General features: G+C 42.8%; 1 protein-coding gene and 1 pseudogene across 1 annotated transcript; one reads left to right on the top strand and one right to left on the bottom strand.

Moving 5' to 3' along the window:
• Nucleotides 1–44,726: 44,726 nt before the first annotated feature.
• LOC123108328 (transcription factor BHLH3-like) lies at nucleotides 44,727–46,949 on the bottom strand (annotated as a pseudogene).
• Nucleotides 46,950–48,231: 1,282 nt separating this feature from the next.
• On the top strand, nucleotides 48,232–50,056 carry LOC123108327 (uncharacterized). The gene is made up of 4 exons (XM_044530144.1): nucleotides 48,232–48,366; nucleotides 48,401–48,811; nucleotides 49,050–49,355; nucleotides 49,463–50,056. The coding sequence occupies exons 1-4, from the start codon at nucleotides 48,232–48,234 to the stop codon at nucleotides 50,054–50,056; spliced, it is 1,446 nt and encodes a 481-aa protein (XP_044386079.1).
• Nucleotides 50,057–72,089: the final 22,033 nt, after the last annotated feature.

The raw sequence follows: 72,089 nt of genomic DNA, 5'->3' as shown, positions 1-72,089 counted from the left end.
CTCTAAGTCATGCTCCGACACGTGGGAGATATAACCGCATCGTGGGTGTTACAAGTTGGTAATCAGAGCCTTCCCTGACTTAGGAGCCCCCTGCTTGATCGAATCGCTGGCGTTATTGAGTCTAGAAGAAAATGTTTTGAGTCTTAGGATTATATATATCGGAGAGTAGGATTCTTTTTACTCCTCAGTCCCTTCATCGCTCTGGTGAGGCCTCCTGACGTAGAAGCGTTGACTCCTCTCTTCTAAAATTTCACGAATTTATTTTTTTAGAATCACGTGGGTATCTTGGAATCGTTCCTATGGTTTTGTGACGAGAACATTGTTCTTGGTGCCACCTGACATTTAGGGGTTGTGGCAGTGTCCCGGGGAGTTGAGCTCCGAGGTGTTGTCGTCACAATTTTATCATTGCAGCTCTGGAATACCTGTGTTTCGCCGACATCGAAAATATCTTTTATGCAGTTGTTGGTGAGATAACCTCGACGCCACCCAGTACTAGGGCGGGAGTTCGGGAGTATTGCCATAACTCGTATAACAGATGCTTTTCGAAGGTTGAGGTAAACGATTTCCGAAGGTTTCTTGGTTATGTGTTGAAGGATGGATACAACTGGATGTAGGATTTGCTACTTTTGGGTGAGATATTATGCTTCCCCTGTATCCCCAACACCTGATTGCATAACCATAAAGTTTCGGGAGTTATAAGTGGGAATTCAAGTAGCTCTTAGGATATCTTTCCGATAGATTCATGATATGAGATTGGGGTTCGACATCTAGTGGTCCGCCCATCCACGGCTGGTTTATAGTGGTCTCGTTGTGTCTTAAAGAGTCCTTGGCTATGCTAACTCAGGGACGCTTCATATGTCATGTGCACTGCCTTGTACATGATGGTGTTGTACGATCGAGCCCGTGTGGGCCCCACCATGAAAACTTCGGACAAAATCTCTATCATATGTTTGTTCTGGCTTATTTTGCAAGCCAATCCTTTGTTTTTGTTTTGGTTTGTGGTATTCGAGTTGCTTCAATGTCAAGGTTGATTCCATACCTTTTCTAAGCGGTGTTCTCATATTCCTTTGGGAATACTAATCCTTCATGATAATCGAGATTGTCATGTCAATCCTTTTCAAACGATGTCTTTCTCTTCAAGTGGATCCGACCATTTTCAACATCAGCAAGATCCAATCTCAGTTTTCTCAATGGTGTTCGTTTCATCCGTCCCCAACTTGCCTTTGTTTTCCCGCCCTCCCTCCCTTTGTTTCTTCAAGGACTCAAATTTCTTCATCAAATATCTATTTTATTGATGCAAAACCTCTCCATTTTTTTCCTTCAATCCTCTTATCTGGTGATTTTCAGAAAGATACTAACGGAGCCTCTCGTTCATCATTCTCCATTTTTTCCTCTCCGTTGGATTCAATTCAAGCTTTGTTGATCATATTCCTTTCATTGTTTCAAATGTTTTCTCATGCCGTTGCACCTCTTAATCATTCACCTCTCGCTATTCATTTGTTCGGGAGTGTTGGAGATATCTAAGAAGGCTCGTCTTTTCATTCAAGATCTGTTCAACCTATTTCGAGGTTGTTATCTCATTCAAGCCATTTAATTCAATCGGCGCATGCTCTCTTTTAAATTGTTCAACGGTGTTTCTCTTGAGTGGGCCCTAACCCATAGGTCTTTTTCCAGGATCTTACCTGACTCTTCTTATTTTCTTGGAGTTATTCTCAAATTCTCTCAAAGTTTGACGTAAGAATGATTTATCATCAGTCAAATGTCTTTCTCCAAGATCTTTCAAATTCTTTTCATCGTTGGTTCAACTTTTCTATTCTTCATTATTCCGGCGTGTCTTAATAATTCTTGGTGGTGTTTCTCATCGTCATTCTCGAATGTGAAGACTGAAGAAGTGTTTCCTCTAAATCTTGTGCCTTCTCTCAAGGATTCTCAGTTCAAGCGTGATGCCATCCACTCATAATTGTTTTGATTGTGAGAATTCTTTTCATCCATCCGGAGCATTTCAGGAGTCTTTTCAGTTTGATTCTCTGGAGCCCATCATCTCAGATTTATTCATTCCATCTTTCATCTCTCTTTTCCCAATCATATCGGTGCTTCATTCAAGTATTCTCTAATCAGCTCGTGATCTCTTTGTTCTCTTGTATCAAATTCTCTCAAGTATCTTCATTCGTTTTCCAATTATACCAAGTGATTTGTGCCTTTGCTACTTTCATTTTCAATTCATACGGTGGTTCGTTCAAGATTTTTCTTCCTTCTTATCATATCAATTTATTCGTTGTTTCAATCATATTGGTGGTTCGTTGAAGACCTTCTCAAGTTCGCGCTATATCTCTCTTCAATCTTTTCAAGAAGAATAAGTAGTATGGCAAGTCCATTGCTTGTCATATCTAAATTGATGAAGGATAAGTATAATGTAATTCTTATTCTTGTTTCATCCAGTGAATTCAATTCCTTATTCCGGAGGTTCATAAAATTCTCGGTTTCAATTGTTTCATTTTTTCCCGGAGTTGCAACCTCTCTCATGTATGTCACCACAAAGCTCCATTTAAATCATCGCAAGGCTTCACCTTGTGTTTTCAACTTATAATTCCTTTTGTTTGATCATCCTTTTGTTACCAGAGTTCTTCATGGAGGCTACATGGTGTTGCGTCAAGGATTCCTTTCATCCTCCAATTGCTCTTCAAGTTTTCTCTCGAAGTTATGATCCGCCAAGCTATACTCTAAATTAAACATGGTGCTCAACACATGTTTTTTTAGGAGTTCAAGCATTCTTTATCTTGCATTTGGAAGTGCAATTCTTTCTACCTTATAATTTGAGGTGGTGTTGTGTCATTCTTGATAATTTCCCTTCGGGTTTCATGATTCACAAGTTTTCAAAGACTGACATATTGTAAACCCATCATTTTCAATTAGTTCATGAGATCCTTTGCAACCCATCAATCTATTCACTGGAGCTATCTTGGCTTTGATTTCACCTAAAACCTTCCCTAAGGAATGTTGCTATTATGGTGCTTATCAATGACCCATTTTCTTCATTTATCCTCCCGGTGAAATAAGTTTCCCGTCTCTATCAATCCAATCTATTGCTTTTCGTTAGTGGCAGAATTTCACCTCAGTTTCGAGATGTCTTCCATTAGCCCACATCAAGCTTTTCCTTTCATTGTTGATAATCCAACAACTCCGTTCTAGTTTTTGTTGTAAGCGTGCTCTCTCAAGATCTTTCTTCCCTCTGTTCCTTCCATTCCATTCCATTCTTTCTTTTCTTCCGGAGGTTTCGTGATGTTGCTCTCTTCTCTCATCATCTCAAGTTGTGAGGATCATGTTCTTTTCATGCTTATCTATTTAAATGGAGTGTCGTGTTTTCATTCGAGCTCTCTCATCTTATCAAGTTTTACCTCCCTTCTCAACCGGAGTTGCTGTCTGAATTCGTTCTTACCCCTGGTGCCATTCTTTCTGTAGTTTCGGAGGCAGTGTGTTTTTGATTTCGTCAAGTATCATCCAATCTTCCCAAGTTCTTGTTGAATTCTTTCCAAGTATAGTCGGAGTGCTGCCCAAATTACATCATTCTTATTCCTTCTCTATCTTGTTTTAACCGGAGTGTCATGTCTATCATTCCTCTTCTAACCGGAGTCTCATCCAAGTGCTTTCGTTTGGCAAAGTTCATATTCTATGCCTTCCATTTTTAACTGGAGTGTTGTCGTAATTGATCTTTATCGTTCCTTGTACATCTCTTTTCATCCGGAGTACTTGCATGTACTTCTTGTCCTTGGTGACACTTTTCTTATGTCTCTCAACCTACAAGGTTCTAGTAATGTTCCTTGTTCCTCTTTCCTAACGGAGTGTTTCCAACTTTGTTCATCTTCGTTGTTTTCTTTCTTTCAATTTGTTCAACCTCGCAAGGTTCTTTGGTTTCACTCTTTTGTCAAGAAGCAACTTAGTTTTACCTCTTCCTCTTCCTCTTCCGTTTTTCTCCGGTGCCATCCTAGATCTCGACACGAGATCCTCTTGTAGTGGTGGAGTGTTGTGATGCCCCGAGACCGTTGCGCCAGGTGTCTCCCAGTTATTCGCCGTCGTTGCCATGTCATTCTCTTGCGTGTTGCGTCTTGCCATGTCATCATCCGCATTGCATCATCATGTTTTAAAAACTTGCATCCATTCGTGTTCCCCCAGTTCCGTCTGTTGTCCGTTCTGAGCCTAGACACACTTGCACGCGCCCGCAGCACGTCCGAAATAGTATTTTATAAGTGGTCGAAAATTTTCTCGGAATGGGTTGAAAGTTGGCGTGCGGTCTTCTTTTAGTGTAGGTAGACCACCTGTCAAATTTTCATCGCATTCGGAGCTTGTTTGATAGCCCAACCGTTAAACTTATAGCGGCATTATAGCCGGTCTAACGTCGAACGTTTTTGGTCTCCGGAAACAGTTGCCGGGCTGCACCCATTCCCTCTCATCTCAGCCCAAACCTTCTCTTCACAGCCCACCAAACCCCCCCCCTCCGACCGGAGCCATTGGATCGCGATTGGAGGGTCCAAAAACCCCCTAAATCCCATAACCCTAGCTCTTTTGCTATATATAGACCCCCTCCATGCCATTTTGGGCACCCCTAGCCCTCCACCTACCTCTAGCCCCCTCCCCCTCAATTTCAGCGCCGAGCCCCTCCCTGGCCTCCACTTGTCCCTGCCACATGGCCTCCTATAGCGCCGCCACCTCGCCGTCGCCACGTGGCGCCACCCCAGTGGGCAGCGTCGCCGCCCCGCCCAATCATATGAGGCCACGTCGCCCCTCCAGCGCCCCCATCCGTCGCGACCCGTGAAGCCCACGGGAGGCCCACCCTGGGCCGCTCTGGGCCCGTTCGCCCCATGCCTTCCGCTTCCTCGATCCCGACTGGTTCGAGGGGAGGAGCCCCTCGATCTAGAGCCCTGCCGCCGTCTCGTGTTGCCTTGCTTCGCCAACCACCTGAGACGCCGCCGACGAGCACCAGCAGGCCGTTTGCGCCACCCTGCTCCTCCCCCATCTCCTTTCTCCCGTGCTCTCCATGTACTCTAAGCCATGCGCTGCTGCCATTTTGCAGGAGCCACTGCCAAGCTCGTCGCCGGCCTCCTCGACCTCGGCCGTCTCCGTTGACCGCGTCCGTTGCCGGATCCGAGCTCCCCACGCGCCGATGTGTCTGTTCCCGGTATTCCCCGCCTTGCACCGTCGACGCTCTCGCCGGAGTTTGGCCGCTGCCGCCATGGTTCTCCATTGACCGCGCCCTCATCGACCGTATGTGCCCGGGCCGCCTTCCCCTTCGCCTGTTGACCGAGGCCCAGCGCACCAAGCCACCGCCAGCCCAAGCCGGTTGCTGCACTGGCCGGGCCAGGCCCATGGTGAGCGCCCCAGCACCCAGCAGTTTCGGCCCGTGCCTTTTTTCCAGATTTGCGTTTTAGCATTATCCAGAGACTGCCAGTTTTGCAGAAACACCCTTGCACTTCATGCATATCCTAACTAATTAACCGTGCATCGGATTAAAACAAACTTTATATGTATAATGTCTAGAATTTTGTCTAGTTTAATAATATCCAACTTTCATCTTTGTTTAAAATGTCTAAAATGCTGTTTGTGTAATTTTGTCCTTATAGCATGCTAAAATGATTTAACTCATAACTAAATAACCGTAGCTCCAAACCTAACAAACTTTATATGTAAATGGGGTGGAAAATGCCTAGTTTAACATCGTGGCATTACTTTGCATGTTTAATAACTCTAAAATTATGTTTAGGGCAGAACAATATCAAACCTTAAAATATGCATATGGGGTTTTATCGGAATTGTTGTTCATTGTTTCCGGCCTCATTTAAACTTGCCTAGATAGGTAGTTTTGTTGTGATTCACCCCTTGCCATGTTAATCAACCATTAATATTGTTGGGTACACAAACGGGAGAGAACTAAATAATTGTTGTGGTGTTTCCTCAATATGCAACTCGTTGCATATTGAGCTTCACTTAACTCGTAGTTTTGCTTGTGCACTTTGCCATGCCATGCCTCATTAAACTGGACATGCATCATACTTGGTTGTGCATCATGTCATGCTTATGTGATGGTTGTTTACCATGTTATTTGCTTCTTTCCGGTGTTGCTTCTTCGGGTTAGTTTTGATAACGTCGCGTTTCTGAGGATTCGTTCGACTACGTCCGTTTGTCTTGTTCATGGACTCGTTCTTCTTCCTTGTGGGATCTCAGGCAAGATGACCATACCCTCGAAATCACTTCTATCTTTTCTTGCTAGTTGCTCGCTCTACTACTATGCCGCGATACCTACCACTTGCCTTATCATGCCTCCCATATTGCCATGTCCAGCCTCTAACCCACCTTGTCGTAGCAAACCGTTGTTTGGCTATGTTACCGCTTTTGCTCAACCCCTCTTATAGCGTTGCTAGTTGCAGGTGAAGATGAAGTTTGTTCCATGTTGGGACATGGATATGTTGGGATATCACAATATCTCTTATTTTAACTAATGCATCTATATAGTTGGCAAAGGGTGGAAGGCTCGGCCTTATGCCTGGTGTTTTGTTCCACTCTTGCCGCCCTAGTTTCCGTCATACCGGTGTTATGTTCCTTGATTTTGCGTTCCTTACATGGTTCGGTGTTATGGGGACCCCTTGACAGTTCGCTTTGAATAAAACTCCTCCAGCAAGGCCCAACCTTGGTTTTACCTTTTGCCTCACCACCACCTACTTTTCCCTTGGGAGTCACGCTCCCGAGGGTCATCTTTATTTTAAGCCCCCCGGGCCAGTGCTTGTCTAAGTGTTGGTCCAAACTAGAGTCCTTTGCAGCGCCACCTCGGGGAAACTTGAGGGCTGGTTTTAGTTGTACGGAGCGCTCATCCGGTGTTGCCCTGATAACGAGATATGTGCAGCTCCTATGCGGATGTCGGCGCATCGGGCGGTCTTGCTGGTCTTGTTTTACCATTGTCGAAATGTCTTGTAACCGGGATTCTGAGCCTGATCGGGTCTTCCTGGGAGAAGGAATATCCTTCGTTGAGCATGAGATCTTGTGATGGGCTAAGTTGGGACACCCCTGCAGGGTTTGAACTTTCGAAAGTTGTGCCCGTGGTTATGGGTAGATGGGAATTTGTTAATGTCCGGTTGTAGAGAACATGACACTTGACTTAATTAAAATGCATCAACTGCGTGTGTAGCCATCATGGTCTCTTTCCGGCGGAGTCCGTGAAGTGAACACGGTTCTGGTGTTATGTTTGAACGTAAGTACTTTCAGGATCACTTCTAGTTCACGATCGTGCTTTGCTTCTCTTCTCGCTCTTATTTGCGTAAGTTAGCCACCATATATGCTAGTTCTTGCTGCAGCTCCACCTCACTACCCTTTTCCTACCCATAAGCTTAAATAGTCTTGATCTCGCGGGTGTGAGATTGCTGAGTCCCCACGGGTCACAGATACTTCCAAACAGTTGCAGGTGCCGTTGATACCAGTGCAGATGACGCAGTTGAGCTCAAGTGGGAGCTCGATGAAGATCGTGTTCGTTGTGTTGTTTCGTTTCCTTTCGATCAGTAGTGGAGCCCAGTTGGGGCGATCGGGGATCTATGCAATTGGGGTTGTCTTTCTTTATTTGGTTCCATAGTCTTTATCTATGTGTTGTGTGAAGTGGCGATTGTAAGCCAACTCTTTATCCCTTTCTTATTCAGTACATGGGATGTGTAAAGATTACCCCTCTTGCGACATGCCTACTTTGCGGTTATGCATCTAAGTTGTGCTTCGACACGTGGGAGATATAACCACGTCATGGGTGTTACATGCTCCTAGGGGGATAGATTGGTAGGAAAAGACCATCGCTCGTCCCCGACCGCCACTCATAAGGAAGACAATCAAATAACACCTCATGTTTCAAATATGTTACATAACGTTTACCATATGTGGATGCTACGGGACTTGCAAACTTCAACACAAGTATTTCTCAATTTCACAACTACTCAACTAGCACGACTTTGATATTATTACCTCCATATCTCAAAACAATCATCAAGCATCAAACTTCTCTTAGTATTCAAAACACTCTTAAGAAAATTTTACTAACTTTGAATACCTAGCATATTAGGATTTTAAGCAAATTACCATGCTATTAAGACTCTCAAAATAATCTAAGTGAATCATCAGAGATTCTATAAAACAAATCCACCACCATGCTCTAAAAGATATAAGTGAAGTACTAGAGCAAAATTATATAACTCAAAAGATATAAGCGAGGCACATAGAGTATTCTAACAAATTCTAAATCATGTATGTCTCTCTCAAAAGGTGTTTACAGCAAGGATGATTGTGGCAAACTAACAAGCAAAGTCTCAAATAATACAAGACGCTCCAAGCAAAACACATATCATGTGGCGAATAAAAATATAGCTCCAAGTAAAGTTACCGATAGAAGTAGACGAAAGAGGGGATGCCTTCCGGGGCATCCCCAAGATTTAGCTTTTAGGTGTCCTTAGATTATCTTGGGGGTGAAATGGGCATCCCCAATCTTAGACTCTTGCCACTCCTTGTTCCATAATCCATCAAATCTTTACCCAAAACTTGAAAACTTCACAACACAAAACTTAAAGTAGAAAATCTCATGAGCTCTGTTAGCGAAAGAAAATAAAAGACATCTTCAAGGTACTGTAACGAACTCATTCTTTATTTATATTGGTGTTATACCTACTTTATTCCAACTTCTCTATGGTTTATAAACTATTTTACTAGACATAGATTCATCAAAATAAGCAAACAACACACGAAAAAACAGAATCTATCAAAAACAGAACAGTCTGTAGTAATCTGTAGCTAGCGCAAGATCAGAAACCTCAAAAACTCTAAAATAAATTGCTGGACGTGAGGAATTTATCTATTAATAATCTTAAAAAATAATTAACTAAATATCACTTTCCAAATAAAAATGACATCAGTTCTCGTGACTGCTAAAGTTTCTGTTTTTTACAGCAAGTTCAACAAGACTTTCCCCAAGTCTTCCAACGGTTCTACTTGGCACAAACACTAATTAAACACAAAAAAACACAACCAAAACAGAGGCTAGATAAATTATTTATTACTAAACAGGAGCAAAAATCAAGGAATAAAAATAAAATTGGGTTGCCTCCCAACATGCGCTATCGTTTAACGCCCGTAGCTAGGCATAACAAGCAAGAATAGATCTAGGTATTGCCATCTTTGGTAGGCAATCCATAAGTAGCTCTCATAATAGATTCATAAGGTAATTTAATTTTATTTCTAGTAAAGTGTTCCATGCCTTTATTTAATGGAAATTGGAATCTAATGTTTCCTTCCTTCATATCAATAATTGCACCAATCGTTCTAAGGAAAGGTCAACCAAGAATAATAGGACATGAAGGATTGCAATCTATGTCAAGAACAATAAAATCTACGGGCACATATTTCTTATTTGCAATAATAAGAACATCGTTAATTCTTCCCATAGGTTTCTTAATAGTGGAATCCGCAAGGTGCAAGTTAGAGAGCAATCATCAAAATCACGGAAACCTAACAAATCACACAAAGTCTTTGGAATCGTGGAAACAGTAGCACCCAAATCACATAAGGCATAGCATTCATGATCTTTAATTTTAATTTTAATAGTTGGTTCCCACTCATCATAAAGTTTTCTGGGGATAGAAACGTCCAATTCAAGTTCTTCTTCATAAGATTGCATCAAGGCATCAACGGTATGTTTACTAAACGCTTTATTTTGACTATAAGCGTGAGGAGAATTTAGCACGGATTGCAACAAGGAAATACAATCAATCAAAGAGCAATTTTCATAGTTAAATTCCTTGAAATCCATAATAGTGGGTTTAGCAACATCTAGGGTTTTAATTTCTTCAATCCCACTTTTATCACATTTAGCATCAAGATCAACAAATTCTGAATTCTTGGAACGCCTTCTAGGTAAATGTGGATCATATTCAGTCCCATCATTATCAAGATTCATATTGCAAAACAAATATTTAATAGGGGACACATCAATAACTTTTAGATCGTCATCTTTATTTTCATAGCAATCCGGTTTAGCGGTAATCTTATTAACTAAGGTAGCCTGCCTATCCGAAATTTCAGCAATTAATTTCTCAAGATGAGCAATTTGGGATCTTAAACCATCGAATTCTTTAGACATATCATCAAGCTCTTTATTCATAAAACTCATAAAACTTTTCTGTTCTTTAAGCTCGTTTCTGAAGAAACCATGATGTTCAAATTGCAAGACCATGAAACTCCTGACATTGCTTTCGATCTCTTCTAATCTTTTAAGGTGAAGGTCACCAAATTTAGGAAGAGCCATCTTGACAACCAAGCAAACTAACACACAAGCAAACAGAAAGAAAGCGGGCAAAAAGAGGCAAATAGGGAAAGAGAGGGAGGATAAAGAGAGAGAGAGAGGTTGAATAAAATGGCAAGGGTGAAGTGGGGGAGAGGAAAATGAGAGGCAAATGGCAAATAATGTAATGCGGGAGATAAGGGTATGTGATGGGTACTTGGTATGTTGACTTTTGCGTAGACCTCCCCGGCAACGGCGCCAAAAATCCTTCTTGCTACCTCTTGAGCACTGCGTTGGTTTTCCCCGAAGAGGAAGGGATGATGCAGAAAGTAGCGTAAGTATTTCCCTCAGTTTTTGAGAACCAAGGTATCAATCCAGTAGGAGGCTGCGCGCGAGTCCCTCGTACCTGCACAAAACAAATAAATCCTCGCAACCAACACAAATAGGGGTTGTCAATCCCTATAAGGCCACTTACGAGAGTGAGATCTGATAGATATGATAAGATAATATTTTTGGTATTTTTATGATAAAGATGCAAAGTAAAATAAAGGCAAAGTAAATAGCAAAGGAAATAACTAAGTAGTAGGAGATCAATATGATAAAGATAGACCGAGGGGCCATAGGTTTCACTAGTGGCTTCTCTCGAGAGCATAAGTATTCTACAGTGGGTGAACAAATTACTGTTGAGCAATTGACAGAATTGAGCACAGTTATGAGAATATCTAGGTACGATCATTTATATAGGCATCACATCCGAGACAAGTAGACCGACTCATGGCTGCATCTACTACTATTACTCCACTCATCGACCGCTATCCAGCAAGCATCTAGAGTATTAAGTTAAAAACAGAGTAACGCCTTAAGCAAGATGACATGATGTAGAGGGATAGACTCATGCAATATGAACAAAACCCCATCGTGTTATCCTCGATGGCAACAATACAATACGTGCCTTGCTGCCCCTACTGTCACCGGGAATGGACACCGCAAGATTGAACCCAAAGCTAAGCACTTCTCCCATTGCAAGAAAGATCAATCTAGTAGGCCAAACCAAACTGATAATTCGAAGAGACTTGCAAAGATAACCCATCATAAATAAAAGAATTCAGGGAAGATTCAAATATTATTCATAGATAGACTTGATCATAAACCCACAATTCATCGGTCTCAACAAACACACCGCAAAAAGAAGATTACATCGAATGGTTCTCCACAAGAGAGGGGGAGAACATTGTATTGAGATCCAAAAAGAGAGAAGAAGCCATCTAGCTAATAACTATGGACCCGTAGGTCTGAGGTAAACTACTCACACTTCATCGGAGGGGCTATGGTGTTGATGTAGAAGCCCTCCGTGATCGATGCCCCTACCGGCGGAGCTCCGGAACAGGCCCCAAGATGGGATCTCGTGGATACAGAAAGTTATGGCGGTGGAATTTGGGTTTTGGCTTTGTATCTGATCGTTTGGGGGTACGTAGGTATATCTAGGAGGAAGGAGTACGTCGGTGGAGCAACAGGAGGCCCACGAGGGTGGAGGGCACGCCTCGGGGGGGGGGGGGGGTAGGCATGCCCCCTACCTCGTGGCCTCCTCTTTTCTTTCTTGACGTAGGGTCCAAGTCTCCCGGGTCTTGTTCGTTGAGAAAATCACGTTCCCGAAGGATTCATTCGTTTCGACTCCGTTTGATATTCCTTTTCTTCAAAACCCTAAAACAGGCAAAAAATAGCAATTCTGGGCTGGGCCTTCGGTTAATAGGTTAGTCCCAAAATAATATAAAAGTGGATAATAAAGCCCAATAATGTCCAAAACAGTAGATAATATAGGATGGAGCAATCAAAAATTATAGATACGTTGGAGACGTATCATGGGTGTGCATCCAACTTGCTTGCTCATGAAGACCTCGGGCATTTGAGGAAGCCCATCATCGGAATATACAAGCCAAGTTCTATAATGAAAATTCCCACTAGTACATGAAAGTGATAACTCAAGAGACTCTCTATATGAAGAACATGGTGCTACTTTGAAGCACAAGTGTGGTAAAAGGATAGTAATATTGCCCCTTCTCTCTTTTTCTCTCATTTTTTTTATTTTTTTATTTTTATTTTTATTTTTATTTTTTTGGGCCTTCTATTTTTTTTCGTCCGGAGTCTCATCCCTACTTCTGGGGGAATCATAGTCTCCATCATCCTTTCCTCACTGGGGCAATGCTCTAATAATGATGATCATCACACTTTTATTTACTTACAACTCAATATTACAACTCGATAATAGAACAAAGATATGACTCTATATGAATGCCTCCAGTGGTGAACCGGGATGTGCAATGATCTAGCGTAGTAATGACATCAAAAAACGGACAAGCCATGAAAACATCATGCTAGCTATCTTACGATCATGCAAAGTAATATGACAATGAATTCTCAAGTCATGTATATGATGATGATGGAAGTTGCATGGCAATATATCTCGGAATGGCTATGGAAATGCCATAATATGTAGGTATGGTGGCTGTTTTGAGGAAGGTATATGGTGGGTTTATGGTACCGGCGAAAGTTGCGCGGTACTAGAGAGGCTAGCAATGGTGCAAGGGTGAGAGTGCGTATAATCCCTGGACTCAACATTAGTCATAAAGAACTCACATAATTATTGCAAAAGTTTATTAGCCCTCGAAGCAAAGTACTACTATGCATGCCCCTAGGGGGATAGATTGGTAGGAAAAGACCATCGCTCGTCCCCGACCGCCACTCATAAGGAAGACAATCAATAAATGCCTCATCACATAACAGTTCACCATACGTGCATGCTACGGGAATCACAAACCTCAACACAAGTATTTCTACTAATCCATAACTACCCACTAGAATTACTCTAATATCACCATCTTTATATCGCAAAACTATTGCAAGGGATCAAACATATCATATTCAGTGATCTACAAGTTTTATGTAGGATTTTATGACTAACCATGTGAATGACCAATTACTGTCATCTCTCTAAATAGATATAAGTGAAGCAAGAGAGTTTAATTCTTTCTACAAACGATATGCCCACGCTCTAACAAATATAAGTGAAGAAAAAGAGCATTCTAAAAATGGCGGTTTTCTATGTAAAGAGAAACAGGCAATCCAAACTTCAAATGATATAAGTGAAGCACATGAAGCATTCTATAAAGCCATACTCAAAACATATAAGTGAAGTGCATAGAGCATTCTATAAATAAACCAAGGACTATCGCATACCAGCATGGTGCATATAAGAAAAATGAAAACTAAATGCAAAAGACGCTCCAAGATTGCACATATCGCATGAACGAAACGAATCCGAAAACATACTGGTACTTGTTGAAGAAAGAGGGGATGCCTTCCGGAGCATCCCCAAGCTTAGACGCTTGAGTCTCCTTGAATATTTAGTTGGGGTGCCTCGGGCATCCCCAAGCTTGAGCTCTTGCCTCTCTTCCTTCTTATCACATCGAGACCTTCTCGATCATCAAACACTTCATCCACACAAAACTTCAATAGAAAACTCGGTAAGATCCGTCAGTATAATAAAGCAAATCACTACACTAAGTACTATTTAAAACCAATTCATATTTTGTTTTTGCATTATGTCTACTGTAATATAACTTTTTCATGGCTTAATCCACAGATATGAATTGATAGTTTCATCAAAACGAGCAAACTATGCATCAAAAACAGAATCTGTCTAAAACAGAACAATCTGTAATAATGTGAACATTCACCATACTTCTGGTACTTGAAAAATTCTACCAAAATTAGGAACAATAAAATTTTTTTATAGAAAGACAGTGCAAAAGAATCAGAACCAGTTGATGTTCCAGCTAAAAATGTAAAATCGTGCACTACAGCCAAAGTTTCTGTCCTGCACTGTACAAACCATCAAGCAAATGTAAACATCCTAAAGGCAAACCTTGGCACATTATTTTTATAATACAATGGAATTGTACAAGGGGATAATTATTTTTATTAAAATTTTCTGTAATCAAGATTCACAAAGTTACCGTGAGCATGAACAAAGTTCAAGGAGCTCTCCCACTTCAACAATGCTTGTCTTTCTCACTTTCACTTTCCTTTTTGAAATAGTTTCGGGTTCCCCTCTTTATTTTTGTTGTTTTTAAACTATATGAAAGCACTCAACAGAAATAAATGACTCCCTAAAACTTCCGGTTTGTCTCCCTGGTAGCGCTTTCTTTAAAGCCATTAAGCTACGCATATAGTGCTCAAGTAGTGAATCCAACCGGATCCCAAGGTATATCAAAGCCAATTTTAATTAACAATGATTTATAATTTAGCAGTGAGCACAAAGTAACATATATCATGCAAAAAATGAAGTCTAACTCTCTTCCTATGCATCGGCATGTCATAAAAGAACAATTCATGCACACAAAGCAAAGGCCAATGCATAGTAATAACAGTTTCTAACAATTTTGTTGTATTGGAAACATAGAGAGGTGGAGATGTAGTTCCTCTCTCATAATAATTGCAAGTAGGAGAAGCAAGCACATGCATATTATATTCATCAAAATCATCATGTGTAATAGTAAGACGCAACCCATCAATATAATCCTTAATAAGTGCAAACTTCTCCGATATAGTGTAGTCGGGAGAATTCAAAAAGATAATAGGACTATCATGCATGGATGCAATAGCAACAATTTCATGTTTAACATAAGGAACTATAGCAAGTTCATCTCCATAAGCATAATTCATATTGGCATCTTGGCCACAAGCATAGCAAGCATCATCAAAAAGGAATATTTCTAGAGAATCAACGGGATCATAACAATCATCATAGCAATCATCCCTCGGTAAGCATGAAGGGAAATTAAACAATGTATGAGTTGAAGAGTTACTCTCATTAGAAGGTGGGCACGGGTAGCTAATCCTCTCTTCCTCCTTTTGTTCTTCGCTCACCTCCTCATCTTTTTCATCCAATGAGCTCACAGTTTCATAAATTTCTTCTTCCATAGACTCCTGCAAAATATTAGTCTCTTCTTGGATAGCAGTGTAGTCCTCAATATATGGTTCAACATAGGCATTAGAGTCATAATTATCATAGAAATATTTAAGTATGTTAAAATTTTCAGATTTGTAAAGAGTAGCATCATATGTTTCAATCAAAGAAGCAATTTCATAAGCACCCTTAAAAGCAACAAATTCTTCAATTTGTTGAACATCATAGTAACTATAAACAAACTTAGCATACGAAGATACGATTCCATTATCACTAAACTCACATTGATAGGGAAGGTGTTTCTTAGGGTTTTCAGAACAACAAGTAATATCATATATTTCGCATAAATTTCAAGCATAGCATTGCAAACGATGAATTTGACCTAGTAAAATTTTCCCTTTTTCAGATATTTGGTATCGCACATAACAAGCATGCTCATCTAAAGATTTGCCCTCAACTAAGCTAGTTGGGGTTTCAGCACGAGCACATAGGGATCGAAGATGATCCAAGTAATAAGCTTCAGCAGTGTGATAGATTTTGAGTGGTTCTTCAACCATTGGTTCAGTAGGTACAACTATTTTTTTTGGTATTTTGTGTTTCCTATCCATAACTAAATATAAAGAACAACTAAGAACAGCAAATAAAAATTACTTAGTGATAAAGCAAACAAGCACACACGAGAATATTCACCCCACGCTATTGCTCCCCAGCAACGGCACGAGAAAAAGGTCTTAATAACCCACAAGTACAGGGGATTGCAACCGTTTTCGATAACTAAGAGTGTCGAACCCAACGAGGAGCAAAAGGCATAACAAATATTCCCTCAAGTTCTATCGACCACTGATACAACTTGACGCACGCTTTACGTTCGCTTTACCTAGAACAAGTACGAAACTAGAAGTACTTTGTAGGTGTTGTTGGATAGGTTTGCAAGATAATAAAGATTACGTAAATAAAAAGTAGGGGCTGTTTAGATAAAGAAAAAATAAAGTAAATATAGCGAGTGTGGAAAAGTGGTGGTAGGAGTTGTGAAATTGCCCCTAAGCAATTGACTACTTTACTAGACCGATAGCAAGTATTATGTGGGAGAGGCCACCGCTAGCATGCCATCCCTGACTTGGAATTCTATGCACTTATGATTGGAACTATTAGCAAGCATCCGCAACTACTAACGTTCATTAAGGTAAAACCCAACCATAGCATTAAGATATATTGGTCCCCCTTCAATCCCGTATGCATCAATTTCTATGCTAGGTTGAAGCTTCTATCACTCTTGCCCTCCAATACATAGTCCTATCAACATACAACTAACCCTATGGTGTGATCCACGCGCGCTCTCATATGATGGGAACCAAAGGACAACAACATAACCACAAGCAAATTAAATCAATCATAGCAATTCATCAACCACCGATAGGACAACAAAAATCTACTCAGACATCATAGGATGGCAACACATCATTGGATAATAATATGAAGCATAAAGCACCATGTTCAAGTAAAGGGTACAGCGGGTTGCGGGAGAGTGGACCGCTGTAGATAGAGGGGGGAAGGTGATGGAGATGTTTGTGAAGATGGCAGAGGTGTTGGTGTAGATCGCGGTGATGATGATGATGGCCACGACAGCGTTCCGGCGCCACCGGAAGAGAAGGGGAGAGGGGGCCCCTTTGTCTTCTTCTTCCTTGACCTCCTCCCTAGATGGTAGAAGGGTTTCCCCTCTGGTCCTTGGCCTCCATGGCATGGGAGGGGCGAGAGCCCCTCCGAGATTGGATCTGTCTCTCTGTCTCTCTCTGTTTCAGCGTTCTCAGATTCTACCCTTTCATCATTTCTTATATTCCCGGAGATCCGTAACTCCGATTTGGCTGAAATTTTAACATGATCTCTATCCGGATATTAGCTTTAATTTCTTGCGGCGAAAGCAGGGCATCAACCGCCTTACGGGGTGGCCACAAGGGTCAGGGGCACGCCTGCCCCCCCTGGGGCGCGCCCCCTGCCTCATGGCCCCCTCGGGCATCGTCGCGTGTGGATTTTTCTTCCCAAAAATCATATATATTCCAAAAAAATCTCCGTCAGTTTTTATCCCGTATGGACTCTGTTTGATATGGATATTCTGCGAAACAAAAAACATGCAACAAACAGGAACTGGCACTGGGCACTGGATCAATATGTTAGTCCCAAAAATAGTATAAAAAGTTGCCAAAAGTATATGAAAGTTGTAGAATATTGGCATGGAACAATCAAAAATTATAGATACGACGGAGACGTATCACTTTCCTTAACGGAAATTGGAATCTAATATTTCCTTCTTTCATGTCAACAATTGCACCAATCGTTCTAAGGAAAGGTCTACCAAGAATTATAGGACATGTAGGATTGCAATCTATATCAAGAACAATGAAATCTATGGGCACATAATTCCTATTTGCAATAATAAGAACATAATTAATTCTCCCCATAGGTTTCTTAATGGTGGAATCCGCAAGATGCAAATTTAATGAACAATCATCAAATTCACAGAAACCTAGCACATCACACAAAGTTTTTGGAATCATGGAAACACTAGCACCCAAATCACATAAAGCATAGCATTCATAATCTTTAATCTTAATTTTAATTGTAGGTTCCCACTCATCATAAAGTTTTCTACGAATAGAAACTTCTAGTTCAAGCTTTTCTTCATAGGATTGCATTAAAGCATCAATGATATGTTTACTAAAAGGTTTATTTTGATCATAAGCATGAGGAGAATTTAATATGGATTGCAACAAGGAAACACAATCTATCAAAGAGCAATTATCATAATTAAATTCCTTGAAATCAAAAATAGTGGGTTCATTGATATGTAAAGTTTTAACCTCTTCAATACCACTTTTATTAATTTTTGCATCAAGAACTAAAAACTCTGAATCATTGGGACACCTTTTAGCTAAAGTTGACTCATCTCCAGTCCCATCTTTATCAAGATTCATATTGGAAAACAAAGATTTAATAGGAGATACATCAATCACTTTTAGATCTTCATCATTATTATCATGTAGATCTTCCAGTTTATCGGCCATCTTATTAACTAAGGTGGCTTACTTATCCGAAATTTGGCCCACTAAATTTTCAAGATGAGCAAACTGAGATTTCAAACCATAAAATTCTTTAGACATATCATCAAGCTCTTTATTCATGTACTCCATAAAACTTTTTTGTTCTTTAAGCTCATTTATGAAGAAATTATTATGCTCAAATTGCAAAGACATAAAACTTCTAACGTTGTTTTCAATTTCTTCCAACCTTCTAAGGTGAGGATCAACGCGTTTTGGCAAAGCCATCAAAGCAAACAGGCACACCAGAGGCAAGATAAAAGAGGCGAACGGAATAGGGTGAATAAAACGGCAAAGGTGAAGTGGGGTAGAGGAAAACGAGAGGTAAATGGAAAATAATGTAATGCTAGGGAGAAGAGTTTATGATGGGTACTTGGTATGTCTTGACTTGGCGTAGATCTCCTCGGCAATGGCGCCAGAAATCCTTCTTGCTACCTCTTGAGCATGCGTTGGTTTTCCCTTGAAGAGGAAAGGGTGATGCAGCAAAGTAGCGTAAGTATTTCCCTCAGTTTTTGAGAACCAAGGTATCAATCCAGTAAGAGACAACGCACAAGTTACCTAGTACTTGCACAAACAATCAAGAAACTCGCAACCAACGCGATAAAGGGGTTGTCAATCCCTTCACAGTCACTTGCGAAAGTGAGATCTGATAGAGATAATAAGATAAATATTTTTGGTATTTTTTTGTATAGATTGGAAAGTGAAGATTGCAAAATAGTAAATGAGATACGACAATAAAAGAGATGCAATATAATAAGAAAGAGACCTGGGGCCATAGGTTTCACTAGTGGCTTCTCTCACGATAGCATGTATTATGGTGGGTGAACAAATTACTGTCGAGCAATTGATAGAAAAGTGCATAGTTATGAAGATATCTAAGGCAATGATCATGAATATAGGCATTATATCCGTGTCAAGTAGATCGAAACGATTCTGCATCTACTACTATTACTCCACACATCGACCGCTATCCAGCATGCATCTATAGTATTAAGTTCATAAGAGCAGAGTAACGCATTAAGCAAGATGACATGATGTAGAGGGATAAACTCAAGCAATATGACATAAACCCCATCTTTTTATCCTCGATGGCAACAATACAATATGTGCCTTGCTGCCCCTACTGTCACTGGGAAAGGACACCGCAAGATTGAACTCAAAGCTAAGCACTTCTCCCATTGCAAGAAAGATCAATCTAGTAGGCCAAACTAGACCGATAATTCGAAGAGATTTGCAAAGATATCAAATCATGCATATAAGAATTCAGAGAAGAACCAAACAATATTCATAGATAATCAAGTTCATAAACCCACAATTCATCGGATCTCGGCAAACACACCGCAAAAAAATATTACATCAAATAGATCTCCAAGAACATCGAAGATAACTTTGTATTGAAGATCAAAGAGAGGGAAGAAGCCATCTAGCTAATAACTATGGACCCGAAGGTCTGTGGTAAACTACTCACGCTTCATCGGAGAGGCTATGGTGTTGATTTAGAAGCCCTCCGTGATCGATTCCCCCTTCGGCAGATCGCCGGAAATGGCCCCAAGATGGGATCTCACGGGTACAGAAGGTTGCGGCAGTGGAAAAGTGGTTTCGTGGCTCCCCTAATGTTTTTAGGGTATAATAGTATATATAGGTGAAACAAGTATGTCAGTGGAGCTCCGTGGGGCCCATGAGGGTGGGGGCGTGCCTACCCCTCTGGGCGCGCCCTCCTATCTCGTGGCCGCCTCACGAAGTTCCAGACTTCCACTCCAAGTCTCCTGGTTTTCTTTCGGTCCAAGAAAGATCATCGCGAAGGTTTCATTCCGTTTGGTATTCCTTTTCTGTGAAACATTGAAATAGGCAAAAAAAATAGAAACTGGCACTGGCCCTCCGGTTAATATGTTAGTCCCAAAAATAATATGAAAGAGCATATTAAATCCCATTAAACATCCAAAATATATAATATAATAGCATGGAACAATCAAAAATTATAGATACATTGGAGACGTATCAAGCCCAGAGATACCTCTCTGATACTCAGAGTGACAAATAGTAATCTCGGCCAACCCAACAAACACCTTCGGAGATACCTGTAGAGCATCTTTATAATCATCCAGTTATGTTGTGATGTTTGATAGCACACAAGGCGTTCCTCCGGTATACGGGAGTTGCATAATCTCATAGCAAAGGAATATGTATAAGTCATGAAGAAAGCAATAGCAATAAATTTAATGATCATTATGCTAAGCTAACGGATGGGTCTTGTCCATCACATCATTCTCCTAATGATGTGATCACATTCATCAAATGACAACACATGTCTATGGTTAGGAAACTTAACCATCTTTGATTAATGAGCTAGTATAGTATACGCATATTAGGGACACTGTGTTTTGTCTATGTATCCACACATGTATCAAGTTTCCGGTTAATACAATTCTAGCATGATATAAGGAAATATGAATAACAACTTTATTATTGCCTCTAGGGCATATTTCTTTCACTGTGCGCCAGATCTTGAGATTGATGAAGTGTCATAGAAACCTCAAAGTTGACAGACACGTCATACCATAGGAAGAGTAGTGTCTAAAAGACTAAAATAAATCCAAGAAAATACAACCACTGTGCCAAGTCCATGACTTGACTTTGATCATGCTCCTACCCAAAAAAATCTAGTCCTTTGAGTTATGTTTTGTTTTAGATTACTAATTTATTGATCTAAAATGTTTTATATTAGTTTACAGAGAAAGTACATAACACAACATCATCAGTAGTTACAATGACTCATCACATAGGTATGTTTCGCTTCTCCTTACCTGTCACTAACGGGACGTTTGTACGGAGTCACATTGATGTCATACATATTATATAAACTCACTAGATGGTACCCATGTTGTTCTATAATTTCTAAATATTACATTTGCATCAAATCCACAAACATGTGAGAAGTATTTGCAAGAAGTAAAATACAATTCTTAGAGGGAACTTTAAAGCCAGGATTCAACACCATTGATTTAGAGTCGACTTCACATGACTGGAGCTCTGGGCTACTGATCCTTACGGGGCAGATGCACAAAGATTTCCCAATTATCATCGATCATGTCAGGCCAGCTCCGGTATGGGAGCGGCAACACCACCTTGTCGACTGCTCGTTCGGATGGCAACAATGGTGGCTTGGTGGTCTAGAGACATTAATGTAACTTTTATTATGTTTGAGGTGTTTTGTACTTCTGATGAACCTTTATAATAGATCCGAGTCTCTTTCAAAACAAAACAAAAAAGACTATTACATGTTGCATGTTGAAGAGTTTGTTTTAGATCTTGCGGTTGGTGGACTAGGATAGAAAATCCTACGGTTCCAACATTTTGATGATGTTGCTCATTGTGAGATCAGAGTTTGTTTTTACTATTTGTGTTTGGTAGTATGGTTTCTGTATATAAGATGTACTCCATACTCACCCACAAAAAAAAGATGTACTCCATATTGTCTTTTCCTACAAAGAAATATCCCAAGAGAGATGCGGTAGTGTGGCTCCTTCTATAAGTTGGTGCCATAAGACCATGCTTGGTTGCCTAGTCCCCCATTTAATCACCGAGCATCTACAATCGCAGAGGACAAATATGACACCTCAAACGCTCGCGGACACACTCGAACGCATCCGTTGGCAGTGATCAGGCACTTCTCAAATAGCGTTGTTCACATCCATGTGTCTTATATCTGATCCCCTATATCCATACTAAACCATGCAACATTGATCAAACTACGTAGATCAGCAAACGGGCACAAACAAGCACAATACTTTTACCAAAAGATCGGATATTCAAACGACCACCAAAGTTCACACAAACGACATACAACTTGAGTCTACATCTAAAACTTGAAATTAAATTGAAGAAAAGCGGATCTTCACTACTTCCGGCCAGCCCCTTCCCCTTCTGGTCGCCAGCACAGCTGTAATCGTCAATGGCGGGTGGAGGATCATCCGAGTAATCGAATGAGGAGTCTTCATTGTCATTGTAGGAGGAGGAAACGATGATGAGGCCCTTGAGGCGTCCGACGGCCTGGTCTTGCTACTGCTTGAGCTTCGCCAGCCGAGCTGCCTCTGTCGCCTTCTCCCTAGCCTCGCGCTCGGACTGCTCGATAGCTAGCCGGAGAGCCTTCGCATTCTTCCCGCGGAGCCACTAAGCGTCTATCTCCGCCGTCGTACGCGACCAGCGGTATACCCACATGAGGAGCCACTCGTGTCCACCTTGGACCTCTCGAGGGCAATGCGGAGGTCTAGATCCTTGTGGGAATCAGAGGAGGAGCGGCTGTCGGCGCTCGACATGGTCGCCACCAAGGTTAGAAAAAACGGTAGGCGTAAGCGAGGCGGTTGGCCTTTGCCTAGTGCCTAGGCGATGCCTAAGCGCCCTAGGCATGGCCTAGGTGGTAATATAGTTTTTACTCGTAGTGTATTTGCGATTATTATATGTGTGTTGATATTAGTTTAGGGCATATAAATAAGTTAATTATCGTCTACTGCCATTGGAATATACCCCATTTGGCATATCCATGCAATATGTGGCATGATTTCTTGCTTGGGTAGGCAATTCCTTGCTTGCCCTGCCTAGACCTCCATTTATGCCCTAGGCAAGGCGTTTGGCCATTTCTTAGCGCCTAGGCATGCCTAAGCACTTCCTAGGCACTCCCTTTTCCAACAGAGGTTGCCACAGTCACCGGAGTGGTTGGAGTGGATCAAATCATAGAAATCAAAGGGAAGAAGAAGAGACGGACTTGGAGTGGAGTGAGCTAGGGTTTCGGGATTTGGGATATTTGTGGGGACGGAGTTGGGTCGGGGTGGGCCGGGCCGACGTGGCGGGCGTGCCCATGCGCGCCCGGGCGCCCCCATATCCGCCCATATTTTGGGATGAATATGAGGGGCGTCGAACAGCCCGGGTGTTTGAGGGCCGTTTGAGGCGCCCGGTAGGCTTAGAAAAACATGACCGGTCAGTGACCGGGCGGGCCGTCCGGGCGTTTGAGATCGGTTTGAGGCACCCGGCTATAGATGCTCCCCCATACGACCGCGTACAACGCCGATTGGCCCCTCGTATCTTGCGTCACATGTCCACATACCTTAAATGTCAATCCTCAAATCCATGCAATCAATGCACGCGGTCATATAGTACAAATTGTCTGAATTCAATAGTTTGAAACAAAGGAAATCAAATCATAGTTCAACAAACCGTACATGCCAAAATGAAATCCATGTCCGAGCGTGACAGATGGCTCGCTTGCCGGTTCACTGGTTGGACTGAAGGAAATATGCCCTAGAGGCAATAATAAAGTTGTTATTTTATATTTCCTTATTCATGATAAAATTTGATTATCCATGCTAGAATTGTATTGATCGGAAACTTTAATAAATCTGTGAATACATAAACAAACACCATGTCCTTAGTGAGCCTCTACTAGACAAGCTCGATGATCAAAGATGGTTAAGGTGTCCTAACCATGGACATGAGTTGTCATTTGATAATGGGATCACATCATTAGGAGAATGATGTCATGGACAAGACCCATCCGTTAGCTTAGCATAATGATCATTCAGTTTTATTGCTATTGCTTTCTTCATGTCAAATACATATTCCTTCGACTATGAGATTACGCAACTCCCGAATACCGGAGAAATGACTTGTGTTCTATTAAACATCACAACATAACTGGGGTGATTATAAAGATGCTCTACAGGTATCTCCGAAGGTGTTTGTTGAGTTGGCATACATCAAGATTAGGATTTGTCACTCCGAGTATCGGAGACGTATCTCTGGGCCCTCTCGGTAATACACATCATAAGCTTGCAAGAAAACGACTAAGGAGTTAGTCACGAGGTGATGTATTACGGAACGAGTAAAGAGACTTGCCGGTAACGAGATTAAACTAGGTATGAAGATACCAACGATTGAATCTCGAGCAAGTAACATACCGATGGATTACATATGTTGTCATAACGGTTCAACCGATAAAGATCTTCGTAGAATATGTAGGAGCCAATATGGGTATCCAGGTTCCGCTATTGGTTATTGACCGGAGAGGTGTCTCGGTCATGTCTAAATAGTTCTCGAATCCGTAGGATCCGCACGCTTAACGTTCGATGACAATATTGTATTATATGAGTAATGTGATTTGGTGACCGAATGTTGTTCGGAGTCCCAGATGAGATCATGGACATGATAAGGAGTCTCGAAATGGTCGAGAGGTAAAGATTTATATATATAGAACGATATTATTCGGACATCGGAAGTGTTCTGGAGGGTACCGGGTACATATTAGGTCACCGAAAGGGGTTCCGGGCACCCCCGGCAAAAGATATGGGCCTAATGGGCCAAGAGGGGAAACGCACCAGCCACCAGGGGCTAGTGCGCCCCCCATATAGGCCGAACGAAAGGGAGATGGAAAGGGGGATTCGGCCTCCCCCTTGCCTTTCTCCCCCATCCTCTTTCCTTCCTCCTCCGGTAAATAAGGAAAGGGGGCGGTGATACGTCTCCAACGTATATATAATTTTCTATTGTTCCATGCTATTATATTATCTATTTTGGATGTTTAATGGGCTTTAATATACATTTTTATATTATTTTTGGGACTAACCTACTAACCAAAGGCCCAGTGCAAATTCCTGTTTTTTTGCCTATTCCAGTGTTTCGCAGAAAAGGAATATCAAACGGAATCCAAACGGCATGAAACCTTCGGGAGAGTTATTTTTGGAACAAACGTGATCTAGGAGACTTGGAGTGGATGTCAAGAAAGAAGCGAGGAGGCAACAAGGCAGGAGGGCGTGCCCAGGGGGGCTAGGCGCGCCCCCCACCCTCGTAGGCCCCTCGCAGCTCCACCAACCTACTTCTTCCTCATATATATACCCATATACCCCGAAAACATCCAGGAGCACCACAAAACCCTATTTCCACCGCCCCAACCTTCTATACCCATGAGATCCCATCTTGGGGCCTTTTCTGGCGCTGCGCCGGAGGGGAATCGATCATGGAGGATTTCTACATCAACACCATAGCCTCTCCGATGATGTGTGAGTAGTTTACCACAGACCTTCGGGTCCATAGTTATTAGCTAGATGGCTTCTTCTATCTCTATGGATCTCAATACAAAGTTCTCCTTGATTCTCTTGGAGATCTATTCGATGTAATTCTTTTTGCGGTGTGTTCGTCGAGATCCGATGAATTGTGGGTTTGTGATCAACATTATCTATGAACAATATTTGATTCTTCTCTGAATTCTTTTATGCATGATTTCATATCTTTGCAAGTCTCTTCAAATTATCAGTTTGGTTCGGCCTCTTAGATTGATCTTTCTTGCAATGGGAGAAGTGCTTAGCTTTGGGTTCAATCTTGCGGTGTCCTTTCCCAGTGACAGCAGGGGCAGCAAGGAACGTATTGTATTGTTGCCATCAAGGATAAAAAGATGGGGTTTATATCATATTGCTTGAGTTTATCCCTCTACATCATGTCATCTTGCCTAATGTGTTACTATGTTCTTATGAACTTAATACTCTAGATGCATGCTGGATAGCGGTCGATGTGTGGAGTAATAGTAGTAGATGCAGAATCGTTTCCGTCTACTTGTCACGGACGTGATGCCTATATACATGACCATGCCTAGATATTCTCATAACTATGCGCTTTTCTATCAATTGCTCGACAGTAATTTGTCCACCCACCGTAGAATTTGCTATCTTGAGAGAAGCCACTAGTGAAACCTATGGCCCCCGGGTCTATTCTCTATTATATTATCTTCCTATCAACTTGCTATTTCTATCATTGTTATTTTGCAATCTTTATTTTAGTATCTATACAACAAAAATACCAAAAATATTTATCTTATTATCTCTATCAGATCTCACTTTCGTAAGTGACCGTGAAGGGATTGACAACCCCTTTATCGCGTTGGTTGCGAGGTTCTTGTTTGTTTGTGCAGGTACGAGGGACTTGCGTGTAGTCTCCTACTAGATTGATACCTTGGTTCTCAAAACTGAGGGAAATACTTACGCTACTTTGCTGCATCACCCTTTCCTCTTCAAGGGAAAACTAATGCATGCTCAAGAGGTAGCAAGAAGGATTTCTGGCGCCGCTGTCGGGGAGATCTACGCACAAGTCAAGACATACCAAGTACCCATCACAAACTCTTATCCCTCGCATTACATTATTTGCCAGTTGCCTCTCGTTTTCTTGTCCCCCACTTCACCCTTGCCGTTTTATTCGCCATCTTTTCCGTTTGTCTCTTTTTTCTTGCTTCTTGTGTGTCCGTGTGTTAGATCTTTGGTTTTTCTATTATGGCTATCCCTTCTATCACTGTTAGTACTCCCGATCATGAAGTTCTCAATTTTAAACAACGGGATGCAGAAAATTTAAGAGATGCTTGGTATAGAATTTGCAATGCTCAGAATAGATCCACCAGGAAGCAATCCACTTCCGTTCTTCTTCACAATTTTTATGTAGGCATCACCCCTTGGAATAGATAAATTCTTGATACCATTACCGAAGGGAATTTCTTCGGTAGCCATACTTTTGATTCTTATAATGCTATGATAGATTTGTTTAGGCCACCACCTCTCTTGGTTAATGGAACTATTTTAACTTTGGAACATATGATGCAAAGGCTTGAAATTATTGAAAATAAAGTTCCCATTGTAGATTTGATTGATAATTTGGATAAAAATATCCAAAACCTGATTACCCAATATGGATCCAAGGTAGGAGTTACTCTAAATTTTTTTAAAGAAAAAGAACCCATATTTAACGAAAAGATCGATCAAGATTCCATAAGAATTGAGAAACTTGAGGATATTATTACCAACTTAGGGTCTGCCTTTTCTTTCATGAAAAATACTCCAAATCCTCCTACCACTAGAGTTTCCAATTTTATGTATGTGCCTAATAATAAAAATGGTGAATCTTCTAGTAAGGAAAATGCGGGTCTCAAAGCAATAAGTGTTCATCCCAACTTTTTCGCTATCATTAAGGAACCTTTTTCTACAAATGAATTTCTTGATTTCTTGCCAAGGAATTTTATCATTAATAAAAATAAGGAAACTCCTAAGGGTTATAAGTGTTCTATTGATAATTTGCCTCCCAAAGATGGCAATACCTAGATCTATTCTTGTTTCTATACCTAGCTAAGGGCGTTAAACGATAGCGCTTGTTGGGAGGCAACCCAATTTTATTTTTGTTTCTTTTTTTGTTCCTGTTTAGTAATACATAATTCATCTAAATTTTTTTAGATGTGGTTTTATGCTTTTAATTAGTGTTTGTGCCAAGTAAAACCTTCGGGAAGACTTGGGGGAAGTCTTTGCGATCTTGCTGTAAAAACAGAAACTTTAGCGCTCACGAGATTTGCTGCCATTTTTCACTGGAGAGTGAGATTAGGTTGATTCTTTTTGAATATTAATAAAAGACAAATTCATCACGTCCACCAATTTATTTCAGAATTTTTGGGGTTATAGAAGTATTCTAAACCTACAGATTACTACAGATTGTTCTGTTTTTGACAGATTATGTTTTTTGTGTGTTGTTTGCTTATTTTGATGAATCTATTGCTAGTATCGGGGGGTATGGACCATAGAGAAGTTGGAATACATTAGGTTTAACACCAACATAAATAAATAATGAGTTCATTATTACGTTTGTTGTGAGGAAATTTGACAATTTGAAGCAAGTTGAGTAAAGCCTAGAAATATTATGAGCATATTTAGAAAGCTGTGTGGAGGGGAATTTGGAAATATTACGTTTGTTATGAGGAAATTTGATAATTTGAAGCAAGTTGAGCGTGAAAAGAGAAGGAACACTACATAGAGCATACTATTAACTACATTGAGAAGTTTCAAGTTGACAAGCCAGGTTTCGTATTCAAGGTGCAAAGAGACTCTTCCAATGCAATTCTAAGTTTGTTTTGGACAGATTCAAGATCAAGATTGGATTACTTACTGTTTGGGGACATTATTTCATTTGATACAACGTTCAACACCAACAAGTACAATATTCCATTTGCATCGATTCTAGTAGTTAACGGCCACTCCAGAATAATTGTCTTTGGCTGGGCTCTTTTGCAGGATGAGAAAGCGGATACTTTCAAGTGGCTATTTGAAACATTTGTTGAGGTGATGGGTGGAAAGAAGCCAAGAGTAGTCCTCACTGATCAGGATGCAGCCATGAAAGTAGCATTGCCAAAGGTGTTTCCGGGTGCATTTCACAGATTTTGCATATGGCATGTTTGCAAGAAAGCAAGAGAAAATCTGAAAGTTTACTTCCATTTGAAGGAAGGGATGGAGAGGGATATGGAAGAATGTATCATGCAATCATTAACAGTTGAGGAATTTGAAAGAAAATGGAGGAGAAGTACAGTTGTGGAAAACATGCTCACATTAAGCGCATGTGGGACAACAGGCAGTACTTTGTACCTGCTTACTTCCAAGAAGTGTTATGTCCCTTTACTAGATCAACTAGTAGAAGTGAGAGCTTCAACTCTAATTTGAAGGATTATGTCTTGAGGAAGGATGCAATTGAAACATTCATCCATCAGTATGAGCTCTTCCAAGAGAATGTGATTCACATAGAGAACCAAGATAGATTCTTGTCTAATGAAAAAGTTCATGTAATGTGGGGTTATCAGCGGTTTGAACGCATGGAGCTGAGATATATACAGTAGAGCAATATACTGCAAGTTCTTGATGGAGATGATGAATGCAACCACTTTTGGAGTAAAGGAGATTGATAAAGATAAAAAATATGAACTTAAGAGGAACTTTGAATATGAGAATCCAGAGATTGATAGGGAAGTGTTCATTGTGCAAACAGATAGAACTACTGATGAATTCGATTGTGAATGTGGAAAGTTTCAGAGGGGTGGTATTTTGTGCTGCCACATACTCAGATTATTTACCCAATTTGATTTTTCTGAAAATCCCTGATAAGTACATAGTAGCAAGGTGGACAAGAAAATTTAGGGAGAACGAGTTAAGGAAGCATAAGTTTGAAGTGCTTGGGAGTCAAATAGAAGACCAATCACACAATGTTGTGCGTTATGCAATTGTTATGAATAGAGTTGGTGAGGTCTGTTCTGACATCAGTGATGATTCTGTATTGTGTCAAGAGCTACTGGATGTTGTTAATACTGTGCATATAAGTACCTGTTGAGGAAAGAAGAAGCGGTAGCAACCCGAGAAGATGGGAATAATTCTAGGGATAGGGATGATGTAAACAAGGCCATGAGAGATCCTGCGGTGAAAAGGAACAAATCTGTGAGAAAAGGCGATAGATTGAAGTCTCGTTCAGAGATTGAAGCTCAGAAAAGTGCTGCACAAAAGAGAAAGAACTCAATATGAAAAAGTAAGAACAGCAGAACTACAGAAATAAGGTTGGAAGGAATTTGACTATATGTGTCAAGTAATTTAAGAATATCAACTATATATGATACTATAGATTGTTTGAAATCTGTTTTGTGGTTGGAACAGAATACTTTTATATAGTATTTGTGTGTGCATATATTTTTGTCATTTCTTTGAGCTTCTAAAAAGAAGTGAAGTTGTTTACTAATTGATGACCCACAAGTATAGGGGATCAACTGTAGGCTCTTTTCGATAAGTAAGAGTGTCGAACCTGCTACCTCTTGAGCACTGTGTTGCTTTTCTCCGAAGAGGAAGGGATGATGCAGCAAAGTAGCGTAAGTATTTCCCTCAGTTTTTGAGAACCAAGGTATCAATCCAGTAGGAGGCTACGTGCGAGTCCCTCGTACCTGCACAAAACAAATAAATCCTCGCAAGCAACGTGATAAGGGGTTGTCAATCCCTACACGGCCACTTACAAGAGTGAGATCTGATAGATATGATAAGATAATATTTTTGGTATTTTAATGATAAAGGTGCAAAGTAAAATAAAAGCAAAGTAAAAAAGCAAAGGAAATAACTAAGTATTGGAAGATTAATATGATGAAGATAGACCCGGGGGCCATAGGTTTCACTAGTGGCTTCTCTCAAGAGCATAAGTATTCTACGATGGGTGAACAAATTACTGTTGAGCAATTGACATAATTGAGCATAGTTATGAGAATATCTAGGTATGATCATGTATATAGGCATCACGTCTGAGACAAGTAGACCGACTCCTACCTGCATCTACTACTATTACTCCACTCATCGACCGCTATCCAGCATGCATCTAGAGTATTAAGTTCATTAAAACAGAGTAATGCCTTAAGCAAGATGACATGATGTAGAGGGATAAACTCATGCAATATGATGAAAACCCCATCTTGTTATCCTCGATGGCAACAATACAATATGTGCCTTGCTGCCCCTACTGTCATTGGGAAAGGACACCGCAAGATTGAACCCAAAGCTAAGCACTTCTCCCATTGAAAGAAAGATCAATCTAGTAGGCCAAACCAAACTGATAATTCGAAGAGACTTGCAAAGATAACCAATCATACATAAAAGAATTCAGAGAAGATTCAAATATTGTTCATAGATAGAGTTGATCATAAACCCACAATTCATCAGTCTCAACAAACACACCGCAAAAAGAAGATTACATCGAATAGTTCTCCATAAGAGAGGGGGAGAACATTGTATTGAGATCCAAAAAGAGAGAAGAAGCCATCTAGATAATAACTATGGACCTGTAGGTCTGAGGTGAACTACTCACACTTCATCGGAGGGGCTATGGTGATGATGTAGAAGCCCTCCGTGATCGATGCCCCCTCCGGCGGAGCTCCGGAACAGGCCCCAAGATGGGATCTCGTGGATACAGAAAGTTGCGGCGGTGGAATTTGGGTTTTGGCTCCGTATCTGATCGTTTGGGGGTACATAGGTATATATAGGAGGAAGGAGTACGTCGGTGGAGCAACAGGGGGCCCATGAGGGTGGAGGGCGTGCTGGGGGGGGGGGGGGGGGGTAGGCGTGCCCCCTACCTCGTGGCCTCCTCTTTTGTTTCTTGACGTAGGGTCCAAGTCCTCTGGATCATGTTCGGTGAGAAAATCACATTCCCAAAGGTTTCATTCCGTTTGGACTACGTTTGATATTCCTTTTCTTCGAAACCCTAAAATAGGCAAAAAAAACAACAATTCTGGGCTAGGCCTCTGGTTAATAGGTTAGTCCCAAAAAAAATATAAAAGTGGAGAATAAAGCCCAGTAATGTCCAAAATAGTAGATAATATAGCATGGAGCAATCAAAATTTATAGATACGTTGGAGATGTATCAAGCATCCCCAAGCTTAATTCCTGCTCGTCCTCGAGTAGGTAAATGATAAAAACAGAATTTTTGATGCGGAGTGCTATTTGGCATAATTTTAATGTAATTCTTCTTAATTGTGGTATGAATATTCAGATCCGAAAGATTCAAGATAAAAGTTCATGTTGACATAAAAATAATAATACTTCAAGCATACTAACTAAGCAATTATGTCCTCTCAAAATAACATGGCCAAAGAAATTTCATCCCTACAAAATCATATAGTTTAATCATGCTCCATTTTTGTCACACAAGAATGCTCTCATCATGCACAACCCCGATGACAAGCCAAGCAATTGTTTCATACTTTAGTAATCTCAAACCTATAAACTTTCACGCAATATATGAGCGTGAGCCATGGATATAGCACTATGGGTGGAATAGAATATGACGATGGGAGTTATGTGGAGAAGACAAAAAAAGGAGAAAGTCTCACATCAACGAGGCTAATCAATGGGCTATGGAGATGCCCATCGATTGATGTTAATGCAAGGAGTAGGGATTGCCATGCAACGGATGCACTAGAGCTATAAATGTATGAAAGCTCAACAAAAGAAACTAAGTGGGTGTGCATCCAACTTTCTTGCTCACGAAGACCTAGGGCACTTGAGGAGGCCCATTGTTGGAATATACAAGCCAAGTTCTATAATGAAAAATTCCCACTAGTATGAAAGTGACAAAACAAAAGACTCTCTATCATGAAGATTATGGTGCTACTTTGAAGCACAAGTGTGGAAAAAGGATAGTAGCATTATCCTTTCTTTATTTTTTTATTTGGCCTTTCTTTTTTTGGCCTTTCTCTTTTTTTGGACAATGCTCTATGAATGATGGTCATCACACTTCTATTTACATATAACTCAAGAATTACAACTCGATACTTAAAACAAGATATGACTCTATATGAATGCCTCCGGCGGTGTACCGGGATATGCAATGAACCAAGAGTGACATGTATGAAAGAATTATGAACGGTGGCTTTGCCACAAATACTATGTCAACTACATGATCATGTTAAGCAATATGACAATGATGAATGTGTCATGATAAATGGAATGGTGGAAAGTTGCATGGCAATATATCTCGGAATGGCTATGGAAATGCCATAATAGGTAGGTATGGTGGCTGTTTTGAGGAAGATATAAGGAGGTTTATGTCTGAAAGAGCGTATCATATCACGGGGTTTGGATGCACCAAAGCAGTTTGCACCAACTCTCAATATGAGAAAGGGCAATGCACGGTACCGAAGAGACTAGCAATGATGGAAGGGTGAGAGTGCGTATAATCCATGGACTCAACATTAGTCATAAATAACTCACATACTTATTGCAAAAATCTACAAGTCATCAAAAACCAAAGCACTACGAGCATGCTCCTAGGGGGATAGATTGGTAGGAAAAGACCATCGCTCGTCCCCGACCGCCACTCATAAGGAAGACAATCATATATAACACCTCATGTTTGAAATTTGTTACATAAAGTTTACCATGTGTGCATGCTACGGGACTTGCAAACTTCAACACAAGAATTTCTCAAATTCACAACTACTGAACTAGCACGACTTTGATATTATTACCTCCATATCTCGGAACAATCATCAAGCATAAAACTTCTCTTAGTATTCAAAACACTCATAAGAAAATTTTACTAATCTTGAACACCTAGCGTATTAGGATTATTTAAGCAAATTACCATGCTATTTAAGACTCTCAAAATAATCTAAGTGAAGCATGAGATATCAATAGTTTCTATAAAACAAATCCACCACCGTGCTCTAAAAGATATAAGTGAAGTACTAGAGCAAAACTATATAACTCAAATGATATAAGAGAAGCACATAGAGTATTCTAACAAATTCCAAATCATGTATGGCTCTCTAAAAAGGTGTGCACAGCAAGGATGATTGTGGTAAACTAAAAAGAAAAGACTCAAATCATACAAGATGCTCCAAGCAAAACACATATCATGTGGTGCATAAAAATATAGCTTCAAGTAAAGTTTTCGATAGAAGTAGACAAAAAGAGGGGATGCCTTCCGGGGCATCCCCAATCTTTGGCTTTTAGGTGTCCTTAGATTATCTTGGGGGTGCCATGGGCATCCCCAAGCTTAGTATCTTGCCACTCCTTGTTCCATAATCCATCAAATCTTTACCCAAAACTTGAAAACTTCACAACACAAAACTTAAAGTGGAAAATCTCGTGAGCTCCGTTAGCGAAAGAAAACAAAAGACCACTTCAAGGTACTGCAATGAAATAATTATTTATTTATATTGGTGTTAAACCTACTGTATTCCAACTTCTCTATGGTTTATAAACTATTTTACTAGCCATAGATTCATCAAAATAAGAAAACAACACACGAAAAACAGAATCTGTCAAAAACAGAAAAGTCTGTAGTAATCTGTAGCTAGCGCAAGATCTGGAACCCCAAAAATTCTAAAATAAATTTCTGGACGTGAGTAATTTATCTATTAATAATCTTAAAAAAGAATTAACTAAATAGCACCTTCCAAATAAAAATGGAAGCAGTTCTCATGAGCGCTAAAGTTTCTGTTTTTTACAGCAAGATATCAAGACTTTCCCCCAAGTCCTCCCAACGGTTCTACTTGACACAAACACTAATTAAACACAAAAACACAACTTAAACATAGGCTAGATAAATTATTTATTACTAAACAGGAGCAAAAAGCAAGGAATAAAAATAAAATTTGGTTGCCTCCCAACAAGCGCTATCGTTTAACGCCCCTACCTAGGCATAAAAAGCAAGGATAGATCTAGGTATTGCCATCTTTGGTAGGCAATCCATAAGTGGCTCTCATAATAGATTCATAAGGTAATTTAATTTTCTTTCTAGGAAAGTGTTCCATGCCTTTCCTTAACAGAAATTAGAATCTAATATTTCCTTCATTCATATCAATAATTGCACCAATCGTTCTAAGGAAAGGTCTACCAAGAATAATAGGACATGAAGGATTGCAATCTATGTCAAGAACAATAAAATCTATGGGTACATAATTCCTATTTGCAACAATAAGAACATCATTAATTCTTCCCATAGGTTTCTTAATAGTGGAATCCGCAAGGTGCAAGTTTAGAGAGCAATTATCAAAATCACGGAAACCTAACAAATCACACAAAGGCTTTGGAATCGTGGAAACACTAGCACCCAAATCACATAAAGCATAGAACTCGTGATATTTAATCTTAATTTTAATAGTTGGTTCCCACTCATCATAAAGTTTTGTAGGGATAGGAACTTCCAATTCAAGTTTTTCTTCATAAGATTGCATCAAGGCATCAACGATATGTTTAGTGAACGCTTTATTTTGACTATAAGCGTGAAGAGAATTTAGCACGGATTGCAATAAGGAAATACACTCAATCAAAGAGAAATTTTCATAATTAAATTCCTTGAAATCCAAAATAGTGGGTTTAGCAACATCTTGGGTTTTAATTTCTTCGATCCCACTTTCATCAATTTTAGCATCAAGATCTAAAAACTCCGAATTCTTGGAATGCCTTCTAGGTAAATGTGGATCATATTCAGTCCCATCATTATTAAGATTCATATTGCAAAACAAAGATTTAATAGGGGACATATCAATAACTTTTAGATCTTCATCTTTATCTTCATAGGAACTAGAAGAACATGCTCTTATAAAGGCATCTTTCTTAGCACGCATCCTAGAAGTTCTTTCTTTGCACTCATCGATGTAAATTCTCATGGCTTTTAGAGACTCACTGCTATCATGCTTAGGTGGAATAGATCTAAGTTTCAAAGAATCAACATCAAGAGAAATTCTATCAACGTTCCTAGCCAACTCATCAATCTTAAGAAATTTTTCTTCAATCAAAGCATTGAAATTCTTTTGCGAAGTAATAAATTCTTTAATATTAGATTCAAAATCAGAGGGCATCTTATTATAATTTCCATAAGAATTGTTGTAGGAATTACCATAATTATTAGAGGGATTACTAGGATAAGGCCTAGGATTAAAATTTCCTCTATAAGCATTGTTACCAAAATTGTTCCTACCAACAAAATTCACATCCATAGATTCATTATTATTTTCCATCAAAGTAGACAAGGGCTTATCCTTAGGATCAGAAGAAACACTTTTACTAGAAAATTTAATTTCATAAGTTCATCCATCTTTCCACTCAAAACATTAATTTCTTCTATCGCATGGACCTTTTTATTAGTAGATCTTTCAGTATGCCATTGAGAATAATTAACCATAATATTATCTAGGAGTTTAGTAGCTTATCCTAAAGTGATTTTCATAAAAGTGCCTCCCGCGGCCGAATCTAAAAGATTTCTAGAAGCAAAATTCAATCCGGCATAAAATTTTTGTATAATCATCCACAAATTCAAACCATGAGTATGGCAATTATGTATCATTAATTTCATCCTCTCCCAAGCTTGTGCAACATGTTCATGATCAAGTTGCTTAAAATTCATAATATCGTTTCCAAGGGAGATGATCTTAGTGGGAGGAAAATACTTAGAGATAAAAGCATCTTTGCACTTATTCCATGAATCAATACTATTTTTAGGCAAATACGAGAACCAAGCTTTAGCACGATCTCTAAGCAAAAAAGGAAATAGCTTCAATTTAACAATATCGTTATCCACATCTTTCTTCTTTTGCATATCACACAAATCAACGAAGCTATTTAGATGGGTAGCGTCATCTTCACTAGGAAGGCCGGAAAACGGATCTTTCATGACAAGATTTAGCAAAGCAGTATTAATTTCACAAGATTCAGCATCGGTAAGAGGAGCAATCGGAGTGCTAATAAAATCATTGTTGTTGGTATTGGTAAAGTCACACAATTTAGTGTTATCCTGAGCCATCGTGACAAGCAAGCAATCCAACACACAAGCAAACAAAAAGCAAGCGGGCAAAAAGAGGCAAATGGGAAAAGAGAGGGAGGATAGAGAGAGAGAGAGAGGGCGAATAAAATGACAAGGGTGAAGTGGGGGAGAGGAAAACGAGAGGCAAATGGCAAATAATATAATGCGGGAGATAGGGATTGTGATGGGTACTTGGTATATTGACTTTTGCGTAGACTCCCTGGCAAAGGCGCCAGAAATACTTCTTGCTACCTCTTGAGAACTACGTTGATTTTCCCCGAAGAGGAAGGGATGATGCAGCAAAGTAGCGTAAGTATCTCCCTTACTTTTTGAGAACCAAGGTATCAATACATTAGGAGGCTACGCGCGAGTCCCTCGTACCTGCACAAAACAAATAAATCCTCGCAACCAACGCGATAAGGGGTTGTCAATCCCTACATGGCCACTTACGAGAGTGAGATCTGATAGATATGATAAGATAATATTTTTGGTATTTTTATGATAAAGATGCAAAGTAAAATAAAAGCAAAGTAAAAAAGCAAAGGAAATAACTAAGTATTGGAAGATTAATATGATGAAGATAGACCCGGGGGCCATAGGTTTCACTAGTGGCTTCTCTCAAAAGCATAAGTATTCTACGGTGGGTGAACAAATTATTATTGAGCAATTGACGGAATTGAGCATAGTTATGAGAATATCTAGGTATGATCATGTATATAGGCATCACGTCCGAGACAAGTAGACTGACTCCTGCCTGCATCTACTACTATTACTCTACTCATCGACCGCTATCCAGCATGCATCTAGAGTATTAAGTTCATGAAAACAGAGTAACGCCTTAAGCAAGATGACAAGATGTAGAGGGATAAAGTCATGCAATATGATGGAAAACCCCATCTTGTTATCCTCGATGGCAACAATACAATATGTGACTCGCTGCCCCTACTGTCATTGGGAAAGGACACCGCAAGATTGAACCCAAAGCTAAGCACTTCTCCCATTGCAAAAAGATCAATCTAGTAGGCCAAACCAAACTGATAATTCGAAGAGACTTTCAAAGATAACCAATCATACATAAAAGAATTCAGAGAAGATTCAAATATTGTTCATAGATAGACTTGATCATAAACCCACAATTCATCGGTCTCAACAAACACACCACAAAAAGAAGATTACATCGAATAGTTCTCCATAAGAGAGGGGGAGAACATTGTATTGAGATCCAAAAAGAGAGAAGAAGCCATCTAGCTAGTAACTATGGACCCGTAGGTCTGAGGTGAACTACTCACACTTCATCGGAGGGGCTATGCTGATGATGTAGAAGCCCTCCGTGATCGATGACCCCTCCGGCGGAGCTCCGGAACAGGCCCCAAGATGGGATCTCATGTATACAGAAAGTTGCGGGGGTGGAATTAGCGTTTTGGCTCCGTATCTAATCGTTTGGGGGTACGTAGGTATATATAGGAGGAAGGAGTACGTTGGTGGAGCAACAGGGGGCCCACGAGGGTGGAGGGCGCGCCTGGGGGGGTAGGTGCGCCCCTATCTCGTGGCCTCCTCTTTTGTTTCTTGACATAGGGTCCAAGTCCTCTGGATCATGTTCGGTGAGAAAATCACGTTCCCGAAGGTTTCATTCTGTTTGGACTCCGTTTGATATTCCTTTTCTTCGCAACCCTAAAATAGGCAAAAAAAAATAGAAATTCTGGGCTGGGCCTTCGGTTAATAGGTTAGTCCCAAAAATAATATAAAAGTGGATAATAAAGCCCAATAATGTCCAAAATAGTAGATAATATAGCATGGAGCAATAAAAAATTATAGATACGTTGGAGACGTATCAGAACCCAACGAGGAGCAGAAGGAAATGACAAGTGGTTTTCAGCAAGGTAATGTATGCAAGTGCTGAAATTGAGAGTAACAGAGTAATTTGATAGCAAGATAATTTGTAACGAGCAAGTAACGATAATAGTAGCAAAGGTGCAGCAAGGTAGCCCAATCCTTTTGAGGCAAAGGACAAGCCAAAATTGTCTCTTATTATAAGCAAAGCGTTCTTGAGGGTACACGGGATTTTCATCTAGCCACTTTCACCATGTTGGTTTAATTCGTGTCCGGCACTTTGATGATTTGATATGTGGGTGGACCGATGCTTAGGTGTTGTTCTTACTTGAACAAACCTCCTACTTATGGTTAACTCTCCCGCAAGCATCCACAACTACGAGAAAAGTATTAAGAATAAATTCTAACAATAGCATTAAACTTTTGGATCCAATATGTCCCTTAAAGAATAGCACACAAATTGGGGTTTAAGCTTCTGTCACTCTCGCAACCCATCATCTAATTGCTACTCCAAAATGCATCCCCTTAGGCCTAAATATGTTGAAGTGTCATGTAGTCGACATTCACATGACACCACTAAGGGAATCACAACCTACATATTATCAAAATATCGAACACATATCAAGTTCACATGATTACTTACAATATGATTTCTCCTGTGACCTCAAGAACAAAAGTAAATAATCACAAATGATAATCATGCTCAAGATCATAGGGGTATTAAATAGCATATTGGATCTAAACATATAATATTCCACCAAATAAGCCATATAGTAATCAACTACAAGATGTAATCAACACTACTAGTCACCCACAAGCACCAATCTATAGTTCCGGTAACAAGAATGAACACAAGAGATGAACTAGGGTTTGAGATGAGATGGTGTTGTTGAAGATGTTGATGGAGATTGCTCTCCCCAAGATGGGAGAGCTGTTGGTGATGATGATGATGATTTCCCCCTTCGGGAGGGAAGTTCCCCCGACGGAGTCGCTCCGCCGGAGGGCAAAAGTGCTCCCGCCCAAGTTCTGCCTCGAGACGGTGGCTCTCCATCCCAAAAGTTCTCTCCTAATTTTTCTAGGTCAAAATGACCTATATACCTGAAGATGGGCACCAGAGGTGGGCCTGGGTGAGCACAACCCACCAGGGCGCGCCTGGGCTCCCTCGCACGCCCAGGCGGGTTGTGCCCACCTGGTGGGCCCCCTTTGGTCATTATTTGCTCCAATATTTCTCAAATATTCCATAAAAAATCCTCATGAAGTTTCAGCTTGTTTGGAGTTGTGCAGAATAGGTGGCCTCACGTAGCTTTTCCAGGTCCAGATTTCCAGCTGCCGGAATTCTCCCTCTTTGTGTATACCTTGCATATTATGAGAGAAAAGGCATTAGAATTACTCAAAAAAGCATTATTATGGATAAAAACATCATAATTAACAGTAAGAAAACATGATGCAAAATGGACGTATCAACTCCCCCAAGCTTAGACCTCGCTTGTCCTCAAGCGAAAAACCGAAATCAAAAACATGTCCACATGTTTAGAGAGCACTACAAAAAGAAGACACTTCTTTGACATACATCTTTGAAAGGTAGCAGGTGCATTACATAAACCAAAAGGCATACATCTATAAGCATAAGTTCCAAAGGGACAAGTAAAAGTGGTCTTTTCTTGATCAGGTTGAGAAACATGTATTTGTAAAAAACCAGAGTATCCATCAAGGAAGAAAAAATGTGTGTTCTTAGATAATCTTTCTAGCATTTGATCAATAAAAGACAGAGGGTAATGATCTTTTCTAGTTGCTTTGTTTAATTTTCTAAAATCAATTACCATTCTATAGCCTGTAACGATTCTTTGTGGAATAAGTTCATTCTTATCATTAGGAACAACAGTAATACCTCCTTTCTTAGGGACACAATGAACATGACTTACCCATCTACTATCAACTATATGATAGATTATACTTGCTTCTAGAAGTTTTAATATTTCCGTTCTTACCACTTCTTTCATCTTCAGATTTAACCGACGTTGGTGATCAACAATGGTTTTAGCATCAGGTTCCATATTAATCTTGTGCTGACATAGAGTGGGACTAATGCCCTTTAAATCATCAAGAGTATATCCAATAGCATCTCGGTGCTTCCTTAGAACTTTCAATAATCTTTCTTCTTCATGTTCTGAAAGGTTAGCACTAATAATAACAAGATATATCTTCTTTTCATGAAGATAAGCATATTTCAAAGTGTCTGGCAATTGTTTTAATTCAAACACATGATCACCTTTAGGTGGAGGAGGACCTCCTAGAGTTTCAATAGGCAAATTGTGTGTAAGCAAAGGACGTTGTTCAAAGAAAATCTTATCTATTTTATTTCTTTCATGCATATGTAAATCATTTTCATGGTCTAGCAGATATTGTTCTAGTGGATTAGTAGGAGGCACAACAATAGAAGCAAGACCAATTATTTCATCCTTACTAGGCAATTCTTTTTCATGAAGCTCTCTACTAAACTTGGAAAAATTAAAGTCATGAGACTCATCACCAAAACTAACGCCGACAGTTTGTTTCTCACAATCTATTTTAGCATTAACGGTGTTCAAGAAAGGTCTACCAAAGATAATGGGACAAAAGTCATCTTGTGGGGAACCAAGAACAAGAAAATCAGTAGGGTATTTTATTTTCCCACACAAGACTTCAACATCTCTAACAATCCCAAGTGGTGTGATGGTGTCTCTATTGGCAAGTTTGATAGCTAGTGGCATCTATTCCTTCTATTTCAGCGGGTGTTATATCATTCATAATTTCTTGATATAAAGTAAAGGGAATAGAACTCACGCTAGCACCTATGTCACATAAACCATGATAACAGTGATCTCCTATTTTAACTCAGACAACAGGCATGCCAACAATGGGTCTATGATTATCCATTTTATCGGGTTTGGCAATTCTAGTAGCTTCATTACAGAAGTAAATAACATGTCCATCTATATTTTCTTTCAAGAGATCCTTAACTATAGCAACACTAGGCTCTACTTTAATTTGTTCATCAGGTTTAGGTGTTCTAATATAACTTTTGTTGACCACAGTTGAAACTTTAGCATGTTACATTATCCTAACAGGGAAATGTGGTTTCTCAATATAAGCAGTAGGAACAACTTGATCAAAATTATAAAGTATAGTTTTCTCTTTTAGCTAGTTCCGGTTCTTTAATTTATTCTTTAATAGGTGGGTGATATTTAAACCACTTCTCTTCAGGGAGATCAACATGAGTAGCAAATGATTCGCAAAAGGAGGCTACAATCTCAGAGTCAAGTCCATATTTAGTGCTAAACTTTTGAAAAACATCGGTATTCATAAAAGATTTAACACAATCATACTTGAGCTTAATACTCGACTCTTTACCTTCTCGAGTTCCCAATCTTCAGAGTTGCATTTAATTCTTTCCAAAAGATCCCACCGGAATTCAATAGTCTTCTTCATAAAAGAACCAGCGCAAGAAGTATCGAGCATGGATTGATCATCACAAGAAAGCCGAGCATAAAAGTTCTGGATAATAATTTCTCTTGAGAGCTCATGATTGGGGCATGAATATAACATTGACTTAAGACTCCCCCAAGCTAGAGCGATACTTCTCCTTCACGAGGCCAAAAATTATATATGTAATTCCGATCACGATGAACTAGATGCATGGGATAATTTTTTTGGTGGAACTCCAATTTCAGTCGATTCCAATTCCAAAATCCAATATCATCGCATAGCCCATACCATGCCAATGATTTTCCCTTCAAAGATAAGGAAAACCTTCTTCTTAACTTCATCTCCGGGTAAACCTGCAGGCTTAAACAATCCACAAATTTCTTCCACATATATCAAGTGCATATCAGGATGTTCGGTTCCATCTTCTGCATAAGGATTAGCTAGCAGTTGCTCTAACATACCCAAAGGAATTTCATATTCAATATTTTCAGTAGGTGCAGTAGGTTGAGGGGTAGCTAATTGTGGTTTCGGTCGTGGTGAAGATACCCCGAACAAACCCCTCAAAGGATTGTTTTCCATAGTAACAAGTGACAGTAAATTTCAGCATGCTATATAAATGTTTCCTTACCAAATTCCAGTTACCAAAGGTGCTCACTCCCTGACAATGGCGCCAGAAAATAGCCATGATGACCCACAAGTACACGAGATCAATTGTAGCTCTTTTCGATAAGTAAGAGTGTCGAACCCAACGAGGAGCAGAAGGAAATGACAAGTGGTTTTCAGCAAGGTAATGTCTGCAAGTGCTGAAATTGTAAGTAGTGGAGTAGTTTGATAGCAAGATAATTTGTAATGAAATATAGTTCCACCAAATAAACCATATAGTAATCAACTACAAGATGTAATCAGCACTACTAATCACCCACAAGTACCAATCTATAGTTCCGGTACAAAGATTGAACATAAGAGATGAACTAGCATTTGATATGAGATGGTTTTGTTGAAGATGTTGATGGAGATTGCCCTCCCCAAGATGGAAGAGTTGTTGGTGATGATGATGACGATGATTTCCCCCTCTGGGAGGGAAGTTCCCCCGGCGGAATCGCTCCCCGAAGGGCAAGAGTGCTCCTGTCCAAGTTCCACCTCGAGACGGCGGCGCTCCGTCCCGAAAGTCCTCTCCTTATTTTTTCTATGTCAAAATGAATTATATACCAGAAGATAGGCACCGGAGATGGGCCGAGGGGAGCACAACCCACCAGGGCGTGCCTGGGCTCCCTGGCGTGCCCAGGTGGGTTGTGCCCACCTGATGGGACCCCTCTAGTACTTATTGGCTCCAATATTCCTCATTTATTCCATAATAAATCTCCGTAAGTTTCAGCTTGTTTGGAGTTGTGTAGAATAGGTGGCCTGATGTAGCTTTTCCATGTCCTGATTTCCGGCTGCCGGAATTCTCCGTCTTTGTGTGTACCTTGCATATTATGAGAGAAAAGACATTAGAATTACTCCAAAACGCATTATTATGCATAAAAACATGATAAATAACAGTAGGAAAACATGATGCAAAATGGACGTATCAATATACCTAGGGGGCACACACCGAGAGAGACCTAGATGGGATTAATACTCCTCCTTTGCGGTTTATAGGGCTTAAATCTGAAATCTCATCAACCAAGGTAGATGGTGAGTGGAGGAATTTGTCTCGTAGTTTACAAAATTACTTATACTTTAATCTACATTAACTACAGTGTATGCATGGATGACCTCTAAATGAGTAGGAATGGTTACATGCATTGGTTGGTTTCTTTTAATCCATGCAAGCATCAATTTAATGCACCTTGAAATGTGAACATGTGGTTAAAAGAAGTGAAGCCTAAGACTTATAATATGGAAAAACCAAAAAAATGAGATGAGCCTAATAAATCGAAAAGGAGGGAGTACTTCCTTCATCAACGTCCACGTAGGATGCACGATAGACCATTCTCCACACCAATACATCTTCATTTTCTATCTGTTATACATGTTTTACTTATTCAATATAGTCAGATTATGGTTTATTATAATTATGCTAGGTGATTACACGCAAAAACAGATGCTCGAGTAGCTTGCATGCACGAATTATAACAGAAGTATGCATACAATTCCACATTTAAAAATATTTGTACTCTGGGTCTGAACAATTAACTCGGAGCTGCAGTGGAAAGTATCTATACCAAGAAGTTACTAGGGAGCATCTATAAATGTTATAGGTTTAACATGAAATTCAATTTCACTCATCGATTTTTCAACTCACAATTTCTCTCAATGTCTATCGCATCAACATAGCAGTCGAGAGTTTGCATCCCCGTGCGTGGATGTTTGTCTCCAGTTTGTATCGCTTTGGATAAGACCATGAAATAACGATTTCAACACAGTATATGTGCAAATCAGTATGTTAGTATTGGTGTAAAATGCACACAGCACGGTCACACAATTCTCCAAACATGGAAGGAATCAACGGACCACTGTGTGTAAAGTACGAGAGGTACTCGTCAGGGCTTGTTCATATGTGCCCATATATGTACCCAGTCCTTCACCACTGAGTTCGTATAGCCCAGGACAAAACTTGACGAACAATTGTTGTCAGGAAACAGCTAAACATACACAAGAAACAAAAAGCTGTAACAGTGCCCAACCAAATGCAACAACAGGTTGGTATATTTTCATGTCGGCCAAATCCCAATATTCCACTCCATACATGCATGCATTACACTCACGGACACACGCCCAACTATTACAATCTGGTCACAAAAAGCTGAGCTTTAGATAGTACTACTATTCAAAAATTTAACATAAACACTGCATGGTTGACTCATGCAGATATTTTTCGAAACATATCAAGCAAATATATGCAAACACTGAACTCATTGACGATTACAGAATTACATGCACCTTGTTCTGCTACATGCTTGATGAATTGGCGTGCTCGACTGATCTAGAGACACCTTCCTCCATAGCCTGCACTCTTGAATAGTGCCTGCTTGATCTCGTCGGTGCTTGTCACTCGGCTCCCCCCTTCCTCCTATAAACACCACACACCATGCATCGACGATTGAATTATAATGGTGCAAAAAACATGTACATTCAGGATTCGGCCAAGAAATTAGTGGAAAATTTAGCTCCACCAAAAAATTACACTATTAATATTTCACTTGTGACTTGTGAGCAGGATGCCTGCATGGTGAAGTCGCCGAAGCAGCTGACGACGCACTGCTCAATTTTCAGCCCCAGCACCTCTAGCGCACTCACCGTCGAGATCAGCACGCCAGGGCTTGTGGCATAGCAGATGCCGATCCTCGTTTCGCCATTGCCCTACTTCTCGATGACAAACTGGGTGGGTAACAATCAGTTCAGACTAGAAGGGTTGGGCACGCTTCACCGCGTCATTTGTTTGTTAGGATTTCATATAGATAAAAATTGGTTTCACGCTGAGGAAGATGGAGTGTATTTTATTTTTATATATATAATACGGTGTTTCTATGGGCATTTTTAACGGTGTGATTTTGTGTTATCTGCTAATCAACTCATACTGATGTGAGGAAATTTCTTACATTGGTGCCAGTATATACTATATGATGCTTCTTTTAGTAGTGGGAGGCAGTGGCGGAGCTACAAACTAAGTGCAGGTCGGGCCAATCTAAAGAATATCACCCAATTTGTTTTTCAAAATGGCCTGGTCAGGCTCATACTTTGCATTGTTTTCTTTGGGAGCTGGGCGGGCCGCGGGCCATGACACGGTTTTCCCCCTATGTAGGTCCGCCACTGGTGAGAGGGTCCATGGGACTGTTGTGTTTGCAGGTTGGCTGGTGCCAATTAATTTGAAAAATCGCTAACTCGGTCAAAATCGTGAATCAAATCTAAAATAGAAGTCCTCAAGTGAATGAAAGAGCTCCTTGAGATATTGTTGACCTGGTCAAAATTATATGAAAAAAGGTTTTCTCCCGCTTTATATTATAAAGCAACACCTGGTCAAAATTATGAATCAAATCTAAATTGAACACCTCAATTAAATAAACTAGAGAACCTCAAAATTAGGGAGCATCATCGTGAACTAGGTGATTTGATGTGTGGCTGCCTGAGCGATGTGTGTACCTTGGTGGAATTCCTCATTGGCATCTTGTAAAGTTTCTCTATAGGCCGAACTACATGGAATCTCTTATCTTCAGCCCTCCAACATTATTTTGAGATCCGTGCTCTTCAACTAACTTACAATAAAAAGATTTCTCTTTTTTGTTTCTCTCAAATGAAAGAACATATAGACTTCAAACTTGCTCGTGTTCAGCAGGTTCAGCTCCTCCGGCGTGGCGCCGATCTCCTCCTCAAGGGTTTTGATCCGCTCGGTTAGCTCATTCACGTAGTCTATGGTGTCCCCGAGGATCGAGGTCCTATCCATCTACAGATTGATCGATTGATTCGATCGAGGTCCACAACTCAAATTCATAGCTGGTACTCGATAGAAATTAAGAAATCACTAGCTAGGTTAATTAACTAATTATTAGGTCACAGGACAGTGCGAGTTGCGACTTGCCACACACCTTGATAATTTTGGGCACGATGGAGCGGAGCATGGAGAGGCGGTCGTTGAGACGCTTCCGGCGCCGCCTTTCCGCCATGAGGTTCTTGGACGTGGTGCCGCCGTTGAGCTTGCTTCTAGGGTGGGCTCCGGAGAAGACACCCCTGGTCATCTCCGAGCTCTCCCCGGCGCCTCCTGCTCCGAATATGAACGGCACCGGGGACGACGGCGACCCACCACCGCGATGCAGGTTGCCGCCGCTCGGGTCGTCCTCCGCCATGGCGTCGTGCAGTGGCTCCTGAGCGAGCGCCTGGCCGGCCCCGTGGACGACCCCAGGCCCAAGGACGACGCCGTCGCAGCTCCTGTAAGAGTTGCACACTTCGCTGAGGCAGTCGAAGTTGAATTCCTCGTGCGGCCGATGCGGTGGCGCACCATGGACTGTGGAAGAAACGGTCCGGCCAAGTCCATGCTGCTGCTCGCCTCGGCGACGTCCTCGCCACCATAGTAGAGAAGTTCGCTCGTCGTCATCATGGCGCTGCCCGGATACGCCTGCCACGGAGTCGGAGCCGGAGCCGGCGCCGGCGCCTCCTCCCGGCGCAGCGACATGAGCTCGTCGAGGAAGGACTGCTCGTCAAGCTGATCCATGCCGGCTGCCGCTCAAGTTCTACTAGCTAGGCACCAGCTCTAGAATATGCTTGCTTCCCTTAATTTCTTTCCCGGCAAACTCCTCACGCTTGTGCTCCCAGTCCCAGTCCTAGCAAGCAACGCGGCCAGTAGCTAGCAGTAGCAATAGCACTGCCACAGGTCCACACGACACGGCCAACTTGCAGGTAGCTAGAGTCCAATGGCAGGAGGGGAATCACGGAAGGAAACAACCTGGGAGTTAAATGCGGTGTGACAAACCCAACCGACAATCATTCCTTGGCATCAACTGGCTAGTTACTCTTGGTGGCAAAATTTCATGTTTTGACCCTTATCTGAAAGTTAATCGAGATTTGACCTCAGTTTGTAAAAGTGTCAGGATCTGACCTTTTTGTTACCGTCAGGGTCCATGGCGGTAGGGTGTAACAGCCTACCGTCTTGGTCTCTGGCGGTAGGAAACACCCCTGCCGCCAAATAGGCTGACGGTAGCCTGTGCACCTCTACCGCCAAGGTGTCCGGCGATAGACGCGAGCACGCACTGTGTTTCATACTTAATTTATTTTTGCGGTAGGATGTGCAACCCTACCGTCATGGACCCTGACGTTAAGAAAATGATCAGATTCTAAAAAAATTATAAGGCAGGGTCAAATCTTGATCAGGTTTTAAAAATGGTCAAAACACTAAATTTAGCCACTCTTGATGTGGTCACGGCTGGCTGGCTGCATCGGGTTGGTCAGGCTGAAAATGGCAAGCGACCCTGAGAATGGAATGGAATCTCCCCGTTATTTTAAGGCTGATTGTAATAGTGAGGATCATATATTAGTATCATGCATATAATACTAGTCTATGATATTACATCTGTAATGTATAGTATCATATGTTAGATGGTGTTTGGATCACTAGTGACTGGAGACTAGAGACTAGTAGTAGTCACTTTTAGTCAGTAAACCTCCAAACACCTCTGACTAATGGGTGACTAAAACTAGTTTAGTCCCTAGTCACCCCACCCCCAACTAAAAGTGACTAAAGTCTCTTCTCTAATTAATTGGCGGGCCCATCCTGTTGCGGGTGACGCATTTGCCGCCCCATCCCCTTCGCACGCAGGCAGGGGGCAGCCACTCCCCTTTCCACTCCGCCGCTTCCCTTTCCACCACCGCCGCCGCACTCCGCCGCCGCGGCAGCACTCCGCCGCGCCGCTCCCGTGTCCGTACTCCCGCCGCGCCCGCAGCGCTCCGCCGTGCCGCGCCCGCAGCACTCCGCCGCGCCGCGCTCCCGCGTCCGTACCATGGACAGCGACGACGAACTCCCCTTCGATTTCTTCTCGCAGACGGCGTCTTCCGGTGCTGCGGTGCACCACATCGACGAGGACGGGTGGGGGATGACGCCCCCTCGTCTCCGGGGATCCGCCGGCCGCGGCTTGGTGGCAGGGGGGCTCAACCGCGGCTCGGTGGCAGGGGGCTCGGCCGCGGCTCGGTGGCCGGGGGGCTCCGCGCTCCCATCGGGTTGGAGAACATCGACCTCAACGGCAACTCCACCATCGCCGCCTCTTACCCCAACATGCGCATGTACACGCACCTTTTTCATCCCGGGAGTGCGGCCGGCCATGGTGTGCCCCTCCATCGGACGGACGGCGTGGCGCAGCGGCAGGGTCGTCCACCTCACCAAGGTCTCCCCCCAGTGAGGGCCCCGGATCGTCGTGCCAAGCAGGTCGTCGCGACGTCGGGACGAGGTGGTGCTGGTTCAAGTCGCTCAGGCAGCGGCAGGCAGCACCGATCATGGTAGAAGATGTTGAGAAAGAAGATGAACCAGCTGAAGAAGATGTTCAGGCAGAGGAAGACGACAGCATGCTGAACCAGCATATCCAGGTACAATATTTGTCCAATTGTTGTGTTTGCTTGAATGAATGTATGTTAAGTGGAAAGTAGAAAGTAGAAACTACAGCTTGTTAAGTGGAAAGTAGAAAGTAGAAACTACAACAAGGTGTTCAGTTTGGACAAATGAAAGAAAATACTTGTTCATGCTACTTGTTCTGTCATCTTTATCAAAAATAGTACAGTATCTGAAATAGTACTTGTTCTGTTTTCTCATACATTTTTTTAATAGAGGCCAAAAAGCAAGGCTAACTGGAAAGACAGAAATACATTGACTTTATGTGAAATAGCTTGTGAGGAAATAGATGCTGGCAATTACGCTGGTAGAGTTTGGAGCCCTCAGGCATACAAGAATATGAGGGAGAAATATTGGGAAAGGGCAAAGCTGTGGCATCCAAGCAGGGAATTCAGGAACAAAATAACTAACTTGAAGGGCTTGTACAATGATTGGGTATGGTTGCAGCAGCAAAACGGCTGCGGCCGCGGCTTAGATGGCGAAGTGACGGCAACTGCAGATTGGTGGGAGAAAGAAATCAAGGTATTTTTGCTTATATTCTTGATCCCTCTCCTTCAAGTGTTCATTTTTGCTTATGTTCCAATGACAGAAGATATATATGCTGATTTCTTTCTATTATTTCTTTTCAGGACAGACCAAATCTCAAGAAATTTAGAAATGGTAACCCTGAGTATATGCCCCTGTTACATGAGATATTTCATGAGGTCGCTGTGGATGGTTCATCTGCTTATGTTCCTGGGACAGAAGATTGTTTGGAGTTAAATAATGATGATGACCTGGATGGCAATGAAGGCTTTGTGTCGAGCCCTATGAGTACCAACACTCAAAAGAGAGGGAGCCGCTCAGAGTTAAGGAGTACAGCTAGTAGTCCTTCAAAGAGAAGCAAAACTTTAGACAACATGCCTCGTACTCAAGGCAAAACTCGGGGTCCATTTGTAAAATATATGAAGGACATTGAAACTAAGTTGGAGAAGGAAAGTGAGAAAACAGACTCTATTTTGCAGGCTCTTGTGAACCAAGGCAATGAAAAGGTTAGGAGAAGTGAGGAACGTGCTCAGTCAGTAAAAAACTGTCAGAACCTTGCCATTGTTGCTTGTGATTTATTCAAGGAGAAACACAACAGAACTGTCTTCCAGAACATGAAGACCCCTGAAGCTAGGTTGATATGGTTGAAGAGATGGTGCAGGGCAAAGAACATGTATGCAGCAGATGGCGAGATATGAAGGCAGAATGATCTGTGTCAGCTAGTCTTGTGTCTTGAGTCATGTGTGTCCTCTTGTGTCTTGAGTCATGTGTGTCCTCTTGTGTCTTGAGTCGTGGATGACATGATTTGTGGACTAATGTGGCCTTAATCATTATGTTTCTGGACAAATTATTATCTACCGATCTGTGTATTTGCATGTGTTGATGATATGTTCATTATGTCTGTAGACTTCATGATTTCTATTTGTTTGTGCTTTTCTTTGCAGAATGAGGATGAATCTAGTGATGAGGACAGTACAGACCAAGATGATGAGTCTAGTGATGAGGACAGGACTGATGAAGATGATGACTCTAGTGATGAGGAAGAAGAATATACAAGGACCAATAGAGTGCTAGCACTACTTCAATTGAGGCGGCAGAGGCTCAACAAACTAGGTATGGTCGCCCACATGTTTGGTATGTACTACATGGATCGTTTCATGGTTAAAGGGGAAAGGAGAATTTTAAAAGCTAAAGAGTCTGGATATGAATGGGTAGTGAGAACTCTAGGAAACAGAACAGATTGCTACAGAATGTTTAGGATGTACCAACCGGTGTTTGATAAACTACATAATCTGCTAGTGGAGTCTTATGGACTGAAGTCAACCAAGAAAATGTCATCAGTTGAGAGTTTAGCTCTCTTTTTATATATAGTTGGATCTCCCCAATCTGTTAGACATGCTGAGAATCGGTTTATCAGGTCCATGGAGACAGTCAGTAGAAAGTTTAACAAAGTTTTGGAATGTATGGTTAAGCTTTCCATTGACATCATTAAGCCACGAGATCCTGAATTTAGAGTTGTCCATGAAAGGTTAAGAGGTGCTCAGTGGTACCCATGGTTCAATGATTGCATTGGAGCAATAGATGGGACTCATGTGCCGGTTGTGGTGCCACCAAACAAGGTTCCACAGTATTTAAGCAGACATGGTTACTGTAGTCAGAATGTTATGGCTGTGTGTGATTTCGACATGAGATTCACTTTTGTGCTTGCGGGGTGGCCTGGATCGGTCCATGATATGAGGCCATTCAAGGATGCTCTTAGCCGGTTTGATCACAAGTTTCCGCATCCACCTTCAGGTACGAAACTTGATACTCAGTACAATAGTTTTATGCCTTACATTGACATTTGCTAAAATGCATTGCCATGAACAGGGAAATTTTATCTTGTTGACTCGGGCTACCCCAACAAACAGGGTTATCTTGCACCGTATAGGGGCCAAAAGTATCATTTTCAAGAGTTCCATCAAGGCACCATGCCGAGAGGTAAAAAGGAGCACTTCAATTATACTCATTCTAGACTACGCAATGTCATTGAGTGTTGTTTTGGAGTCTTGAAAAATAAGTGGAGGATTCTTTTCAAAGTACCAAGTTATCCTCTACGCAAGCAAACAAAAATTATTGTGGCATGCATGGCCTTGCACAATTTTATTCGTGAAAGTCATTTGGCGGACAAGGAATTCGATAGGTGTGACAATGATGAGAGTTATCAACCTCTCCTTGAGGAAACAAGGAGGAGGAGGCGTCGTAACACTAGGGGTGAAGAAATGGAGCTAGATTCAGTGGATATGAATCGAGTGAGAGATACGATTGTTGATGGTTTGTTCAACAGGCGTTGAGAAATTTCGGATGTTATTTATTTCGTTTCCAACATGTAACGTTATGGGACAATTTTAGTTTTCTTATGTGTGGACAGTTTTGATTTCCTTATGGGACAATTTCGTGAGGGATAGTCTGGTGCTTGTGTTGCTTGCGTGAGGAGAGAAAAAAAGGTATTGAGAGCTGCTGTTGCATGGCGTGAGGGAGAAAAGGAACAGGACTTTGCTGCTTTCCTTCCTTGCGCGGGAGTATAGCGGTAGTTGCTGTTGCACAAGGGAGAGAAGAGAGATAAATGGAAGGGAGAGAGAAGAATTTAATACTGAGACATTTAATGCTGACTAGTAGTAGTCACCTTCCAAACAGGGCCTGACTAAAAACTTTTAGTCTATCTACTACTAGTCACATGACTAGAGAGTATCCAAACACCTTCTTAGAGGGTGCTTGGATACAAGGGACTATTTTTAGTCTGACTAAAAATAGTCTCTTTTAGAGGCTAAAGTTCCAAGCACCCCTGACTAAAGAGAGGCTAGGACTAGTCTTGAGCCTAAAATCTTTTAGTCATGGGAAACCTACTAAAATATGTATTAGCTCTCTCTCTCCTCATTTAATTCCTCTCCTTAGTTCTGGATTGGAGGGTTTGGAGGATAATAAATGCTCAATAACTAGATTTTAGTCTCTTTAGTACTTGGATCCAAGCATGGGTGAGACTAGCAAGTTTTAGTCCCACTACTTTTAGTCATGGGACTAAAACGTATCCAAGCATGCTCTTAGTATCATAGAGGATTACATTTATTGCCATGCATGATACAAAGTAGCACATCATTTAATATAATATGGTATTATAATATGATACTCAAGCATTTCTTTCTTCATTTAATTCTATGCCATCTCATCTAAATTGCTTAGTTGGCAAGCATGATATTATTTATGATACTTCCATTACGGGCAGCCTAACTTTTTCGAAGCTTTGGTTGCATGCATGCGGCTTTTCAATTATCGTCCATGTTGGTTTTGGCCTGTCGCCGGCGGCGATCGAGGCCTTGGCCTGCCTCGCAGCGCCAATCACCGAGCGAAAGTAATTGGGCCGGATCGGAGGGCGAGTTGGCATTGGGACTAATAATCAGTGATCTTGTCCTTCTTTAATGAAACTTGTTTTTGTTTACTACTCCCTTCGTTCCTAAATATTTATCTTTCTAGATATTTTAACAAATGACTACGTAAGAAACTAAATAAGTGAATTTACACTCTAAAATATGTCTACATACGAATATATATGGTAGTCAATTTGAATTGACTAGAAAGATAAATATTTAGAAACGGAGGGAGTAATAATGATGATGAAATGAAAGAGAGATACCTTTGCCGTTTTGGCAACTCGGGCCACCGTGACAGAGCTGCTAGGACGGGATCGATAGATGTGCGCACGTCGCGTGCGCCGCCCGCGTTTTCGCCGTGATCGGAGCTGCGCAAGCAGCATGGCCGTCTCGACCGGGCCAGCGTGGTGATCGCTGCGCTGGCGACGCAACCGGCGGGCGTGAATATTAGCTCGATCATGCCGCCCGGTTGCGTAAGGGACGAGTCCTGAAAGATGGACTGGGTCGTGTGGGTCTCGTTGTCTGGCAGATTTGAGGTACTCCCTCCATTTTTATTTACTCTGCATATTAGATTTGATTAAAATCAAACTTCGTAAAATTTGATCAAGTTTATAGAAAAAATATGAACATTTAACATAACAAATCTATATGATATGAAAGTACATTCAATAATGATTCTCATGAAATTGATTTTTTATTGTATATGCTAATATTTTTGTCTATAAACTTCATCAAACTTTATAAAACTTGATTTTGACCAAAACTAATACGTGAACTAAATAAAAACGGAGGGAGTACCTAACTAGTCCTGGTCCTCGATCATCTTGATGAGCTTTCGGATCGATCGTGACTCATGCATGGAGATAAAAAAAAACAACGCGCACGCACTACGGACCAGAATTGCACGCATGCATTATTATTCGTGTCCCCGTGCACTTGATGATCCATGTCGCCACGGCGGGTCGGTCCAACAATTTTATGCAAGTGCCGGCGGCTGCACTGCAGCAAATATCCAAACGGAGATGCTTTGCGTACGCGCATGATCCAAGGCCTGGCCTGATGAGTCTACCGCAACGGGCAGCGGCAGCTCACAGCCTCACAGTACACACAGGGACGGCACGGCGCGAGCGGGCCGGGCGCGCATACGTGCAGCGCCCTCGGGCTCACGGGCGCCGCCGCGCCGGGACAGATTGGAGGGGATGTTACCGTGTCAGGGCGCGCCGATCGATCAGCTGCGCGGGGTGTGCTGGATCCGCGGCTGGTTTCACCCTGGAAAACAGCGGCGCGCGTTGACCGCGGCCGCACGCGCTCCCACCCCGCCGACGACGACGCCGATTTTAGAGCATTTCCTGTAGCAACCGAAGGAATTCGGTGTAGAGGCTTTGCCTATCCGCGTTGTGCATACAGGCCGGGCTAGCTGGTGGTCGGTCTACCATGTGATATATGTGATAAGCAATTCAAATCAATCCAAAAACTGGGGGTCGGTCCATCTCGTTTCTTCTACCACTCCTACTAGTTTAGTGGGGGATGTCCGCGGCGGGCAAAGCTACGATGGGATATGTGGGCGCAGCTGTTTGCTGGTAACGTGGACGCGTCGCGTGCGCGGCCGGCGTCTTCGCTGTGTTATCCGCTTCGTTTCCGAGCGGAAAAAGTTTATTTTAAACCCTAAACTTGTAGAGGTTAGTCGAAATTCCGGTTGATTGTACCCTGAATTATGAAATTTCGGTCTAAATCGAACCTAGCATCCTTTGAAGCATGAAAACGTTGACGTGGCTAGGATTCATCTGGCTGGTGGGCCAAGGCGCCCTGCGCACTGGGCCTGAACATTTTTAAAATTTAAAAAATCATGACTGTTGTATGAAACCGCAAACACGTTTAAATACTGTGAGTAAAATTTGGCAAGCTCAAACAATGTTTGGAAACGGCAACATTTTTTGAACTCCCCCAAAAAATTGAAAACAAGAACATTTATTTTGAAAATGCAAACATATTTCAAATTCCAAAACAATTTCTTGCTACGCGAACATTAATGAGAACAGGGACTTTTTTGAAACGAAAGAACAAAAATTGAAAACATGAATATTTTTAAAATTTGCGAACAATTTTGAAACTCCCAAAGAAAATTGGAAGCACGATCATTTTTAAAATTTTGGAACTCTAGAACAAAATTTGAAAACAGGAACATTTTTTTTAAATTGCAAACAAAATTTGAAGCACCATCATTTTTAAAATTTCGAAACTCCGGAACAAAATTGAAAATAGGAACATTAAAAAAGTGAGAACAAATTTCGAAATAGGATTTTTTTTCATACCCCCGAACAAAATTTGAAATCGAACATTTTTTGAAAGGCGAACATATTTCCTAATACACGGATATTTATTAGAACTGGTAAACATTTTTGAATTGTAAGCAAAAATAAAGAATGTGATCATTTTTTGAAATTCTCAACATTTTTCTTGAATTTTCGAACAAAATTCAAATTCTACAAAACAAAAAATAAATACAAAAGAGAAGTAAAATGGATTAAAAAGGAAATAGACAAAATGAATAAAGAAATAGAAAAAAGACTATAGCGGGCCGGCCCAATGGGGAGCAGAATGTGCGCCGTGCTAAATGCCACGGATCCCGGCCATCCTTTGCCACGTCGACAATCCCTATTTGCCAAACGATGCAAGGGGGATTGCGTAGTTCAGCGTGCAATCGACCAGGATTTCGACTTGAGGGTTCGTTTCGCCCAACCTCTACAAGTTTAGGGTTTTAAATGGACTTTATCCTTTTCAAGCTGTCGGAGCTGTCTCGGTCGGCCGGGCTGCTGCCTGCCTGCCGACGTGGTCATCGATGGATTGGCGAGCAACCCGAGTACTGGTTAAGGCTGGTTGTAATGGGGAGTATCATATACTAACATCATGCGTATGATACTAGTGTATCATACTACATCCTTAATGCATGGTATCATATGTTGTTATCATATATGACTACATTTATTTAATATGATACGGTATCATGATATGATATTCAAGCATCTCTTTCTTCATTTAATTCTATGCCACCTCGTCAACATTGTTTAGTTGACATGTATGATACTATCTATAATACTCCCATTATGATCAGCCTAATCATGTGCATGCTGCTCGGCGACGAACGCAAGTCTTTGCGTGTCCATCCGCGCCGTGCGTGACGAGTGTGGACTGCTGACAGATCGGTGGAATATGCTGGATTAGATCGTGGGTCTCGCTATCTGAGAGATATCAGAGGGATTTAGCTAAGGTGGTGTTTGGTTCTCTAGTCATAAAACTTTTTCTAGTTACTAGAACTTTTTAAAAAAGACTCTCAAAAAGGTGTTTTTAAGGACTTTTAGCAAAACGTTCCAAACAAGTCCTGTTTAGTTTGCTAGGGACTTTTTCTAATCCCAATACAAAAAACTACCTGGAACCAAACATCCCTAATCTTTTATCCGGATGAGCTATCGGGTACATGCATGTGATGTGACGGGGATGATGCAACGGAACAAAAGCGTTGTGTCCATTGCTTATCTGTGCAAGATGACAAACTGAAAATAACTGCTTGTTTGTGCCTGGGATGGATGCATGTAGTTTTTGGCAGTGACGTGACCATTTGTTGCGTGTGTATATATCTAGTACCCTACCAGAAATAATAATCAATGAACCCACAAAAAAAGAAATAATAATCAATGTGGGTAGCAGTGTATTCTTGAAACGGACTTTCGCACCGCTTAACAAATAAGGCCACGACAACAAACGATATAAAAGCATCTCTAGCACCGGTCAAAGAGTAAAATTTTGTTTACAGGACTTAAATCGGACCTACCCGAACTGTCGTGGTTCTGTGATGACAGATGTCCTAGAATTAGGACTTAAGCATCAGGCCATTGGAATGGTGATTAGCTTGTCGGGGTTGAGCGGGACGAGAGACACGATTTACCCAGTTTCGGCCCCTCACAATGGAGGTAAAAACCTACTCCTCCTTTCTGCTTATTACTCGAGTATCGCTTACGAGGAAGCGGAATCGCGAGACCTAGTACTGGATTGATTGTAACCTGTCTAATCTATGCCGGAGACTCGCCTTAATATACAGGTCGAGGCCGCCAGTTTACAAGAGTCCGGGTCGGGTCTTGCTTCGTGACCGACCCTAATCCTAAGTCTCCTTGCCTTCCACGGCAAGCCGCCTTTGGGTGACTTACACTTCTGGGCCACGCACCATCTTCTGACCTTGGGCTCAATCTGGCTCATCTGATAAGTCGCCTCTTCAGCTTTGTATCTTTATCTGGGCTTGTCTGAGGCTCGTCGTCTTGAGTAGCCAGCATCCTAACCCAGCCCTTCCAGGGTGGGTTATATCACGGGGTTATGTCCCCAACATTAGGCCCCAGATTGATTTGAACTTGTTCATGTCAATCTTCATCTCTCTGTATGGTGAATCTTCTTCTTTGAATCTTAGTCTTGAATGTAGGTTGTTTCAGATTTTTTTGAAAATCATGATAAACAAATCGGAATCCCCTTAATCATGTGTTGTTATTTTAATCCAATTATGCAATTCAGTATTAACGATCTCGTAGATGTTTGTAAGAGGATGCTTAGTTTGTTTTATGTTTCAATTTGACATTGCAGCAGAAGAAGGCATTGGAGTTGGCCAACCTGAAGAATTAGGAGGAGATGAAGTAATTGAATATCTGCCCCGAGGTCTTCGAAATGCTCAGGGAGGTATGTGTCGGTGTCAAAACCGGTAGATCTCGGGTAGGGGGTCCCGAACTGTGTGTCTAAGGATCGATGGTAACAGGAGACAAGGGACACGATGTTTACCTAGGTTCGGGCCCTCTTGATGGAGGTAATACCCTACGCCCTGCTTGATTGACTTTAATGAGTATAGGGGTTACAAGAGTTGATCTACCACGAGATCGTAATGGCTAACCCTAGTTGTCTAGCATGTACGATAAAGATTGCCTCTACGGACTAAACCCTCCGGTTTATATAGACACCGGAGGGGCCTAGGGTTGTACAGAGTCAGTTTACAGAGGAAGGAATCTTCATATCCGAACGCCAAGCTTGCCTTCCACGTAAAGGAGAGTCCCATCCGGACACGGGAGGAAGTCTTCTGTCTTGTATCTTCATGGCCCATTAGTCTGGCCCACGTCACATAGCCCGAACGCCCGAGGAACCCTTAATCCAGGACTCCCTTAGTAGCCCCCGAACCAGGCTTCAATGATGATGTGTCCAACACGCAGATTGTCTTCGACATTGCAAGGCGGGTTCCTCCTCCAAATACTTCAAAGCATCTGACCCGAAGAGTTATACCCGGATTTTCATTTAATGTCATATCCTTCCGCTTCTGCGCCTCCGTTGCTTCCGCTTCCACGTGTCGAGCGAATACAAAAGGTCAGAGTATTTTTTACACATAACACCCCAGCCATGTAAAAAAAGGCATCTATTTAAAGGGATTGGATCTCAGATGCCTTTCCACACCAGGCAGAAAATTCTTAGAGCTCGCTAGGAGGAGAAACCATTCAAACATGGCTAGCTCTCCCGGTTCCTCTTCCCGCCCTTGTGGCTCCGAAAAAGGCGATTGGGAGAGATGTTCAGTATCGCATGAACAGTTGGTTAAGCTCCAAACGCAGGGATTCCTCCCCCCCACGGATCAAGTCCCCGTTCGAGCAGGATTAACCTCTTTCACTGGCAAAGCCTTGGCGGAAAATTTCCCCAATCCAACCAGGGGGAAACAAGTGTTCTTCGTCTCTTTTTTATTAAGAGGCGTCGGATTTCCAATCCACCCTTTCCTCCGAGGTCTCCTGGAGTACTATGGCCTCCAACTGCACAATCTTACGTCGGCCCCTGTCCTGCACATTGCAGGTTTTGCCGCTCTTTGCGAGCTATTCCTGGACTGTGAGGCCCATTTTGAGTTATGGAGGAAGCTTTTCTACCTCGTCCCTCGCTCCCAAAGGGATCTGTATTCGAGGTGGGCAGCGCCGAGATATGGCGTATAGCCAGGACCAGATACCTATCCGGCACGCCGAAGAAGGCGTCCGAAGAGTGACCCTCAGAGTGGTTTTATATTGAAGATATCGCTTTCCCCGACCCAGTCCGAATGGGCCTTCCCGAATTTTCCAGCGCTCCATTGAGGAAACGCCACAGCTGGCGCCCTCGGAGCCTCGAGGAGGAAGATAGCGCGGAAGTTCAACAATTAATGGGCAAGATAAGGACACTCGCCCAGTCCGGATTATCAATAATCAAGGTAATGGAAACTTTCATAGTGCGAGGTGTTCAGCCACTCCAATTCATAGGGCTCCCTATGTGGCATTACAACGGGGAAGATGACGCCTCACGCTGTGGACAAAAGGTCTCGGACATCCCTGCTGCCCTGGCCGCAATATTGGCCGATCTGTACAAAGGGGAGAAAGAGTAATTTACCCATCTTAAGCGCCAAGAGGGATTCTCCATGTACAATCCCCCTAACTGGGTAAGTTTTAATCCCACCACCTTACTCAATCCTCTCCTTAAGTCATGTTTAATTGACATTAACCCGTCCATTTTTGACAGGAATGGCAAAAGGTTATCGCGGGGATCCATAGCCCCGCTCCACAGCGGGAGAACCACAACCGGGACCTTAATCTCGGATTCGAAGAGGATCCGGACATATGTGTAGAGCTCAAAGAGGGAGTCTTCTACCAGGCGAGCTATGATGGCACATAAGTGGCAATCATGGCTGATTATCCTGGCCTCCTTCCTTCCTCCATATGTAAGTAGTCAGGAGACATCTCCTCCGAAAGAGCTTCCTCATTATGCCTCACCCATCGCACTGTCTCCTTCTCCCAAGGGGAGGCACTCGGCGCGCCATGCTACACTAGAATCATCTTGTAAGAGAGCGCTTGCGCCGGGCAGATCTTCGAAGAGGATGGAAAATGACAACCAGGCCGAGCCTTCATCAAAGAGGTATGGTTTTGAATACGCCCCCAGCAGTCACATCGAACTGTGACATTGTCCGCTGTGTTTTATCAGGAAGAGTGTTCGCCGTACTATGTCCGGGGATCCTACCGGTCGTGCCTCCACCAATTAGGTTCCAGAACCTTCCTCTAGGGCGGGGGCTGACACGAGAGTGACGCCGGATTGTCCTCCTTTAGGGGATTCGGATGATGTATCCATCACGAATTCTGAAGTAGAGAGCGCCATGAATCATCGGCAATGGAGGGCCACTCTTCGCGACCCCAGCTTTACTAGTGAGGCGTTCGATGCCTTCATCTCGGCTGATGCGTACATCCGAGCTGCTCGGGATGGGCTTGCCAGAGCCACTGACTAGCATTTGAAAGATATGCGGGTAAGTATGCATTGTACAGAACTGGCAATCATACACCAGTAGCCCCCGAGACTTGAAGCAGTTGAAACAACTAATTCAAGGATCATTGTATAATCAGGCACTCACGGAGAACAACAACATGTTATCCCATGAGCTAGAAAAGTGTCGGACCCAGCTAGCTGTTGCTACCGCCGAACTAGAGAAATCTAAGGAGGCACCACCTGGTAATGTTCTCCTCCGTTGAAAGGATCGATATGGTTGACTAGAGGAGGGGGGTGAATAGGCAACTAACAATTTTTAGCTTTTCTTTAACAATTTAAACTTTGCATCAAAGTAGGTTGTCTAGATATGCAACTAGGTGAGCAACCTATATGATGCAACAAGGATAGGAACGCGAGCAAGCAAGATATATGAAACAAATAAGCTTGAACAAGTAAAGGCACGAGATAACCAAGAGTGGAGACGGTGGAGACGAGGATGTGTTGCCGAAGTTCCTTCCCTTTGAGAGGAAGTACGTCTCCGTTGGAGCAGTGTGGAGGCACAATGCTCCCCAAGAAGCCACTAGGGCCACCGTATTCTCCTCACGCCCTCACACAATGCGAGATGCTGTGATTCCACTATTGGTGCCCTTGGAGGCGGCGACCGAGCCTTGACAAACTAGGTTGGGGCAATCTCCACAACTCAATTGGAGGCTCCCAACGACACCACGAAGCTTCACCATAATGGACTATGGCTTCGCGGTGACCTCAACCGTCTAGGATGCTCAAACACCCAAGAGTAACAAGATCCACAAGGGATTAGTGGGGGAATCAAATATCTCTTGGTGGAAGTGTAGATCGAGGCCTTCTCAACCACTCCCGAGCAAATCAACAAGTTTGGTCGGCTAGGGAGGGAGATCGGGCGAAAATGGAGCTTAGAGCAATAATGGAGCTTGGGGTGGAAGAGGTGAGTCAACGGGGAAGAAGGGGACCCCTTATATAGTGTGGGAAAAGGACCCAACCGTTACCCACCAACCAGCCCGCGGCCAGCGGTACTACCGCAAGGGCGCGCGGTACTACTGCTTGCAACCAAGAGGTACTACCGCACGGCTGTGCGGTACTACCGTACTGACCCACGGTACTGCCGCAACCCCAGCAACAGAAAAGATAAACAGACGCGCAGGAGCTGGGGGCGGTACTTCCGCACGCGCGGTACTACCGTGCCCCCCATTGCGGTACTACCGCAAGGCAAACACCCCAGCCAGGGGGAAGGGAACTTCCGTGCCTACTTCTGCAAAGAAACGGAAGTAGCAAAAACCCAACATAGTAGTACTGCCGAGGGGCGGTACTACTGCCTGAATGCATAGCGTGGTACCACCGCTCGGTGAAAGCGGTACTACCGCGGTAGGTGCGGATGTAAAAAATTACATCCGCCCCTACTACCGCAAAGGGGCGGCACTAGCCTGGTGGGCAACGGTAGTGCGGCTCCAGGGGAGCGGTACTACCGTGGGCACCTACGGTACTACCGCTCCACCGCGCGGTACTATCGCGGATGCCTACGGTACTATCGTTTTCCTGGGAGCAGTACTACCGTGACCAACCACAGCAGCCGGACAAGGGAGGCAAGAAAACGGAGGAAGCTCCAAGGAAAAAGGAGGGGACAAGAAGGAGACGTGTACGTGATGATTCCACCCAAACCTTTCCAACGCGGACCCCCTCTTAATACTACGGCTTTCCTACGACTCAAATCCACCAAAAAGAAACGTACAAAAGACGCCGTCTTCATCAGTCTTCGAGGGGCACCCAATCGTCTTGTGCCTAGCAATGAAGTGTCTGGAATACTCAAGGCACACGATTAGTCCGTAAATGCGTTGTCATCAATCACCAAAACACTTAGGGATAAATATGCCCTTACAATCTCCCCCTTTTTGGTGGATTGATGACAATACGGGATTTGCACAAGGAAAATAAAATTAAGTAAATGCAAACCCCTCTTCTCTAGAATATAGACGGGCTCCCCCTAGATGTGTGCCACCTAGATGAGTGCTTTGGACTGCACAACACACGAATACTAGGATCAAAGCTCCCCCTATATTATAGAGACAAGGCATATCTAACACTAGACAAGATAGCACACACATAAGTTAACTACGATAGATAAAGTGCATATGTCTTACACCATATGAGGAAAAGTCTCGAAAGCACAAACCAAACAAGAGCAACCAAGCACAAACGAGGTCCAAAAGACAAAGCAAATAAACGCACCAAGCACGACACAACGCAAATCCCTACACTCTCTCCCCCTTTGGCATCGAGACGCCAAAAAGGCAGAGAGGACACCTACACACACGGGCTGGCTCAGGCAGAGAAGTCATCCCATTGCTCCTCATGCTCCTCGTCAGACTCAGCGGTGGGGATAGTCTCCTCGAAGTCATCCTCTGAACTGGTCCACTTGTATCCCTGCTTGCCACCACCCCTCAGGTGTGATGACGTCCTCAGACCCGCCAGACACATCCTCCCCAAAGAGCCTCATAACCTTCTTGTCACGGCGGTGACTCTCCTTGTCTGCCACGTGAGCCCTGTACTGTCCCTTTGCCTGCATGCAGAAGAGAGTCTTCATCTTGTCCTTTAGCTTCTTGGCCCATGACGGCTCAGAGGTAGGAGTGGTGGACCTAGCAGCACGGTCCTCAGCAACATTCTCAGCAGCAGCCGCCTCCTCACCAGCAGCCCTCCTAGCAGAAGAGGCCTCAGCACGGGTAGTGGTGTTGGCCCAGTTGGGCTTGACGCGGAGGCTGATGGACTCATGGCGAATCCAGTCTGGAGCAAGGAACTCATCACCCGGGTACATCTTCTCCCAAGTGGTGGAGAGCAGCAGAAACAGGTACGGTCCATAGATAGGTACCTTGCGAGTGAACACCGCAAACCGAAGCTCACACTACATGATGTGTGAGACATCAAGTGGCTAAGTCTGAGAAGAACATGCCTCTGCACACAAGAGCAACATGTCCACTAGATATGCATGGACCTTGTCCTTGTCGCCAATGCGTGGGAATAGAGTGTTGCGGAAGATGCGATGCATGATATCCAGAAAGGAGTTTAACACCCAAGTTGACTTGCCATTGGGGAGCACCTTCTCAACAAGGAAAGGCTGAAGCAGGTTCTTGTTGGCAGACTCAGAGTTGGCATGGGGGCGAACACCAATGGGGGTGTGAAGCCCGTCATCAGAAATGTGCAGCAGATCCATGAACTCTTTCCATGTAGCAGACAACTGACGGCCATTGGTCATTCAGGTCATCCTTCGCTCCTCCCCAGGATGAAAGTATACTAAGGCAAAGAACTGACAGATGAGCTCAGGGTCATAGTCATGGTGAAAAGAGATCACCGACTCAATAGCAAACTGCTCCACCAAGTCCAGAGCCTCTCCAAAATAGTCACGAAACTTGTCCTTCCGCATGTGATGCATGTATATCCACTTGACCTCCACGAAGGTATTCTGCTTGCTCTTGATCACATCCAGATAGATGAGAACCGGTTGCTTGTTCCAGAACATCTCAGTGCCTCTAAGCACAGCCCGAGGAGTCACATAGGGATTGATCCTCCGGCGTTTGACATACTCAGAGACAGAAATCTCGTCCATGCCCTTAGCAGGTTCCTTTTGCTTGCTGGAAGTGGTATTCACATTGCGCTTGGGGGCATTGGAGCCCTCTGGGGCTTCATCTTGGGGGTTGCGCAGACGCTTGGAGCCAGTGTTACGACTGGCATTGGAACGGCGAGAGCCACCACCTGAGACACAAAAACGCAAAACACCCACAATAGCCAAGAGCGATTAATGCAAAGACCACAACAAAGCAAGAGAAACAAGCAGAAAGCACACATGATAAATGCCTAGAGAGAGATTTGATCCCTACGGTAGTACTGCCAAGTGCTGCGAAGCTAAGATAGTAGTACCGCTCTTATACGCGGTAGTACCGTGCAAGGTCACGGTAGTACCGGGTCTAGGAGCGGTAGTACGACCTTAGCGCCTCGGCTAGCGCGGTAGTACCGCGTCTGTTGAGCGGTAGTACCGCACAAGCTAGCACAGTAGTACCGCACCTGACGGGCGGTAGTACCGCAAGAGCGGTAGTACCGCACATCAGACACGGTAGTACCGCACCATGTCAGATCTGAACAGGTTCAAATATGAGAAAAGCCCACAAAACCACGGCGGTACTACGGTTGGACAAAGCTACCACAAGACAACATATCAAGTATGATTCCTACACATCACGACTCTCCTACATCCTACTCTTGCATAGATTTGGCCTAAAATCTCAAGAACAACAAGTTTCTCCCCAAAAACCTAGAAGCAAGAGAACAACCAAGAAAAAGAGGGATTTGGGGAAAATCCTTGGTCCATGGCAAGCGGAAGTGGTGGGGAATGATCGCACCGGCCGGAATCCGAGGAGAGTGGCCGGATACGGAGATCCGGCGAGGGCCTCCGGCGCCGTTCTTGAGTGAGAGAGAGAGAGAGACGTGGGGAGAGAGACAAATGAATGGGAATGGGGAGTTGGAACTCCCCTGCCCGAGTCATAACCCCCACACTCCCTCAACGGCGCGGTAGTACCGTGCCCCAACGCGGTAGTACCGCCCGGCGCGGTACTTCCGAAGTACCGCACCTGAGCGGTAGTATCGCGGCCAGCCGCGGTAGTACCGTGAGATCAAGAAGATGCACGATTCGAGCACACAAAAAACTGGGTCTTTGCACAAACACTCCGAGCCAACACGACACCACAAGACCACGCAACACACAAAGCCAGAAAGGCACACGAAAAACGAAACAACCATGAGACACCACCTCTCCAAAGAGAGGGCGGTGGCCGTAGCCACCTATGTTTGAGTCAATTGGTATGGCACCACGAAGAATTATCCTTGGGTCCATGACCAAAACTTGTCTTTGAAGCACAAGTACCATCAAACATGGCTAATGTGAAAGACTTGATCAATTTATGCATAATGGGTGGAGGGAGAGTTCATTGAGAGAACATCACTCCCCCTATGTCGATGCCTACATCTAAATAGGACAACATGTTGAGTATGGTGGGGTGTGCAAGGGTTCAAGCAACATTGCTCGAATCAATGATATTTAGCTCATGCCTTAACTCGCGAAATCTTGCTTCATCCAAGGGCTTTGTGAAGATATCTGCAAGGTTATCATGAGTGTTGACATAGTTGATCTCGATCTCTCCTCGCCTAATGTGATCCCGGATGAAGTGATACCGAATCTCAATATGCTTCGTCTTGAACTGTTGCACCGGGTTGAGAGAGATCTTGATGGCACTTTCATTGTCACACCAAAGAGGCACTTTGTCACAAATGACACCGTAATCCTTTAAAGTTTGCCTCATCCATAAGAGTTGTGCACAACAACTACTGGCTGCCACATACTCCGCTTCGATGGACGAGAGAGACACACAACTTTGCTTTTTGGAAGACCAACTTACCAAAGAGCAACCAAGAAATTGGCACCCTCCGGAAGTGGACTTCCTATCCACTTTGTCTCCCGCCCAATCGGAATCCGAATACCCTACAAGCTTGAAGTTTGCTCCTCTTGGGTACCATAGGCCAAAGTTTGGGGTATGAGCCAAATATCGAAAGATTCGTTTGACTGCCACATACTGACTTTCCTTAGGTGCGGCTTGAAAACATGCACAAATTCCCACACTCAACATGATATCCAGTCTAGATGCACAAAGGTAAAGCAAGGAACCTATCATGGAGCGATATACCTTTTGATCCACCGCTTTAACATTGGGATCTATGTCGAGTTGGCACTTGGTGGGCATGGGAGTGGAAGCTGGCTTGACATCACTTAGCTTGAATCTTTTGAGCATGTCTTGAGTATATTTGGCTTGATTGATGAAGGTTCCTTCTCTTCTTTGCTTAACTTCGAACCCTAGAAAGAACTTCAACTCTTCCATGGAAGACATCTCGAACTTTGAGGTCATGAGAGCGGTAAATTCCTCATTGAAAGCTTTGTTAGGGGAACCAAAGATAATATCATCAACATATAATTGGCACACAAACAACTCCCCTTTGACCTTCTTAGTAAAAAGAGTGGGGTCGATTGGCCCAACTTCAAAACCACGGTCTTGTAACAACTCGGTAAGGTGGTCATACCACGCACGTGGGGCTTGTTTAAGGCCATAGAGTACATTATCGAGTTGATACACATGATCGGGAAAGTAGGGATCCTCGAACCCGGGGGGTTGCTTGACATAAACTAATTCATTAATGGGACCATTAAGAAAAGCACTCTTCACATCCATTTTTTGTAACTTAAAGTTATGATGAGAAGCATAGGCAATCAACATGCGAATAGATTCAAGACGAGCAATGGGAGCAAAGGTTTCACCATAGTCGATACCCTCGACTTGGGAGTAGCCTTGTGCTACCAAACGAGCCTTGTTGCGAATGATAATCCCATGGGCGTCTTGCTTGTTCTTAAATATCCACTTGGTTCTGATAACATTGTGGTTCCCCGTCGGTCTTGGCACCAATCTCCACACTTTGTTGCGCTCGAAGTTGTTGAGTTCTTCATGCATGGCATTGAGCCAATCTGGATCTTCTAGCGCCTCATAGACCTTGTGGGGTTCCACACAAGAGACAAATGCGTGATGCTCACAATAATTTGCTAATTGTCTACGAGTTCTTACCCCCTTTCGTAAGCTTCCAAGCACATTCGTCATGAGATGATCCTTGGTGGAGAGCTTGGAAGCAACCTTGGCGGCACGACGCTCTAATTCCTCCTCGGGGGTGAGACGAGGAGCGGTCACTTGATCATCTTGAGCGTTGTCTTGAGCTTGTTCTTGTTCTTGAACTCGCTCGGAGGAGAGAACTTGACCTTGGGCATCACTTGATGTGTCAACACCGTCTTGAGCATGATCTTGCCCTTGGTCATGTTCTTGAGGATAAGGGCCTTCATGTTGTTCTTTGGAAGCGTGTGGGCCTTAGGTTGGTGATGGCTCCGCTTGAGTGGAGCTTTGTCCTTCTCCTTCGGCCACAAGGGGTTCCTCAATGGGTAGGATAAAGCCAACACCCATTCTTCTTATGGCTTGGGGTGGAATTTCATCACCTACATCACAAGTGCCACTTTGCTCCACTTGGGAGCAGTTATTCTCATCAAACTCCATGTTACACGTCTCCTCAATAAGTCCCGTGGATTTATTGAGGACACGGTAAGCATGAGAGTTTGTAGCATAACCAACAAATATACCCTCATAAGCTCTAGCCTCAAATTTAGACAACCGAACACCTTTCTTGAGAATGAAACACTTACACCCGAACACCCGGAAGTACTTGAGGTTGGGCTTGTTACCGGTGAGTATCTCATATGGAGTCTTGTTCAAGCCCTTGTGGAGGTAGAGACGATTGGATGCATGAGACGTGGTCCTTGCTGCATCCATCAACGTCCGGTTCTTCCTCTCCGCAACACCGTTTTGTTGAGGGGTGTAAGGTGCGGAATATTGATGCTTGATCCCCTCATCACTAAGAAACTCATCCAAGGTGTAGTTCTTGAACTCGATGCCGTTGTCACTTCTTATTGTCAAGATCTTTGCATTGTATTGACGTTGTGCTTCATTTGCAAAGTCAATGACGGTTTGTTGGGTCTCGCTCTTCCTCTTGAAGAAATACACCCACGTGTACCTTGAGTAGTCATCCACAATCACCAAGCAATACTTCCTACCTCCAAGACTATCGAAGGATGGAGGCGCAAAGAGATCCATGTGAAGGAGCTCCAAAAGCCTCTTTGAATAAATGATAGTCGTGGGAGGGTGAGCCTTCTCATGTAGCTTTCCTTCGATACACGCACTACAAGCACGATCTTTAGCAAAACTAACATTCGTTAGTCCACAGGCATGGTCCCCCTTGAGGAGACTTTGCAAAGATCTCATATTGACGTGGGCTAAACGGCGATGCCAAAGCCATCCCACATCAACTTTAGCCATTAGGCACGTCGCGGTCTTAGTGGGTCGCTCCGAAAAGTTAATCACATATAGACCGTTCTCGACATGCCCAACAAAGGCTACTTTAAGAGTCTTGCTCCACAAGAGGGCCACGGTATCGATATCAAAGAAAGTGGCAAAGCCCATGATTGCAAGTTGACAAACGGAAAGTAAATTGTATGCAAGGGACTCAACAAGCATGACCTTCTCGATCATGAGATCATGAGAGATGAACACCTTGCCAAGTCCCAATACCTTAGAAGATGAGGCGTCACCCCACTCGACATTGGTGGGCATAGATGGAACCTTGTGCATGTCCACCACCAAGTCCTTGCTTCCGGTCATATGATTTGTAGCTCCGCTATCAAGCAACCATGATCCCCCACCGGAAGCAAACACCTACAAGAGATCAATGCTTGGTTTTAGGTACCCATTTTGTAATGGGTCCTTTGATGTTAGTAACAAGGGTCTTTGGAACCCAAATAGACCATTCAATGTATTCATGAAGAGAACCAACAAATTTGGCATAAACATGCCCATCACTAGCACGGCATAACACATAAGAAGGATTAAAATCACCGGCTTTGATGGGAGGGGTGGCATTGCCCTTCTTGACATTGCCGCCCTTTGCAATGTTATTGTTCTTCTCCTCGGAGGCACTCTCTCCCTCCTTCACAAAGGTTTGCATGAGAGGAGGAGGTCGTTTGGTCTTGTCATTCTTCTTCTTGTTCTTGGAGTCGGGCACGTACCCAACCCCTTCCTTGGCCACAACTCCCTTTTGGTTGATCAAGAGATCGTTGAGGTTCTTCTTGCCTTGTATGCAAGTCGCAAGACCTCTCTCAAGTTGCCCCTTTAGCTTAGCGTTCTCCTCAATGAGATGCACATGCTCACAACACGGGTTAGTAGCATTTGCATTATCAATTAACATCATACGAGGGAAAGTGGCTTTTTCCTTGGTTAGCTTTACTTGAAGTTGATCATGCGACTCTTTGAGGCTAGCATGAGCACCCTTCAAGACCTTGTGAGCCTTGTCAAGTAGATCAAACTCCTCTTTGAGTCTCGCAAAATCAACCTCAAGTTCGGCCTTCTCAGAGTTTAGCACATGAGAAACAATGAGGACATGATCATAATCTTTCTTTAACTTAGCATGATCAATGTTGTGTGACTCCTCAAGAGCCAAACGAAGACCACGCTCTTCCTCTTGAGCATTGGAAAGATCCGAAATCTCATCGGCATAGTCACGACTATGCCCTTCCATCTTAGTGATGGTGTTTTCATGAGCCTCGATCATGTCATTGGCTTCACCAAGTTGTTCCAAGAGAGCAACAAAGTGCTTCTTGGATTTTCCCTTGAGTTTGCCCATAAAGGCCTCAAACTCATTAGCCTCCACATTAGCTTCCTCAAGTTCATTAATGCTATCCATCGGAGAAGGATGATTAATGATGGTAGTTTTGATGTTGGAGGTTACCTTGTTGGTGGCTTTAGCCATGAGGCACTTGGCGGTGATGCTCTCATTGGGTGAGTCGAAGAGAGATCCCCGTGGAGTCGTCGCAATGGCAATGGAGGCCATGGCAATTGAATCATCACTTTCATCATCATCATCCTCCTCATTGTACTCTTCTTGTACCACCAATGCCTTGGGAGGAGTCTTCTTGGTGAAGTTGCTCTTGTTGGGGAACGACTTGGCCTTGTCCTTTTAGATGAGCTTGCCACCATTGTCTTCCCTCTTCTCATACGGGCACTCCACAACAAAATGACTCACGTTGCCACAATTGTAGAAAGTCCTTACACATTGCTTGCTCTTCGTGCCACTTGAGTTGTTTTTGCTAAAGTTTGGCCTCGAGTTTTTCTTGCCCCAAAATTGCCTTGAAGCAAGTGCCATGTGTTCATGATACGCATACTTCGTATCTTCGGGGTTGTTCTCCTCTTCTTCCTCTTCTTCTTCTTCAACGGTGAGCTTGGCCTTCAATGCAAGGTTAGGCTTCTTTGCCCTTTGAGAACGAAGCACCGCATTGTCGGTGGTCTTGTCCAAAATGTTCATGGCCACAAACTCATCCAACACTTCGCTTGAGGTCAAAGTGTGGAAGTCCGGTCTTTGACGAATGACGGAGGACATGGCCTTGTGATAGGGCATCATTTCCTTGAGGAATTTGCGCTTGATCCAATTGTCATCCGTGTCCTTGCTCCCGTGATCTCGTAGTGAGACCGCGAGTTTGGTTACTCTCCGATAAAGCTCACGAGGTTCTTCATCTTCTTTAATTGCAAACTCATCGGCCTCATCTTGCACCACTTCATAGTTGGAGCGTTGAATGTTTGCGCTTCCCTGGTAGAGATAGACAACACAATGCCATGCATCTTTGTCCAAGGCGAAGGGACGAAGATGAGGTAGGTCTTCGGGTGGAATTGCATCTTGAATGATGAAGAGAGCATTCTCATTGAATTGATTGTCCACGGCTTCTCGAGGAGTGAAGTTGCTTGGATCATGCAGATAGAAACCTTCTTTAATGATTCTCCAAAGGTTAGTGTTCACATGATTTAAATGACGTTTAAAGCGGTAAACCCAAGAATCAAAGTCCTCATTTTTCACAATCTTAGGGGGAGGACCGGCATGATTCAAATGAGTGGAAGGAACCGGTCCACCATAAACAAGTGGTGGTTCCACATGGGCAAAGATGCCGGAGCCATTCTTACCACTAGAAGAAGGAGCCTTTTCACTACTAGCTTCCCCCTTGTCGGGGATAGCATCCGTCACCTTGTCAGCGGGGTCACCCACTTTCAACGGTGCGGTGGATAGTTTAAGCCCCTCAAGAAATTTAGTAAACATGCTTTCAACTTCGGTCGTCACGGAGGTTTTCAATGTCTCCAAGGCCACATTGAACTCCTCACGAGAGACCGAGGTTCCCCCATCGCCCGTAGACGAGGTCGGATTCACACCGGAGTGTTCCTTCACACCGTTTACGGTATCAACCATACTCTTTGGACGGTAAAGTCCTTAATAAAGAGAAGGCTCTGATACCAATTGAAAGGGTCGATATGGTTGACTAGAGGGGGGGGGGGGTGAATAGGCAACTAACAATTTTTATCTTTTCTTTAACAATTTAAACTTTGCATCAAAGTAGGTTGTCTAGATATGCAACTAGGTGAGCAACCTATATGATGCAACAAGGATAGGAACGCGAGCAAGCAAGATATATGAAACAAATAAGCTTGCACAAGTAAAGGCACGAGATAACCAAGAGTGGAGACAGTGGAGACGAGGATGTGTTGCCGAAGTTCCTTCCCTTTGAGAGGAAGTACGTCTCCGTTGGAGCGGTGTGGAGGCACAATGCTCCCCAAGAAGCCACTAGGGCCACCGTATTCTCCTCACGCCCTCACACAATGCGAGATGCCGTGATTCCACGATTGGTGCCCTTGGAGGCGGCAACCGAGCCTTTACAAACTAGGTTGGGGCAATCTCCACAACTCAATTGGAGGCTCCCAATGACACCATGAAGCTTCACCACAATGGACTATGGATTCGCGGTGACCTCAACCGTCTAGGATGCTCAAACACCCAAGAGTAACAAGATCCGCAAGGGATTAGTGGGGGGAATCAAACTTGGTGGAAGTGTAGATCGAGGCCTACTCAACCACTCCCGAGCAAATCAACAAGTTTGGTTGGCTAGGGAGGGAGATCGGGCGAAAATGGAGCTTAGAGCAATAATGGAGCTTGGGGGTGGAAGAGGTGAGTCAACGGGGAAGAAGGGGACCCCTTATATAGTGTGGGAAAAGGATCCAACCATTACCCACCAAACAGCCCGCGGCCAGCGGTACTACCGCAAGGGCGGGCGGTACTGCTGCTTGCAACCAAGCGGTACTACCGCACGGCTGTGCGGTACTACCGTACCGACCCACGATACTGCCACAACCCCAGCAACAGAAAAGATAAACAGACGCACAGGAGCTGGGGGCGGTACTTCCGCACGCGCGGTACTACCGCGCCCCTCATTGCGGTACTACCACAAGGCAAACACTCCAGCCAGGGGGAAGGGAACTTCCGTGCCTACTTCCGCAAAGAAACG

Source organism: Triticum aestivum, chromosome 5A (assembly GCF_018294505.1).
Source record: "Triticum aestivum cultivar Chinese Spring chromosome 5A, IWGSC CS RefSeq v2.1, whole genome shotgun sequence".
Classification (NCBI taxonomy): domain Eukaryota; kingdom Viridiplantae; phylum Streptophyta; class Magnoliopsida; order Poales; family Poaceae; genus Triticum; species Triticum aestivum.
This window is presented reverse-complemented; position numbering and strand designations above follow the sequence as displayed.

Excerpts from the sequence above, each read along its gene's own strand:
- LOC123108327 (XM_044530144.1), top strand. The coding sequence starts at position 48,232 with ATGGACAGCGACGACGAACTCCCCTTCGATTTCTTCTCGCAGACGGCG. Across the intron at positions 48,812-49,049 it reads TGCTGAACCAGCATATCCAG|AGGCCAAAAAGCAAGGCTAA; the intron begins GTACAATATTTG and ends TTTTTTTAATAG. Across the intron at positions 49,356-49,462 it reads GGTGGGAGAAAGAAATCAAG|GACAGACCAAATCTCAAGAA; the intron begins GTATTTTTGCTT and ends ATTTCTTTTCAG.